Below are 72,089 nucleotides of genomic sequence, written 5' to 3'. Positions count from 1 at the left end.
TTTCCGACCGACTTTGTGTGACCGTGTGTATGCAAGACAAGTTTGAGCCAACATCCGTCGGAAAAAATCCAAGGATTTTGTTGTCGGAATGCCTGATCAATGTCCGATCGAGTGTACGGGGCATTAATCTTGGCCTTCCCTGCTTCCCCCCCCCCCCTTCTCCCTTCATCAACTAACCTTATTTTAGACCAAGCGATGTCATCATTGGGTCTCTGTGCTTCTCTATGCAATGTAGGCAGACCATGGCTGGTGGAAGGGGATGGCAGGGTGCTGTACATAGCTTCGTGGACACGTCACAGCAATCTGCCTCTCAAGACTTTTGACAGTGGTCGGCTTGAGCAGAGAACGCAAGGGGAGGGGGGAAATCGCAATCTCGATCCTCAACGATTAATCGTGCAGCTCTAGGCTGCACTGATCATCAGGACACTGATGATCGGCGCCCCAATTATCACTGTAGATGTCCCATGTGTGGATTTTTCCCAGTTATACAGATCAGACCAAAATGAGGGACAAATGAGGAGGAAAGAGGGACAGGGGGACTTTGTCCCAAATAAGGGACAGTCCCTTGAAATCAGGGACAGCTGGGAGCTATGGATATAAGAAGCCTAATTGCATCACAGAAAAATGAGGGCTCCTACCCATCCAGACAGGGCTTATGCTGTGTGGCAGAGCTGTGTAAATCTAAGGACTGGATGGGCAGAAATACTAATCCTTTGGCAGGCAAACAGCTCCTATATATGGATTTAATTTGCCTGTTTGCCCAGCATATAGCTTTAAGGGCAAGTGGGTGTCCTAATGGATCATCGCGGTGCTGTTGAACGATCAATTGATAAATCATTTATGGAAAACGAACATTTTTTTTTGCCGCAGCCGTCCGGATTTTCTTAACAAATACCGTCATAGAGGAGAATATAAGACAAAACACCCCACACTGCACAATAACAGAAAGATTGCGCCCAAGACATCGCCTTCATGTGTCGCCGCGTGACGCCGGCCGGTTTTTCCCAGTTTTATGACACGCTGTACGCCGCTTTCAACCCCTTTCATGTCACACAATGACCCCGGCACAGCACAATAATGTGTCTAGCACCAGCTCAGCAGACATCGTGAATTTATTCCAGTCTGCTACTTCTGAAGGCTCGCTGAAACTTTAATAGACGGTGGAAGAGATTTTTTTATTCCCCTTCATTATTGAAGCGCTCCGGTTTGATTAATCTTACGTTTTATTGGTTTAATTGTCCGACGCCTAAACAGGACTCTGTTTGTTTACGGGTTTTACAAGCCCAATATATAAAAGAAAAAAAAAAAAACCTTTGAAAATGGTTCTGCTAAGTCCGCTGCGGCATGTTCTACGGTTTATTAGACAGGAATATCAGACATCAAATGAGGGCTTGTATTAAACGGTTACACTATGACATCATGTAGAGGCGAGCTCAGTTCTCAGCAGGGATGGGGACTGGCAATTGTCTTACATGGATGCTATGTTGGGCAGAGCTCGTCCTACATTCAGTGGAGGGTAAACGGGGGTTAAAGAGGGCTTCCGGTGACCATAAGGCTAAGGCAAGCCACACATGATGCAATGTTATTCCCTGCAACCACGGGTTCCAAGAAAGAAAATCGCTCACTTTCCCCAGCAACTCACTCAGTGTTGGTGGGGGGGATCCCACTCGCAGCGCTATTGTGTTCTGCTGGTAGGAAGCCTTCCCAGACAGCAGAACACAATGGGAGTTGATTTACTAAAACTGGAGAGTGCAAAATCTGGTGCATCTGTGCATGGGAGCCAATCAGCTTCTAACTTCAGTTTGTTCAATTAAGCTTTGACACAAAAGCTGGAAGCTGATTGGTTTCTATGCAGAGCTGCACCAGATTTTGCACTCTCCAGTTTTAGTAAATCAACCCCAATGATTACTGGACATGTGCAGTTCGTTTCGTTACGAATTAAAATTCAGACAATTTTTTCATTATTCAGAGATTCGGATATATCTGAATCTCCGAATTTACAATATAAACAAATTTTACCGAATGCGCTGAATAATCCGAATTGAATTTTACATTGAACTCCAGTCGAATTCTCACTACGCATATTGCTGAAATCAAAGACATGGGGGGGGGGGGTGATTTACGAAAGCCATGCGCCATCAGTAGAGGCGCACGGCGAGGCGCCACGCTCATTTCCATATTTACAAAATGGTGCGCCGGGAACAGAGCACAAATCCCCCGTTTACTACAGCGATCTCGGCGCATGGGAGATTGCAATCTGTGCGCCACTATGGAGGCGCACAGATTGCAAATCAATATTGACAGAAGATGGAGGTGCCAATATTCTGGGGTGGTGTGAGGAGGTTTAGTAACAACTGCCGAAGTAATAAATATACCCAAAATAGAATGAGAAAGTAACTTTTTCAGAGGAAGACGGCTGTGCCCGCAAGTGCGTTTAGAACTGCGTGAGATCAATGTAAGCACTGCGCAAGCGGCTGTTGCGCTCGTTCACATGCGTTTGTTCACTGCGTGGCCAAGATCTTCGGTTCCTGGAAGCGGTGGACAGCACACAGGAAGGACATCACACATGTTCGATTCATCTATGGGCTGGCTTAAAGTGACATATACTGCGACAGGGCAGCCGCTCTGCACCAGATCACGTACCTAGTACGTGGTCCAACACTTCCAGGCCTGGAGCGCACATGCGTGCCGCCGCCGGCCTGCTCCCGCTGTGCTTAGACACAGCGGGAGCTGATCTGTGGGTACCGAAGATTCTCTGTCCATCTACACCTGCCGATCATTAGGCAGAGAGCCAGAACAGCGACCTGCCTATGTAAACAAGGCAGATTGCCATTCTGTCGGTAGGGAAGGCATAGATTCTGTGTTCCTGCAAAGCAAAGACATAGATCCATGCCTTCCCATAGTAAAACCACCTCCCACACTGGTTAGGCACACAGTTAACCCTTTCATCGCCCCTGATGTTTAACCCCTTGCCAGGCAGTGTCATTAGTACAGTGACAGTGCACTGTATTGGCGTCACTGGTCCCCAAAAAGTGTCAAAAGTGTCAGTTATTGTCCGCCTGTCCGCCGCAATATCGCAGTCCCGCTATAAGCCGCTGATCGCTGCCATTATTATATCCCATAGTTTGTAGACGCTATAACGTTTGCGCAAACCAATCAATTTACGCTTATTGGTACTTTTTTTACCAAAAATTTATAGATTAGCACGTGATTAGAGCCAGAGGCTCTAATAGGCTTCAAAAAGCCCAGTTGTGTGACAATAGCAAATGAATATTCGCTATTCTCACACTGATCCTCTTCCCAGCCAATCAGGAAGCGGGTCGTGAGACTTGTCACCCGTTTGGCTGAAAGGATCCTATTGGACGACAAGGAGGAGGAGGGAGACGCATGGCAGAAGCTGTCGTGATGCAGAGGAGGAGGAGATGCCCGCCTGTCACCCATAGGAGCGCTGCCCGCCCGGAACCTAGATGGGGTAAGTGCTGGGCTGGATGACCAACCAACCGTGAGACCCTTGGCGGGGGGGATATGGGTGACCTGACCGAGCAGAAGCGAGGGGTGCCACCAGCCCTGACCGGGGGGGGGGGTAGTTGTTTGCCGCCCCCCCCCCCCAAAAAAGAAAAAACACCAGCCACCACTGGTTGACATCAAAGTTGTGTAATGTAGAGTCGCAATGGAAATTGCATGACTTTGAATGAAGCCTTAACTGTCCATTGCTGTTGCCCTTTTTTTGGGTTATTGCTCCCTTTTGGGCATGTAGCCCAAATAAATCCTCCTTCTTCAGCCTTGGTGTGCCCAGAGGATGTGGCATCGCTGGAAGAGTCCTTACCATCCGGCATCACAGGACCCTACAAATACGTTGAGTTTTTTTTTTTGATGAATATACAGTATGCCAGCATCAATGTGTTTGCTATCTTATATATCTGCCTTTCAGTCCAACTTTAAAAGTCAGTTTGCATAAAGCTCAGTGGGTAAAAGAGGAACCAGGGGAGGCAAAATATAAGCAGATTAAACTTCGGCTTAAAGTTTTATTTTAGGAGAACCTTTTAGATCTGCCGATACTTTCGCTTTAAGCCGGAGATTTTCTACCTCTCCCAAGTGAAAAATGCAGAATTCATTTGGCAAAAAGATATGCCTTCTGAACATTCAGCTTTACCCAGGAAAATAAACTCAGTGCAAGTTTCTTAACATCTCCTGGCAGGAATCGTGAGAAGCTCCACTGGTAATATTATGTGCTGTTTCCGTTTTCTTTATGATCATGGGCCCTCCGAGAGCGAGAGCGGCTCTTATCCCTAGCAGACTCCTCGCAGGATTATGTAACAACACTTACACAACAAAAGTCTTGCATAACCGCTTCCTCAGCTGATTGCTACATCTGCAAGTCAACAACACCTTTCGCATCGATGTGATCAATGTTATTGTACACTTAACAGAAAAAAAAAATGACCCTCGTACACAAAAACATTACATCACATAGGTGCAGACAGACACACAATATAAGGGGTGGGGTTGTAATGATACAAAGGGGTGGTGGAAATAATACAATTTTAATGTGTGTTTTTCAGGAGAATGGAACAAAAAAATGTTTTATTTCTTAAAGTGTTTTGCAGGAGTTAAAAAAATAAAAATTTTAAAGCCCATGTCCACTTTATCCACTTTAACCACTTAAAAACCAAGCCTATTCTGACATTTCTCTCCTACATTTAAAAATCTGTATTTTTTTTTCCTAGAAAACAACTTGGAACCCCCAAACATTATATATATATATATATATATATATATATATATATATATATATAATTTTTTTTTTTTTTTTTTTTAAAGCAGGGCGTTGCAATTTTTTGTGTCACAGCGTATTTGCGCAGCAGTTTTTCAAAGGCAACTTTTTGGGGAACAAAAATACACTGAAGAAGGCGATTTTATTTGGGCTACAAACCCAACAAGTAATACATTTAATACCCAATTGTTTGGTAAAATATAAAAGATACACCAAGTAAATAGATAGCAAACATGGCACCAGTGGGGCGCCATTAGAGGCACAGGGGAGCCATCCCTCTAATCCATGCACCCAGCCCCTAATCTACATGCAGGGTGCTGGACGCGTGGATTTCAATGTTTTTTTTTGAAGCACATGATTAGGGCCTGAGACTCTAATTGGCTTCAAATAAGGGGGGGCTCGAGGCGCAGAACACTGCACCCTGAGCCCACCCAGTTGTGTGACAATAGCAAATTAATATTCACTAATGTCTTCCTGCTTACTCCTCCCGGCCAATCAGGACCCGATTGGCCGAGAGGAGAAGAAACCATATTGGCCACCAAGGAGGAGACGAAGGGGGGAAGCTGCTGAAGCTGCCTGATACCTAGATGGGGTAAGTGCGGGGCTGGTGGGCGGACTGGAGAGTGACAAGGGGAAGGAGTTTGCCGATCGACCGAGCGACAGGGGGAAGGTGGGGTATTTTGACTGACGGACTGAACAAATGGGGGGGCATGTTTTGACTATGTAAACATAGGCAGTGACAAGTCCACTTTACTGAGACATCTAGCGTCTATTAAACCCCAGATGTTTCCTCTGACCTTAAAAGCTTCAGGTTATACCAAGATCATAGACCATATAGATAATCAGGACCGTTCCGGTCCCCGATCAGCACTATGGTCAGATGGCAGAACCGCCGGATGCAATCCCAGGTCTCCCCCATGTAACAGGAGAGTCCGGGAAGGCAGCTGCAGGCATCACCCCGGTATAACCACTGAAAGTCGGGAAATGTATAGAAACGTTGCCCGGTGGCAAACGGTTAAAGCCCAGTTCTAGCTGACCTGAAAGTTTTCCCCTTCCATAGGGCTGCACCCGTACTGTAAGGGTTACTTGCTCATTTGGGTCTAGGGGTCATGGAAAAGAAGATTCACTTAACCAATTTTATGCTGCTAGACCGGTCTCTGCAGTGTCTTCTCCTCCATGCTCCAATGGTCTAAGGTCCTGACATCAAGGGTCCACAACCCTGCAGTGGATGTGATAACACCTAGGTAAAGTATCACCAAAGCTTGGGGAGCGCGGTCTGCCAAGGCAGCGGAGAATCAGATAAGTAAAAGTGCTTTTACACTCGGTGGATTACAAATGTAGCTTTTATTTTTTGATCCATGAATAGGTGGACTTCCACACAAGCACACATTCCCATTCTGCAGTATCTGTTCTGCCATGGCTTCCTCCTAGGACAGGGGTCTCCAAACTTTTCAAACAAAGGGCCACTTTATTGTCCTTCAGACTTTAGCAGAGGCAGAAAATGTCACGGGCCCAGCATCAGTGAGAATAAATATGGACTCAGGGTTGGTGGTCAATAAGAGGAGGAGTATTCCCCCTTACAGTAGAAGGAATAGTATCCCATCATTGGTATTGGTGGAAGATATAGTGCCCCATTGTTGGTGTCAGTGAGAGGAATATTGCCTCACATCAGTGCCTCATATCAGTGGATGAAATTGAGCACAAGGGTTGGATAAAGGCAAGCAAAGGGCCACATCTGGCCCTCGGGCCGCAGTTTGGCGACCCCTGTCCTAGGATAATCTATAGTATGTTAATTGGGGCTTGGTACACAACTTCATAGTAAGCAAGATAACCTCATAGTTCCCAAATGGCCATCACTCCAAGGGACACATTCTTCTATTCTAATACTTGGGTAATATTTGTCCAGCAACCAGTTTTGAAGCATATTTTACAGCATTAGTCTTGGGAAATGTTGAGTTTTCCTATAGCAACTGGACCAGTTTTTGTTGGTGGCTGATTAGGGAAGCTGTCTCTTTTAAAAGCACTTTCTGCTGATGCTGTCCATTTAAGATGTCCATTAATGCAATAAAACATGTATTGCTCATAAAGTATTGATGGCCTGTCCTTTTTTCTTTTCTCTTTCAAATGACAGTTTTCATTTTCATTTTTTTTTCTCTCTCCAAGACAACAGATTTTATTTGATAGCCTTTTAGAACTTTTTTAGGGCTGAAGTTTTGTTCCAGTAGGTCACAGTGTGTTCAATTGAGTAATGTAGAACTTTCCTCATTGATGTAACTAATTTTAAGACAAACGTATGGAAGGTATCTTATAGTTTTATAAAGGGTGACTGGTCTCCCATGTTTTTTTTCTTTTTGTACTAGGTGTGGTTTCCCAAGTACACTCAGAGCTGTTGCTGGTTATCATGCAATTGGTTGAAGGCCAAGATGACAAGAGGGCTTTCCTTACACCTCTGGTCCAGATACCTCTCGAGTGTAGCACAGGGAGTGAAAGGGCACAGAGTGGCACGAGTATGAGAACCCCAGTACGGCAAAGTCCACTTCTGGAGGCTGGCTAGGTTGTGAGGTGCTTACACAGACCAACAGAAGGGTCCCAGGAATCTGTGGACCAGAAGGCAGCTGGCTGGGACACTGGAACACAGAGCATATTAGATAGCTGAGGAGACAGATAGCAGTCAGGGTAGCAGAGAGTCATGGTCAGGAGGTAAGCCAAAAAAAAACTAGAGGGTCAGTAGAGACAAGCCGTGGTCAGAAAGTAGCTGAGGTCAAACCAGGAATCAGCAAAGACAAGCTGTGGTCAAGAACTAGCCGAGGTCAAACCAGGAATCGGCAGAGACAAGCAGTGATCAAAAACTAGCCGAGGTCAAGTCAGGAATTAGCCGAGACAAGCTCTAGTCAAGAACTAGTCAAGGTAGCTGGGAACTGGCAGAAACAAGCCATGGTCAAGAACTAGCCGAGGTCAAACTGGCAATCAGAAGAGTCAAGCCATGGTCAAGAACTAGCCAAGGTCAAACTGGGGATCAGCAGATAAAAGCCATAGTCAAGAACTAGCCAAGGTCCAACCAGGAATCCGCAGAGACAAGCCATAGTCAAGAACTAGCTGACATCAATAGCAGGTAGTCAGAGGAGAGACAAGTCCAAGGTCAGCTGGATATGCAATCAGAAAGTAGATTTCAGGAACGGTTACAGGATTCAAGTTGGTGACAGCCAAACACCATCCAGTAGCTTACTGCCTCAGGCAGCTCAAATAGGCCGTCTTGTGGCAAAACCGGGATTGGTGCATCTGCTTGCACAAATATCTGGAATGTGTGTTTGCATGAATTAACATGTTCATGTAAACATGAATGCACATGCAACTGGCTGGAAATTACCTTTGTTCTGTGTATTAGCTCACAGACACATCATCTTCTGATGCCATTGACGACACTGCCATTGGATTGAGTTGGGCTGCTAGAGTGGAGTTACCACAAGGGTCCCTTTGGGATGCTGTGAGAACTAGTAGTTTACTCTGAATTTGGTCATCTGCAAAAATGGGCATACCGGCATCATGTGGATAAGAAGTTTAGTACCCATCAAAGATCTTTATGCATTCCCTTATATATCTTAACTTTCTCTGTCTCAAGATGGCTTTCAACTATGGAGATGGAGGAGAGAGATTTGCAAGGATGGAGGTTTAAAGCCAGGACTGCATTCACCTAATTAAAAAACAAAATAGCCAGAGTTCTGCTTTAACAAGTTATAGTTAAGATTTTTTTGTTGTTGTTTCCTAAGCAATAATTGTGTCTTTCTTCTTTCCATAGAGCTGGGAGGTATGTAATCCTTCTTCTGTAATAGTAACCTACAGCCCATGACCTCATCCTGGGTGCTCCCTATTGTCTCTGAACAGGTGGCGTGTGTCGCTTATTACTATAATTATTATTTACTGTGAATGATCTTTATATATCCTCATTATGTTCTGTAAAACTTTACAGACAAGGTGCTCAATAACCATTTATTCACTGTGGGGCATTAAAGTCCAGGCTTATTTATTTTTACTTTTCTTTACTCCTCCTTTTGCAACCTTCTTAAAGTTACCCTGTCACCACAGGGTCATTTAAAAAAAAAAAAAGCCCATCTGTAAAAGAAGCGTTTATTTACTTTCTTCCAGTGGCCAATATAAGTAAAGGCCATCACTTGTCTAGTTACTTTACAGCTGCTGAAAAAATAAAGTTAAAGAGTGATTAACCGAATTATTAAAAAAAAAAAAAAAATTAATTAAAAAAAAGCATCACGGTGGTCTATTATTTCTGGATAGCCATTCATAAATAGTGTTTCAGAATAACATTCACCCATGCACCTGTGTATTGCTGTGGTCTGAGCTGTCGATGTACAGAGTCAATCAGAGTGGCCCTGTACCTGTGATTGCTGTGAACCAATCACAGATATCACAAGTGCAAACACTGGTAGTGTTTACAAATATTCAGCTCTTTCACAATAGAGAATGCTTCCCTTTCCTCTGTTGTGAATGGACTGAATGTTTTTAAACACCGCAAAAAAAGGAGGATCAGCAGATTAAAAAGGTGAAAGTTGAGGAAGGAGGGTTCTTAAAGTGGCACTGACCAAAAAAAAAAAAAATGGGACTGTTTTTTTTAAAGGTGGAGGATTTAAAGTGCCACTGACCACCAATAATGATATTAAAGAGGAAGTAAACCCTGATGGGTTTTACTTCCTCTTTTGCTCCCTGTATAGCCTGCAAATTAAAAGCATAATGGGCTAGTAGGCATCGCCTACTAGCCCATTATGTGACACTTACCTGCAAAAGAATCCAGCGATGTCCCCTGTGTAGGCAGCGTCCATCTTTAAGCCCCTCTTCCTTCCGGCTGCGGACTCTGGCTCTGTGATTCGCCGGAGCCGCGTGACGTCACTCCCGCGCATACGCACAGTAACGGCACACGCTAGGGAAGAAACGGCACAGAGTTTTGTTTCTTCCCCGCACATGCGCCGTTCACTTTATCGGCGGACTACAAGTGAAATATCTCCTAAACGGCGCACGTTTAGGAGATATTTCCACTACCTATAGGTAAGCCTTATTATAGGCTTACCTGTAGGTAGAAGTCCCAAAAAAGGGTTTACAGCCACTTTAATGGACTCTTTTTGCATGAGCCATTTTGTTTACAGTGTGCCACATATGTTTTGTACATGAAATGGTTCCTCTTTTATTTGGACACTGTCTGCAGAGCTAAGTGCCCACCTTGCGCCAATAATTGCCCATTTTCCTTGTGCACATAGGTGTGCGCAGCCCATTGCATTAGGGTGTGCACCCCAAAGCTCAAACACACATGTCTTTATCTGCAACCTCAGATGCACAGGGCAGTTAATGAATGTGAAATGATCTGTGCTGAGCGGCTTCCTGTTCATTCACAAACTGAAGCATAGTAAACACAGTTTACTATGCTTCTGTTATAAATGGACACAGTAAGCGAGTGTGTTCACTGTGTCCATTTAGAAAGGAAGGGGCCGAAGAATTACATATTTACTAGCCCCTTCCCCCCAATCTCTATTCTGAAACATCCCCCACAGCAGCCTGGGGAAGAGGAGAACAGGGAAGCTAGCAGCACTGCAGTGCCGGGGGGGGGGGGGCAACACTGGGGGAAGCACAGGCAGTAGGGGGAATCGACACATCGCACGTAGCGATTAGGGCATGCCCAGGCACACCTGGCACACCCCCTGTGCACGCCTAAGGTTAGTACTGAATTGGTTAAAGAACGGTTAGATACAGATGAGTAGTACAAAGTATCTGCAATGTGGGGTGTGCTTTTCCTTATACGAAACAGGCTTAAGAAGTGAAAGAAAGTGTCTGGGTGGCTAACGGCTGTTGTTTTATAAATACAGACATAAAAAAATTTATAGAACAGCTGGAAGATCCTGATTGGGGGACTTGTCTATCTGCATTCTGCAAGGGAAGGCTGAGACTTGTAGTACTTCTACACCTGGAAGTGCCAGAGGTTACCCATTTGCACCTACAGAGCAATGACGAGGGTACAACTGCCTAGCACACAGTACAAAAGTGCACAAGGAGTGCCAATTGGCACCAACCGCATTAAAATGATTAACCACATTAACTCAAATAGCAGAGCGGACCAACCCTGCATACCTGGCACTGCCAACTAACACAACACAAAAGGCTTTTTAACTTCTCTTTTGAAATTCCAAAATGACGCAGAGACAAAAATGCAGGAAGAATGAACACAGCGAGATTCCTTGTCATTACAGGTCAACTTCACTTTTTTTGGGGGGGGGAAATAACTTATTAGTGGAGTAGCTGTGTAATGCTCAGATTTCTGTTTGGCTAAATAATAGCTTTACGAAGTCCATTGGGATTAGTCAGCCAACAGAAGTTTCTGAACTTTCAACATGAGCCGTCTCCTTCCGGTGCTGGACGGATTCATCAGAGAGTGGAATGGTGCAGAGCTTGTCACTTAGGGTGGCAGTCAGTGGCTTCTTTGGTTGACAAGCCCTGCACAGACATCATCATCTCCACTAGACCTGCCACTGAGGTGCTGCTTTAGAAAAGTCGATGGAAAAAGAATAAAATCTCTAGATCAGAAATAAAATCCACAAAAAGCTTATAATAATACTAATAATAATAATAATAATTTTAAAGCTTTTTCTAGATTATCCTTCGATCAAGAGAAAATGGGGACACTAGTTCTGGTGACAACCAAAGTCCCTCACTTTGGAGGGATTTCCTCTCACTTCCTGTTGTGACTATGGGAAAGGAATTGAAGGGACATATCCCCAGATAACAAAAAAGAAAAATTGACAGGGGTAGTAACCAGTGGCATTCCCGTCCGTAAGGGGCGCAGGGGCGCCCCCCTCAATCCATGCGCCTGTCCCCTAATCTACATGCAGGGCGCCGGACGCATGGATTTTAATGGGTTTTTTTTTCTTTTGAAGCACATGATTAGAGCATGAGGTTCTAATTGGCTTCAGAAAAGGGTGGGCTTGGGGCGCAGAGCACTGCGCCCCAAGCCCACCCAGCTGTGTGACAATAGCGAATTAATATTCGCTATTGTCTTCCTGATTCTCCTCCCGGCCAATCAGGAAGTGAGTCTTAGGAGCTGATTGGCCGAGAGGAGAAGCGACCGTATTGGCACGCCGAGGAGGAAGGAGACGCAGGGTGAAGCCGCCGAGGAGGAAGAGATGCAGGGTGAAGCTGCCATGAAGCCGCCGAGGAGGAAGCCGCCGAGGAGGAAGGAGACGCAGGGTGAAACCGCGCCATGAAGCTGCCAATGAGGAAGCTGCAGAGGAGGGGGACATTCAGTTTGAAGCCACCGAGGAGGAGTAGACGCAGGGTGAAGCTGCCATGAAGCCGACGAGGAGGAAGCTGCAGAGGAGGAGGACTTGCAGGATGAAGCCACCGAGGAGGAAGAGGTGTAGGGTGAAGCCACGAGGAGGAGGAGACACAGGGTGAAGCTGCCATAAAACCCTCAAGGAGGAAACTGCAGAGGAGGAGGACACGCAGGGTGAAGCCACTGAGGAGGAGGACACACAGGGTGAAGCCACCGAGGAGGAGGAGACGCAGGGTGAAGCCACCGAGGAGGAGGACACGCAGGGTGAAGCCACCGAGGAGGAGACGCAGGGTGAAGCCACCGAGGAGGAGACGCAGGGTGAAGCCACTGAGGAGGAGGAGACGCAGGATGAAGCCACCGAGGAGGAGGAGACGCAGGGTAAAGCCACCGAGGAGGAGGAGACGCAGGGTGAAGCTGCCATAAAGCTGTCGAGGAGGAAACCGCGGAGGAGGAGGAGACAAAGGGTGAAGCCACCGAGGAGGAGGAGACGCAGGGTGAAGCTGCCATAAAGCTGTCGAGAAGGAAACTGCGGAGGAGGAGGAGACAAAGGGTGAATTGGCCATGAAGCTGCCGAGGGGGAAGCTGCAGAGGAGGAGGACACGCAGGGTGAAGCCACCGAGGAGGAGGAGACGCAGGGTGAAGCTGCCATGAAGCCGATGAGGAAGAGGAGGCGCAGGGTGAAGCCACCGAGGAGGAGGAGATGCAGGGTGAAGCCACCGAGGAAGAGGAGATGTAGAGTGGAGCTGCTGTGAAGCCGCCGAGGAGGAAGCCACCGAGGAGGAGGAGACGCAGGGTGAAGCTGATGTGAAGCCGCCGAGGAGGAGGAGACACAGGAAGGAGCCGAAGCTGCCCGTGACCTAGATGTCTATGTAAACAAGGCAGAGCTCTGTTCTGTCAGCGGGGATGTGATGTATTTTCTTTCCCTGCAGAGCAGAGATCCATCACATCCTTCAGAAAAAAACAGCACACTGTACACACAAAAAAACTGGCTAGCCACACATTTAACCCTTTGATCGCCCCTGATGTTAACCCCTTCCCAGCCAGTGTCATTAGTACAGTGACAGTGCATATTTTTAGCACTGATCACTGTATTAGCATCACTGGTCCCCAAAACAGTGCCAAAAATGTCAGTTAGTGTCATACTGGCTGACGCAATATCGCAGTCCCGCTATAAGTCGCTGATTGCCGCCATTACTAGTATAAAAAAAAACAACAACAAAAATTCCAGTATACATCCCATAAACCAATCAATATACTCTTATTGGGATTTGTTTTACCAAAAATATGTAGCAGAAAACATATTGGCCTAAATTTATGAAGAAATTAGATTTTTTTTTACATTGAATATGCATTATAGCAGAAGGTAAAAAATATTGTTTTTTTTTTCAAAATTGTCGGTCTTTTTTGTTTATGGTGCAAAAAATAAAAAACGCTGAGGTGATCAAATACCACCAAAATAAAAGCTCTATTTTATATGCAGCGTTGCATGACCGCTCAATTGTCAGTTAAAGTAACCAATGCATTTCAGAATGTCAGACCATCGGATACAGCCAATGCATTTCAGAATGTCAGATGCATTTTAAAGCTTCAGATAAACTAGTTTGTTTCGAAAAGTCAAACCTAGTCAATTCATTTTGAAATGTTAGATACTGTCAACACGTTTCCGAACACCAGATAAAGCCAATGCATTCCGGAACATTTGATACAGCAATTGCTTGTCGGAACATCAAATACAATCAATGCCTTTAAGAACATCAGATACAGCCAATGCATTTCGGAAAGGCCAGATATAGACAATGCTTTTTGGAAAGGCAGAGCCAGTCAACACATTTCAGAATGTCAGATGCATCCAACACATTTTGGAATACCAGATACAGCCAATGTGTTTCGGGAAGATCAGATACAGCCAATGTGTTTCGGGAGATCAGATACAGCCAATGTGTTTTGGAAGATCAGATACAGCCAATGTGTTTCGGGAGATCAGATACAGCCAATGTGTTTCGGAAGATCAGATACAGCCAATGTGTTTTGGAAGATCAGATACCGCCAATGTGTTTTGGGAAATCAGATACAGCCAATGTGTTTTGGAAGATCAGATACCGCCAATGTGTTTTGGGAAATCAGATACAGCCAATGTGTTTCGGGAGATCAGATACAGCCAATGTGTTTCAGAAGATCAGATACAGACAATGTGTTTTGGGAGATCAGATACAGCCAATGTGTTTCGGAAGATTAGATACAGCCAATGTGTTTTGGAAGATCAGATACCGCCAATGTGTTTCGGGAGATCAGATACAGCCAATGTGTTTCGGGAGATCAGATACAGCCAATGTGTTTCGGGAGATCAGATACAGCCAATGTGTTTTGGAAGATCAGATACAGCCAATGTGTTTCGGGAGATCAGATACAGCCAATGTGTTTCGGGAGATCAGATACAGCCACTGTGTTTCAGAAGATCAGATACAGCCAATGTGTTTTGGAAGATCAGATACCGCCAATGTGTTTCGGGAGATCAGATACAGCCAATGTGTTTTGGAAGATCAGATACCGCCAATGTGTTTCGGGAGATCAGATACAGCCAATGTGTTTCGGGAGATCAGATACAGCCAATGTGTTTCGGAAGATCAGATACAGACAATGTGTTTTGGAAGATCAGATACAGCCAATGTGTTTTGGGAGATCAGATACAGCCAATGTGTTTTGGGAGATCAGATACAGCCAATGTGTTTCACAGTGTCAGCTACAGCCAAAGCTCTTCAGAACATCAGAGCCAGTCAACACGTTTCAGATGCGCCCATGCATTTTGGAACATCAGAAACAACCAATGCATTTCGAAAATGTCAGATACAGCCAGCACTCTTCGGAATATCAGAGCTGATCAGCGCATTTCAGAGGTCAGAGCCACCCAACGCATTTTAGAACATCAGATACAGCCAATATGTTTCGGAACATCAAATACAGCCAATGCTCTTCAGAACATCAGAGCCTGTAAACACATTTCAGAATGTCAGATGTTACCCAACGCATTTTGAAACATCAGATACAGCCAATGCATTTTAGAATGTCAAATACAGCCAACGCTCTTGGGAATGTCAGAGTTGGTCAACGCATTTCGGAAGTCAGATCCACCCAGTGCATTTTAGAACAGCGGATACAGCCAATTCCTTTCAGAACATCAGATACAGCCAATGCATTTAAGAACCACAGATACAGCCAATGCATTTTGGAATATCAAATACAGCCAACAAGTTTCACTGATTGGTTAAGAGGTAAGGGATTTGAATTGGGCCCACAATGTGACAGAGTTATAGTGTTTACCCATCTCAGCTGACCACCCCATCTTAAAGACCACACGCCCTTGTCCTGATCGGAGAACAACATAACCAATCAGAGAGAAGACAGGCAACTGTTATGTGGCCCTGGAACAAAAAGTCCCTATACTGTCTTAGGGGCCCCGTATAGGATGCTTGGAACCTTACTGTCACCATTGGAGAGAATGCAGACAATTTCCCGCACATGGTACTCAGTAAATAAAGTGATTTGTTGAAGGTTAATCGATATATGTATAAAGCGTTTAATCTCCATAATGAGTTCTTCCCTGAATTTATCAGTACGAGGATAGCTGTAAGCCATTTATTAATGTTATGATTACCCTGTAACATTACATTAGCAAAACAGTTATTAGTTCTGGGTCATTAAAACTATTTTGTTTGTCGCCGAACACAGCAATGTGCCTGGTCATCAATTCCCAACAAGAGATAATGAAACGCCGTGCGGTGTCTCCTTTGTAAACAAGACTGATATCACCGATCACAAACTGCTGCACCCCACTGAAACAATGCCAAACTTATTTTAAAGCAGACCTGTCATAAAAGAAGTGGATGAGTTTTGAGGCAGCCTAACCAAGACCTGTGCAGATAATTACACCGGATAAAAAATACCATTAACCCTTTCTTTGCCAGAGCCGTTTTTGCAGTTTTTGCACACATGTTTTAAAAAGAAAATCATTTAGGCCTGAAGATTAGTTAACCACTTGCTTACTGGGTACTTAAACCCCCTTCCTGCCCAGACCAATTTTCAGCTTTCAGCGCTGTCACTTTTTGAATGACAGTTGCGTGGTCATGCAACACTGTACCCAAATGACAATTTTTTTCATTTTTTTTTTCACACAAATAGAGCTTTCTTTTGGTGGTATTTAATCACTGCTGGGCTTTTTATTTTTTGCTAAAAAAAAACACAAAAATTTTTGAAAAAAATAACAAACTGTTTCATAGTTTGTTATAAAATTTTGAAAACAGGTAATTCTTGTCCTTCATTGATGTGTGCTGATAAGGCTGCACTGATGGGCACTGATAAGGCGGCATTGATAGGTGGCACTGAGAGGTGGTACTAATGGCTGGCACTAATGGGTGGCACTGAAGGGCACTGATAGGTGGCACTGATGGGCACTGATGATCACTGATAGGTGGCATTGATGGTCACTGGTAGGCACTGGTAGGTGACACTGATAGGCAGCACTGATCGGTGGCACTGATGATGAGGCACTGGTGGGCATTCATTGGCAGCACTGGTGGGCAAAGGTAGATGGCATTGTGGACACTGGTATCTGGCAATGTGGGCACTGGTAGGTGGCACTGGTGGGTACTGATAGGTGGCACTGGCAGATGGCACTGAAGGACACAGATGAGGCAGCCGCAGCTCTCTGTGTCCCCTTTTCTCCCTTCACGATGACAGTGTGAGGGGGAAAAAAAAGACGATTACCGATCTTCTGTTTACATCACGTGATCAGCCATCATTGGCTGACAGTTGATCGCATGCTAAGAGGTCGGGATCGACCCCTTACTCAGATCTGTGATCAGCCGAATCTCATAGACTCAGTGTTCACAGAGCGCGCCGCGCATGCCCCCCAGGGGGCGCGCAGGCAGCTCATGCACGGGAGGACGTCATATGACAGCCTCCCGGCAATTAAGGCCCGGGAGGAGGTTAATACCCCCAAACATTATATATTTTCTGAAAGCAGACACCCTGGAGAATAAAAGGCGGTAGTTCCAATTTTTCATGTCACGCAATGTTAGTGCAATGGTTTATGTAACACATCATTTCAGTAAATAACATATTAAAGTTCATTTTAGGGCACACAATGTATTACCCAATTTTTTGATAAAATATAAACTATGAGGTTGTGCCAAGTAAATAGATGCCCGACATAAGGCTTAAAATTGTGTGTGCCTGTGAAACAGCGATAAACTTCAATACCCTGTTACTTTGGACATGTATACCAGTGAACCAGGGAAATCAAGGGCACCACATCACATAGTGAATAATACATAGAGAAAAAGATACCAAGGGATTTTTAAGGTGCTAGACAATCACACTTTATATAGATAAAAATACCAATTTTTATTTGAATATGCAATAAAAAGATGAAATATAAAAATCCATCAAGAAAAATGTGTGCAGGACGGCACACATGAGAGATGAGAGGCTCCTCCCCACAGGAAACGCAATCACTTGACAGCTGTTTTATGTCCCCACCCTTCCCCTCGATCCTGGTTTTTGATTGTGATTCTCCCTACACAGCAAAACATTTGTTTTCTTCTAACCAGATAACCGGGGGTCGAATGGTAACCCTGTGAGGCAGGTATTGGCAATCTGGGGGCTGAAATATCCTGCAGGCTGTGTCCTTTTCACAGGTGGCCCAGAAACTGTATCAGCGATCCGTGATGGGGTGTGGATTGTGAACCACCGTTGCTATACACCGCCCAACAGTCTCTGCCTCTCAGGATCCTTCTGTCTTCCTCCTAAGCCAGGGGTCTTCAAACTACGGCCCTCCAGTTGTTCAGGAACTACAATTCCCATCATGCCAAGTCATGTCTGTGAATGTCAGAGTTTTACAATGCCTCATGGGACGTGTAGTTCTGCAACAGCTGGAGGGCCGTAGTTTGAGGATCCCTGTCCTAAGCGGAGGACAGCGGTGCGACCCAAGGATATGGTTCACATATGTAGTTACTTCCACTCTACATGCTTCGCCAATCACTGGTTTCTTCGGGAGATTTATGAATGCTACATATTGCACCACTGAAATGAAAAAATGGAAACAGATCACAGATATAATAAAAATGATATATACAAACATCAGAGGTATAAAATACGTAATATCCCAAATGATGATGAAAATCAATAAACATAATGATTGACTCTCACTCCGGTGTGCCCGGCAATATGGAACACATGAATCGCAATTGACATTTTCATGCCTAGTGTATTTACGTTTGAACTTTTTAAATTTTTTTTATTTCACTAAACTTTATTTTTTATCACATGGCGACAAAAGACCCCTACCTGATGATTGTTTTAGTGACAGGTTCTCTTTAATGAAAAATCAGGGGCAGATCGTACAGGCGGGGGGGGGGGGGGGGGCAGCAGTTACGAGGGTGTGTGGAAACGAACCACTGGATCACTTCATCTGACCACCAACAGTCTGCTTGTAATAAAAATAATATTGTAAAAAAAATAATAAAAAAAACAAAATTGTAAAAAAAAAAGAAAAGAAAAGAAAAATAATCTACTGACACCAGTCTCTGTCCCGAAAACACAGGAAAAAGTTGAATGGACTTTATAGATAGCCACTTTAAACCCCAAATCTAGGAGATAGGAAATAAATCAAACAATTCTGTAAAAATACAAAAGTTAACAACGTGAATCAATTAAAATATTAATAACATAAAAAATCACAACTCTTAAATCACTCATGCATATATATTATTGTACACCACTCCCCAAGAAATATGGGGACAATGAACTTAAAAAAAAAACAAGACCCGTATTATCTTACCCAATACTTAGATATGTATAAATGATTGAGATTCTTCCATATCTAGGGCCAAAATACAGGGTTCACTGGTGTAGCTACCTACGTGTTTCACCAGAAGGCTTCCTCAGGAAATCCTATAGATATTGAAAAGCATATCACCAGTAATAAATAAGATTTGTACAGAATTCATATATAGACCAAGATATACATCACCAATCTCTGACCTACTGACATGTCTAGTGCTCTACTGACACTGTCCACTGCCCTACTGCCATATAAATAAATAAATAAATATATATATATATATATATATATATATATATATATATATGTATACAGTATCTCACAAAAGTGAGTACACCCCTCGCATTTTTGTAAATATTTTATTATATCTTTTCATGTGACAACACTGAAGAAATGACACTTTGCTACAATGTAAATGTAAATTTGCTGTCCCCTCAAAACAACTCAACACACACAGCCATTAATGTCTAAACCACTGGCAACAAAAGTGAGTACACCCCTAAGTGAAAATGTCCAAACTGGCCTAAAGTGTCAATATTTTGTGTGGCCACCATTATTTTCCAGCACTACCATAACCCTCTTGGGCATGGAGTTCACCAGAGCTTCACAGGTTGCCACTGGAGTCCTCTTCCACTCCTCCATGATGACATCACAGAGCTGGTAGATGTTAGAGACCTTGCCCTCCCCCATCGTACATTTGAGGATGCTCCACAGATGCTCAATAGGGTTTAGGTCTGGAGACATGCTTGGCCAGTCAATTACCTTTACCCTCAGCTTCTTTAGCAAGGCAGTGGTCATCTTGGAGGTGTGTTTGGGGTGGTTACCATGTTGGAATACTGCCCTACAGCCCAGTCTCCGAAGGGAGGGGATCATGCTCTGCTTCAGTATGTCACAGTACATGTTGGAATTCATGGTTCGCTCAATGAACTGTAGCTCCCCAATACCGGCAGCACTAAGGCAGCCCCAGACCATGACACTCCCACCACCATGCTTGATTGCAGGCAAGACACACTTGTCTTTGTACTCCTCACCTGGTTGCCGCCACACACGCTTGACACCATCTGAACCAAATAAGTTTATCTTGGTCTCATCAGGCCACAGGACATGGTTCCAGTAATCCATGCCCTTAGTCTGCTTGTCTTCAGAAAACTGTTTGCGGACTTTCTTGTCATCTTGTCTTGTTATCATATTTAGAAGAGGCTTCCTTCCGGGACAACAGACATGCAGACCAATTTGATGCAGTGTGCGGTGTATGCTCTAAGTACGGACAGGCTGACCCCCCACCCCTTCAACCTCTGCAGCAATGCTGGCAGCACTTATACCTCTATTTTCCAAAGTCAATCTTTGAATATGATGCTGCACGTGCACTCAACTTCTTTGGTCAACCATGGAGAGGTCTGTTCTGAGTGGAACCTGTCCTGATAAACCGCTGTATGGTCTTGGCCACCATGCTGCAGCTCAGTTTCAGGGTCTTGGCAATCTTCTTATAGCCTAGGCCATCTTTATGTAGAGCAACATTTCTTTTTTTCAGATCCTCAGAGAGTTCTTTGCCGTGAGGTGCCATGTTGAACTTCCAGTGACCAGTATGAGAGAGTGAGAGTGATATCACCAAATTTAACACACCTGCTCCTGAGTCACACCTGAGACACCTGAGACACTAACGAGTCACATGACACCGGGGAGGGAAAATGGCTAATTGGGTTAAGTTATTGGGTTGAGTTATTTTGAGGGGGCAGCAAATTTACACTGTTATACAAGCTGTACACTCACTTCTCTCATTGTAGCAAAGTGTCATTTCTTCAGTGTTGTCACATGAAAAGATATAATAAAATATTTACAAAAATGTGAGGGGTGTACTCATTTTTGTGAGATACTATATATATATATATTTATATATACAGTATACACACAGGTGTGTTAGCTTTGGGGTGCACACCCCAATGCAATAGGAGGCGCACACCTATGCCTTTGACCCTTACTGAAGTAAAGTAGTATCTGGACCTTTTAGCAATGGTATGGCACTTCAATTCACATTTGTGTAGCAATTAAAACCTGAAAGGGGTTCTAATCCTTCTACTCTATCCAATTTTTATTTTATTTTTTATTGGCTATATTTCTGGTCTAGTGCTGGTGAGTGGGGTTGATTCCAGACTCGAAAAAAAAAATGTACTTTTTTTATTAAACTTCCTTTTACATGCCTTGTGCAACTGCTCATAATCTTTCTTAATTTTAAATTCCCATCATCCCCTGCACACTTGCTGAAAGATCAGACTGACAGCTGGAGTGCTTAACTGACTGTTCGAATTTGGAAAAAAAGTAAAAAAGTGAGGCTGAATAACTCCGATCACATCTGCAGCTGAAGTTCGTCTTTTAACTGTTCCACATTGGTGCTGTCAGCACAGGATCTGATAGGTGGGTGTTACTGGGATTAGCTGTGACCGGTTGTGGGACGTGTAGAGAATGTCGATCCCTCTTATGGAATGCATACATGAATTTGTATTTAGATAGCACCAGTTTGCACTTTGCATGGCAGGAATTTGCATTATCAGTCCCTGGCCTTATTTGCATTGCAAATATTCCCTTTCACATTCAAGCGGTGCGATTCCCAATCAATCAGATCTTAAAGATAACCGCACAGACTTTTTCATCTTTGTAAGCATTCTCAGAAATAGGTAAACCAAATGCTGGTCTTTGAGTGGAATTGTTAAAGCTGAACTCCAGGCACACAAATCTTATTTAACCTTGTGTAACAGTTACAGAGGATGTAAATTCACACCGCTTTCACCAAATTACTCTGAAAAAACTCAGATATAACCTTTGTAGGAACCCTGCCATAAGTTGGAGAAGTGGCGGCGGCTCATGCAGGGAGCAGGGGCGCTGCCCCCCTAATACATGCCCCCCCTAATTTCCTTTTAGGGCGCCGGTCGCATTAATTTCAGTGGGTTTTTTTGCTTTGATTTTTTTAGAAGCACATGATTAGAGCCTGAGGCTCTAATTGGCTTCAAATAGGGTGGGTTCGTAGCGCAGAGCATTGAGCCCAGAGCCCACCCAGTTGTTGACATTAGCGAATTAATATTCACTAATGTCTTCCTGTTTCTCTTCCCGGCCAATCAGAAAGCAGGTCCTGAGACCCGATTGGCCGGGAGTCCTAAAATCCATTTGGCCGCGAGTCCTAAATACTGATTGGCCGGGAGGAGAAGCAACAACCAGGACTCAGGAGGAGACACAGTGGGGGGAGCCGCGACCTGGATGGGGTACGTGCGGGGCTGGAGGGGGGAGCAATGGGGGGAGCGGCGATCGAGTGAGCGACAGGCTGGGAAGTGGTTGGTTAGCTGGCTGGCTTGGGGGCCACGAGCCGCCCCCCCCCCAAGAAAATTGAGCACCAGCCGCTACTGAGTTGGAGTGACCCTAGTGTCAATTTAATGCTCGCAGCTAGGCTGTAGCCAGCCTGAGCTCAGGTTGTTCATGTTATCTGGATTTGTTGGGTTTTCCCCAAGCCCAGGACATTGCTTGCTTCTGTTTGTTCCTGAGGGGTGTTCTCCAGTAGAGTAGGTAGAGTGAGAAGATACAATATTGGGGGTTATGAATATTTATTTTACCCTGGCCAATTACTGAGAGATTTACGCTGTTAAGGTGGGCTGAGAAAGGAGATTAGTATTTGTGGTGACCTTCTAGAAGGGCCTTTGCCGCCTTGGCTCCTGGCAGGAGAGGAGGGTCCATCTCCCCCAGGCTTGTGCCAGAGAGGATGTGTGTAATAGGGATTCAGTCATTGCCTCCCAGGCTTGCTGCATTGGGAGGTTGAGAAGAATCCAGAGGTTCTTGACCTCTCAGGCCTGCTGCCTGGCGAGGGTGAGAAGAATTGAGAGGTTCTTGGTCTCTCAGGCCTGCTGACTGGGGAGGGTGATAGGAATCCAGAGATTCTTAACCTCTCAGGCCTACTGACTGGGGAGCATAAGAAAAATCCAGAGTTTTTTGGCCTCATAGGCCTGTTGCCTGGGGAAGGTGAGAAGAATCCAGAGGTTCTTGGCCTCTCAGGCCTGCTGACTTGGGAGGGTGAGAAGAATCCAGGGGTTCTTGGTCTCATAGACCCGTGGCCAGGGCAGGGTGAGAAGAATCCAGAGGGTCTTACTGTAGGCTTATGAAGGGTATAGCTCCAGAGAGGGGTGCAGTTCAAGGCTTCTCATGTCTGCTGCCTAGGGAAGGAAGGTGGAGCTGAAAGAGAGATTTGTGTAGTCAACTGCTGGTCTCGGCTTGAGGGTCCTTTACAACAATTTGCTGATCTTGGCTTAAAGGTCCATAACTAGCCTGTGAGAAAGGCTGAAGATAATAAAGGGCACTAAAGGGTCTACATTGGAATGTGGCAGGAGCACAAGACGTTCTACATTAGCCTGTGGCAGAGGCAAAAGATAGTAAAGAACCTACTGAGTGGAGGAAATTTTTGCTGTTGTTTTGGGGTAGTCTGTATCCCCAACCCACTATCCCCTAGACATTTGGGAGAAAATGCAAAAAGGTGATTGATGGACATGCGAAGAGTCCCTGCTGTCAGAAAACAATGTCTTAGCTGGGAGTATTCCCCAACTCGCTGTCTAAATGAAAAAGAAAAAAAGATCCAATTATGGCCAACTTAAGTACCTGAGTTTTCCTGTTATTAGCCTCTTGAAAACCCTGTACAGTAAAGCTCAGATACACTGGGCAAACAGAGGGGGAAGCAGCACAAGGAAGCCGTTGTTGTTCTAAGGAATGACATGCTGATATAAGGAGAGAGCGGAGTAAAAGAGAGATGAGCTCATGGGTCTCCTTTTACTGTCCAATCACAGGCTGGGTGCAGGCAGGCTGGACAATACCTATAAATGTTCTTAAACTGCTCATAAAAAAAAAAAACAGGTCTTCTCCTGCCCTGATAGACAAATCTGTGCTGTTGGGCAGAGCTAAGTAGATCTCAGAACTGGAAGGACGGGAATACGAATCCTTTGGTAAAGTAAGTAAAACATCTCCCTTATATGTATTTTATCTGTTTATGTATCTCCTTCCCCGAATTTCATACCTAAACAAACTTTTCACCTTTCTAATGATATTTCGAAGGCCCCACTGTAATATCTGTTGTTGCAGAATTCTGGAATCAGTGTTTTCTCAGACACAGTGTTTTGTTTGTTGGCATTCCTTTTCAAGCCTTTAATGATACTCTAAAGATACACATTTTTTGTATGTCCATTCCTAGCTGTGAGGAATCCCATCCTTGTGACCTTTTACCCATTGAGATGCATTTCAGGACCCCCAAGCACCAGAGGGGATTATCCCTGCACAGAGGTCTACCATAAAGAGGCTTCTTCAATCTCCCGGCTGACAAGTCCAATAGCCATCCTTCAATCATACATCAATGCTGCCATGAGGACTTATGTATCTCCACGTCCTTGACATTTGGACAAATAAATCGGTGACTGTACACTGTACCTGGAGAATGTTTTTCCTAGAAGTTTATGCTTTATGTAGAGCCTGTACTATTTGCTCCCTTATCGAGTGTTTAGTAATAAAAAAGATAACTGAACAAAGATTGCAATGCCTTGCCAGAGACACGGAACTTTCTACTCGCATAACGCAGGAGATTATTGGTGTATAGAGGAGTTGTCTGGGAAAGTGATGCCAATTGTTGAGATGTCGCCATTCTAGAACTAATATAGCAATAATCACGCTATATAAAGGGTCAACAACACCCGTGGTCAAATAATAACTGTACAGATAACAAACAGACAGAATTGAACTGCCACGGCAACAGAAACGTCTCCCGAAATCTAATATTGGCCTTCCGTCATCAAGGAACCAAGGTCGCCCTCCTTCCAAAAATCATTGATGCATTGCATTGGTCTCAGGGAACCCCTGCTATTAATTACTATAACTACAGCTCACTGTACACTAGTATGATGGTCACTTGGAAGAATGATTCTTATATTTGTAGTCAATGAGAAGAATGCCCATTACAGATAGCTAAAAAGATCATTGGTGCCAGTAATTACCTTCAGATTTTAAGCTCCTTGGTAGTAAGGCACTGATGTGAATGTACAATCTACACTCACCGGACACTTTATTAGGTACACCTTTCTAGTACCGAGTTGGACCCCTTCTTGTCCTCAGAACTGCCTTCATTCTTGGTGGCATAGATTTAACAAGGTGTTGGAAACATTCCTCAGAGATTTTGGTCCATATTGACATGATAACATCACACAGTTGCTGCAGATTTGTCGGCTGCACATCCATGATGCAAATCTCATGTCCCACCACTTCAGCCCTGGAAGGATTTGCCCCCTTAAAGTGGTTGTAAACCCTTACAACACACTTTTTGCTACAGGTAAGCCTATAATAAGGCTTACCTGTAGCTACCCTGGATATCTCCTAAACCTGCACGGTTTAGGAGATATCCCCTGTATTTGCATGTGCCGACATCATCGGCACATGCGCACAGAAGCAAACTGAAGCAACGGCACGTTCGTGCCGTTGCTTCAGTTAGACTGTGCCGTTACCGGCGGGTCCCGTGCATGTGACGTCATTGTGGATCCGGGCCAATCACATCGCCGGATAAGTAACTCCAGGGAGAAATGTCGCGGGCCAGAGTGGTCGAACGAGGACCGCTGTGGGGTCTTCGAACTCAGGTAAGTATTACATAATGAGTTAGTATGCTATGCATACTAGCTCATTATGCCTTTGTCTTGCAGGTGTTAGGTTTTTTCAAAGTGGGTTTACACCCACTTTAATGACCAGGCCCTTTTTTGTGATATGGCACTGCGTCGTTTTGACTGACAATTGCGTGGTCATGCGACGTTGTACCCAAACAAAGAGATGGTATTCTGCATACCTTGGTTGTAACGAGTGGTTATTTGAGTTACTGTTGCCTTTTTATCACCTCCTCTGACCTCTGACATCAACAAGGCATTTTCGTCCAAACAATTGCCGCTCACTGGATATTTTCTCTTTTTTTGCACCATTCTCTGTAAACCCGAGAGATGATTGTGTGTAAAAATCCAAGCAGATCAGCAGTTTTTGAAATACTCAGACCAGCCCGTCTGGCACCAACAACCATGCCATGTTCAAAGTCATTTAAATCCCCTTTCTTCCCCATTCTAATGCTAAGTTTGAACTCCGGCAAGTCATCTTCACCATGTCTAGATGTCTAAATGCATTAAGTTGCTGCCATGTGATTGGCTGATTAGCAATTTGTATTACCAAGCAATTGAACAGGTGTACCTAACAAAGTGGCCAGTGAGTAATTATGTGGGAAGCACTGTGTAAATTGATGGTACTACAGTATCTCACAAAAGTGAGTACACCCCTCACATTTTTGTAAATATTTTATAGCTTTTCATGTGACAACACTGAAGAAATGACACTTTGCTACAATGTAAAGTAGTGAGTGTACAGCTTGTATAACAGTGTAAATTTGCTGTTCCCTCAAAACAACTCAACACACACAGCCATTAATGTCTAAACCACTGGCAACAAAAGTGAGTACACCCCTAAGTGAAAATGTCCAAATTGGGCCCAATTAGCCATTTTCCCTCCCCGGTGTCATGTGACTCGTTAGTGTTACAAGGTCTCTGGTGTGACCAGGTGTGTTAAATTTGGTGTTATCACTCTCACTCTCTCATACTGGTCACTGAAAGTTCAACATGGCACCTCATGGCAAAGAACTCTCTGAGAATCTGAAAAAAAGAATTGTTGCTCTATATAAAGATGCCCTAGGTTATAAGAAGATTGCCAAGACCCTAAAATTGACCTGCTGCACGGTGGCCAAGACCATACAGCGGTTTAACAGGATAGGTTCCACTCAGAACAGGCCTCACCATGGTCGACCAAAAAAGTTGAGTGCATGTGCTCAGCGTCATATCCAGAGGTTGTCTTTGGGAAATAGACGTATGAGTGCTGCCAGCATTGCTGCAGAGGTTGATGGGGTGGAGGGTCAGCCTGTCAGTGCTCAGACCATACGCTGCACACTGCATCAAATTGGTCTGCATGGCTGTCGTCCCAGAAGGAAGCCTCTTCTAAAGATGATGAACAAGAAAGCCTGCAAACAGTTTGCTGAAGACAAGCAGACTAAGGACATGGATTACTGGAACCATGTCCTGTGGTCTGATGAGACCAAGATAACCTTTTTTGGTTCAGATGGTGTCAAGCGTGTGTGGCGGCAACCAGGTGAGGAGAACAAAGACAAGTGTGTCTTGCCTACAGTCAAGAATGGTGGTGGGAGTGGCATGGTCTGGGGCTGCATTAGTGCTGCCAGCACTGGGGAGCTACAGTTCATTGAGGGAACCATGAATGCCAACATGTACTGTGACATACTGAAGCAGAGCATGATCCTCCCCTTCGGAGACCGGACCGCAGGGCAATATTCTAACATGATAACGACCCTAAACACATCTCCAAGATGACCACTGCCTTGCTAAAGAAGCTGAGGGTAAAGGTGATGGACTGGCCAAGCATGTCTCCAGACCTAAACCATATTGAGCATCTATGGGGCATCCTCAAACAGAAGGTGAAGGAGAGCAAGGTCTCTAACATCCACCAGCTCTGTGATGTCGTCATGGAGGAGTGGAAGAGGACTCCAGTGGCAACCTGTGAAGCTCTGGTGAACTCTATGGCCAAAAGGGTTAAGGCAGTGCTGGAAAATAATGGTGGCCACACAAAATATTGACACTTTGGGCCTAATTTGGACACTTTCACTTAGGGGTGTACTCACTTTTGTTGCCAGTGGTTTAGACATTAATGGCTGTGTGTTGAGATATTTTGAGGGGACAGCAAATGTACACTGTTATACAAGCTGTACACTCACTACTTTACATTGTAGCAAAGTGTCATTTCTTCAGTGTTGTCACAGATATAATAAAATATTTACAAAAATGTGAGGGGTGTACTCACTTTTGTGAGATACTGTATATTAGTACCTATAGTAAAATAAATAAATCATTATCTGGATGGCAAAAAATGCTCATCGCCCATAGAACCCCTAATAACCTCTGGAGGAACCCTAGGGTCCATGGAACCATGGTTGAGAAAGGCTGGTCTAGAGGATAGAAAGGTTTTTTGCAGTCATCATTAAAGCCTATCTTCGATCAAAAAAAAAAAAAATTTCCAATGCAGTGGGGCTGTACTCACATTGCATGGGTCAACTGCTTGTTTTGTCTAGGGGTGAGGAGAAAGTTCCTGGTCTATGGAGCATGCTCTGGGCTTGATGACATCAGGAACAGTCCACAACTCAAGACCGCTGGATTGTGGGGGTGCAGGACCGGTCTTGTGCTAGGAGAAACAGAGGATTAGGTAAGTTAGTCTTTATCCTCTGGCATAGACAAAAACAAGCAGAAAGTGTATGTATGTCAGGAGTCTCTTTTCAGTTTGAGGGCCACATTATATATTTTATTAATATGCTTGGGTGAAAAAAAAATAGTTTTAGGAATGAAATTTGAATCAATGAATATGTTTAGTTTGGAGATGTTTTGTAATGAACATGATACGATATAGGACAAGACAGAAACAAAATGTCAGTAAAGTAAAGCATACAAATTTAAAATAAACTTGAGCCAATCAGAAGGGGATAATTAGTCAAATTGCTTTGAGAATGGAGCAGGGGCATGACTTTCCAGGCACTGTGTGTGTCTATGGATGCACACAGCACTAGCCAGGAGCATGCACAAACGGTTATCTCCTTAACAGCCGGCCACCTAAGGTGACACCAGTGAAAAGGCAGAGGTTCCAGTATTTGGGGACCCATTCTTAGGATCACAAAAAAAGGAAAATTTAAAGGGAAGAATCAGGGTTTAATATCACATTTAGGAAACCAGGGACAATTCTAAGAAGGTAAATTTGCAGAGGCAAATTTTCAATACTCTGGAAATCAGAGCACCTGCTAACGACACTGCATGGAGAAGTCACTCTAAAGCTGTCCATACACTTTAAGATTTCTTCCATTTAGCCCCCCAGTGCAGAACGAGAGAATTCTATTGATTCCCCCCATCAATGCTAAACAACATGGATGGAGGAGTCCTTATATTGACAACCGGCACCCAAGGCTCTCCTATTGGATTCAGGCACCATTCGGCTAACAAATTTCTACCCGTTTTCAGACTAAAGGATGTTAGGGGGAAGGATGCCAACACAGCCACCCATGGTTTGAAGGATTAGGGTCACCAGGAACTAGACAACATTCACGTTGTGTATGGTCAACTTCAGCAATATTTGCTCCATACAGATGGTGAACTCCACCAGGACAGCATGGCAGCCTACACTCAGACATGGTGTCTATCTTCTTATCCATCATTGCTTTATCTATCACCCTCAGATTACATCCACACGTCACATGTGTCTGCCAAATGGTCAAATGCAGCTTACGCCATCACTCTGATGGCCCTCTGTCTTCCCCATCCGTCTCCTCAATGCTTTGCCTTTGGCAAGATTTTAGTTGACAAGCAACTTTTATCCATGTCAACCAAACCCTGTACAATCAAGATGTCATCTGACAGTCTAAAATGTTTCCTTCACTAAGAGGTCAAAGGGCATAACCCCATCCAGGCTGCAAAGAGTCACTAATGAGCAGAGAAAATACATTGGGGGAAAAGGAATGAAGCCTGATGAGGTCTGGAAATAAAAAGCACCAGTATTATGAACGACTAGTTACATTGTTTTATTAAAGTGGAAATGCTCTGCACCAAAATCTACCCAAACCTATCCCTAACCTTTGAATTATATAGTTGCTAAGTGTCCAAATGCAGGATATTTGGAAATTCTTCTGATTGTGCACTGCCCCAGTTTAACTTATTTGGGAGGGGGTTCTTTTGGTTGTGCACTGTCCCAATTCAACTTATGTGAGGGGGGGGGGGGGGGTTGGTGTTCACTTTCCAAATGCAGTTTGTTTGATGGGGGAGAGGGAGCACCTCTGATTGTGCACTGTCCTTATCCGGTATATTTGGGGGAGTTCTTCAGATTGTTCACTGTCCCAGTGTTGTATATTAGGAGGGGTTCTTCAAATTGTTCACTGTCCCAGTGCAGTATATTTGGGGGGGGGGTCTTCAGATTGTTTACTCTTACAGTGCGGTATATTTGGGGGGGTCTTCAGATTGTTCACTTTCCCAGTGTGGTATATTTGGGGGGGGGGGGTCTACAGATTGTTCACTCTCCCAGTGCGGTATATTTTGGGGGGGTCTTCAGATTGTTCACTGTCCCAGTGCGGTATATTTGGGAGGGGAGGGCTTCTAATTGTGCACTGCCCTAATGCAGTATGTTTGTGGATGGGGGAGGGTCTTCTGATTGTGTACTCTCCCACTTCAGCTTATTTTGAATGGGGATCTTCTTATGGTGCACTGTCCCAATGCAGCTTATATGAGATGAGGGGCCAGGAAGGGGGGGGGGGTGCTTGTGCAGTGTCCTTTCCTCTTCTCTTTTCTTTCTTAGGGGCCCTATGAAATTTAACTTTGAGGCTCTGTGATCCCTAGCCCACATCTGCGCTACTTGAGAAAGAGCTGCATCTTTCCAGTGACCTGCACAAATCGGTCATGGCCTACCTACCAAGACGTTGCATAAACCCTCTTGTGATCCACTCAGGCCCACAGTGCTATACGGCAACACTATCCAAGGAAGGGGTCAACATGTCTGTGAAGGTTCTCATTTATTCAGGTCATTGTATATCTAGTAGTAGTTTGTCACATTCAGCTGGGCTTGTTCTGTAATGTTGAAGACGTTTCATGGTTTCTCTAATCCACTTTTTCAGTTCTTGGCCAAGAAGTGGCTTGGTAAGACTACAGAACATCTCATTGAATGTGAGTTATTACTACTAGAGGAGGCAACAAGTTATCGAAAGCTGCCATTCTGAAGACTCCATGCAAATACGCCCTCTCCATTTGGTGCACCAGTCAACGACACCTTCTCCATCTCATAAGTCCTTCAAGGTTTCGCCCAACCCTTTAGCTTGCGAAGCAGTTATTTCCACCAACAGCCAGATTTCAGCTTTCAACTGGGGCATGGCAACACAGTGTAAAAGGCAGATTATTTTATTAGCTGAACCTAGAAATGAATACATGGCCCTTGAAGGAATATTTTTTGAAGCATTTTATGCATTTGCCTGAAGCTGTTTTTTAGAGTGTGTATGAGAATTTCCTATGTGCAGGGCTTTTGAGGAAGTTTTGGTTTTTCGTTCTGTCTTGGTATTCAGTGTCCACAGTATGAATGGCGCGTTTCTATGTCCTTAAATCATAGGTGAAGTCTGTGGTTCCCATTCTTTAGGCTCCATTCACAAATCACTCTGTGACAGTATCATTTGGGGACAGAGCTGTCTGCCTTCCTTCACTGGCGACTTTTGTCAGCCACAGGCTAGTCACTGTCTGATAGGGAACCACTTCTCCCTCTACACAGGATGCTGCTCTGAGTTCTGCATTCTCTCTACACACGCACACAGTCATACACAGCCTAGGACTGAAACATGAGATTGGGCCAGTCCATCCAAAAGTGGCAGTGTAGTTTTTATTTTATTTATTTATTTATTTATTTATTTCAGGTACTTATATAGCGCCGTCAATTTACGCAGCGCTTTACATATACATTGTATATTCACATCAGTCCCTACCCTCAAGGAGCTTACAATCTAAGGTCCCTAACTCACATTCATACATACTAGGGACAATTTAGACAGGATCCAATTAACCTACCAGCATGTCTTTGGAGTGTGGGAGGAAACCGGAGTACCCGGAGGAAACCCACGCAGGCACAGGGAGAACATGCAGACTCCAGGCAGGTAGTGTCGTGGTTGGGATACGAACCAGTGACATTTTGGTAGATGCTGGAAATTTAAAGCTTAACACCACCTTTTTTTTATAAAAATTAAGAATACATAGCTCTGCAGGTGTTAAAATAAAAAAATTCAGTGCTGGACCTTCTCTCCAGCATTCCTGAAGGTTCACCTTTCCAAGGTCCATCACTGGTTCTCTTCTGGGTTAAATAATGCCCATTGTCATTCATCTCACTTCCTGTGAACCTAGGCTGTCATGGACCCGCCTCTTACAGTGGTGTGGCCTTGGCTCCCAGTGCTGCTAGACACAACAGAACGTATGTAGCTCCATTCTCTGCAGGGGTAAGGACCTCTGACTGATGTAGCTTGAGTAGAAGGAGGACCCTTGAAATTATGGTACCCAGTGGGCAAAACTACCAGGGTCGCAAAGGTCGTACTTGTGACCAGAAAATCCCAAGAAGGGGGCCTGCTGCAGAACATATGAAAGGGTAACAATGCTTGAGGTGGACACTGGTTGCTACACTGAGCGCGTCACCCTATGCTGGCATCGGGATTGCCAGTTGCTTCTGTGTCACACAGCCCTTCCTACCTGTGTGCATATCTCAGTCCCTTCCATCCATGCTGATATAGAGCTGCTTGAATGTAAATGTGCTAGATTTGTTGGACCAATAAATACTTTTCGTTTTTAATAACTTCCCATTCAGTGACGTTCCGATACGTCGCTGGACTGTCGGTTGTTATACCGGTATGATGCCTGCATTACCCCGGTAGCGTTTTTTAGAGCCGGTAGTCAGCTCTCTTGTAATAGCAGTGGCTCACCAGCGTCCCCACTCCCCCCTCCCGCGGCTCTCTCTGGCTCTCCTATACCACCAGCATGTCCGCTGGCTGGCCAGACAGCCAAGCAAAGCCAGGTCGGCTTTGATTGGCTCTTCCTTATAGTAAACCGGAAGTGATGACATGACATTACAATATTTAGACCCCTTTCACACTGGGATGGTGTGAGCGGTAGCAGTAGAGCGCCGCTAGTTTTAGCGGCGCTTTACTGCTGTTATGTTTCAGCCGCTAGCGGGGTGCTTTTAACCCCAGCTGGCGGCCGAAGAAAGGGTTAAAAGCACCTGAGCTTTGCAGGCGCTAAGAGCTTTGCAGGCGCTTTGGCAGCACTGCCCATTCATTTCACCGCTCCTGGACTGCCCCAAAGATGCTGTTTGCAGGACATTTTTTCCCGTCATGCAAGCGTAGGCTGTCGGCTTAAGCAGGGAACTCTCCGCATAGAATCGGGAAAATGCTTTGTTAAGATCACGAGGTGGAAAAAATCGCGATCTCGATTCTTAACGATTAATCGTGCAGCTCTACAAAATGGTTTGGAGATCTCGGTAATTTTTTGGCAAAAAATACTGATTGTTACATTTGAACAAAAAGTGCCAGAAAAGACCTGGAAGTAGTTAATGGGATCCTGCGCTCCTGTATTTTTTTTTAAATAGAAGACTCAGTGATGGGAGTAAAGGGCCCCCAGGATTTGTGGAAAGGGCCAGGGGCCTATGGAAATGGGCCAGGCGCGTTGGGTTTCAGAGGGGCCCTCAATGATTTCTTGCACCGAGGGGCCCTGAAGGTTCTAGTTACGCCTCTGATGGTACCAACCAGAAGACTGCAAGATTTAATAGTGGCCATCAGTGGCGGCCCGTCCATTAGGGGCACCGGAGCGCCTCCTCCTCTATCCAGGCTGCCACCCCACGCTCTATCCAAGGCTGCCATTTTGACAGGACACCGCCACCCCCTATTCATGCGTCCGGCCCCTATGTTTGCCCCCCCCCCAAAAAAATTACCACCGGCCACCACTGGTGGCCATACACACTTCAATTTCATGATCCAATCGATGTGCAATTCAATCAAAATAATATGTCCTTCTAGGGAGAAAAACAGATGAAGACACTGTCAGGGGATTCATAAATATTACAGGCCATTGGCTGAGAGAGCTGATCTGGAACCATTCAGCTGCTGATTTTCCAGCATGCTCGTCCGACAGAAGCCGACCAAATGCCTGGCTTACACACGGACCGAATGTCGGCTGGTTTATATTGAAGTGGCCAATGTCAGCCAGCATTTAGCCCATGTGTACGAGGCTTTACACATGCATGCAGGTAATGTATCATGGCTCTTCCGTCTGTCCTAATCTTATAGAAGAATATTGGACTTGGCATTGTTCTTTGCATTATTCAGAGTCCGCCCACTGCTAAAGAGTGAAGAGGACCTGTGACATCTCCAGACCAAAGGTTCCTGGAAAAATGCATATTGATTTTTTTTTTTAAATGGTGCTCCAATAGGGAGGAGGGACAAACAACTGTTAAATCCCGATCCCAGAGGTGGTCTTTAAAAACCTAAGGACCAAGCCTCTTTTTGAGATATGTTGTTTACATGTTAAAATCATTTTATTTTTTGCTACAAAATTACTTAGAACTCCAAACATTATATATATTTTTTCAGACACCCTGGGGAATAACCATCTCAAGGAAAGTGTTCGAGGCACTTAGCAGTGGATATCATTGGCCGCATGATAACCCCCATGATGGGTTGAGGTTTTGTCCGGCCAAACACGAGAGTGTAATGCTAATTCGTCTACAAAGTCCGACGGACGCCGACGGACCAAATACGGCGGACAATCCAATCGTGTGTGGTCATCATCACTGACCTCATTGGTCTTTTGCAGCATTTTTCATCAGTTTGATTGTATGTTGTGTTCATTTATTGTTTTCATCACTTTTCACATTGTGATTCATGATTTATTAGAGAGGGGGGTTACGACTCACCTCAAACCCACATTAGGGGGGTAGCGCCACTCTTCATCTCCTGTGTGTCCTTTCCTTAGGAGTGATTCAGATTTTCCATTTTTTTTTTATATTGTGAAAGATAATGTAATGCCGAGTAAATTGATACCTAACATGTCACGCTTCAAAATTGTGGCCGCTCGTGGAATGGCAACAAACTTTGACCCTTCAAAATCTCCATAGGCGACAGTTAAAAATTTCTACAGGTTACCACTTTTGAGTTACAGAGAAGGTCTTTTGCTAGAATTATTGCTCTTGTTCTAACGATCGCGGCGATACCTCACATGTGTGGTTTGAACACCGTTTTCATATGCGAGCGCGACTTACGTATGCGTTCGCTTCTCTGCGCGAGCTCAACTAGACGAGGCACTTTAAAAAAATATATATATTTTTTTTTTCTTATATATTTTATTTTTCATTCGTACACTGTCCATTGAAAAAAAAAAATTTGGGTCACTTTTATTCCTATTACAAGGAACGTAAACATCCCTTGTAATAGAAAAAAGCATGACAGGACCTCCTAAATATGAGATCTGGGGTCAAAAAGACCTCAGATCTCACATTTACATTTAAATGCAATAAAAAAAAATAAATAAAATGTCTTTTTTTTTTCAATAAAAACATTTTTCCCTTTAAGACTAGTGGGTGGAAGTGACGTTTGACGTCGCTTCCGTCATCCAATGGTATGGAGCCGAGTGGGGGCCATCTTTCCCACTAATCATGGGGTACTTTGTCGCAGTAAGTGGGCTTAGCACCATATAGCAATATGGTGTGACCAAATCCCCATATTTTTTTATAAAGTTTTTTGAAATTGTCTAGGTGTTTTAAACTAGCCTTGCTGGAGGTAAATGTCTTCTTTGCATGTGTGTGTTGTAATATTTTCTTCTTTCCCTCACTCGACTCCATGGAAAGGACCCGATCGTCTCCGCTGCTACGCTCTCTGGTAAGCGACGGAGACCACCGGGGAGCGGCGGGAGGGGGGGGCCCTCTTTTGCCCCCGATAAAAGTACTCTTGCAGCGAATCCGCCACAGAGACTACTTTTATCTGAAAGCGGACCGCCCGCTGTTTAAAAAATTCCCGGGGTTATGGCAGCTATGTGCTGCCATAACCCCAGTATTTAACGTCAAACAGCCGACGTACAATGACGGCAGGCGGTCCGCAAGTGGTTAAAGTGGTTGTAAACCCTTTTACACCACTTTTACCTACAGGTAAGCCTAAAACAAGGCTTGCCTGTGGGTACCTTAAATATCTCCTAAACTTGCACAGTTTAGGAGACATTCGGTATATGCGCTGCTGCCGACGTCATCGGCGCATGCGCACTGAAGAAACGGGCCGTTGGTGCCATTTAATCAGTCGTGTCGTGCCGTGACCGATGGCTCCCACGTGCAAGCGTGGGAGTGACGTCATCGGGGTTCCGGCCAATCACAGCTGAAGTAATAACTCCGGTGGAAGATGTCCGCGCTGTACCCGGAGGGCCGACGCCACGATCCAGGGCATCGTTCTAAGGTAAGTATTTCATAATGAGCTAGAGTGCGATGCATACTAGCTCATTGTGCCTTTGTCTGGCAGGGTTTGTTTTTTTGGGGTTTTTTTTTTCTCCGAGGTTTACAACCACTTTAATGCTTTCTAGAAGAATAAACATCCCAATGTAAACACCTTTGCGGGTGATGTATGTGTGTTATTGTAGAGCGGTGTAGCCCATTGTCCCCTTTGTTGTGCTTGTTGTCCTTTGTGCACTCAGCAAAGCTTTTTTGTGATTCTCACCGTTGAACATCAATCAGTTTTGCTGATGGCTATACAATCTTTTTTCTTTTTTTTTTCTACAATTCATGTCAGTGCAGAGCGTACCGCGGCTCATGTACACGTTCCCCCCCTGCAAGAGGCTCAACGGATTTAAACGGATTCGGATTGTTTTTCTAATCAAACTTGGAAGGTTTCCATGTCTTATTTTAACCCGCGAAAACATTCCTGTTTCCAAATAAAACACCAATTAGTGTAACTCCCGGCTAAACATTCAGCTTTAATGAGCTGAAAGCATTAGAGATGCATCACAACAAAAGGTGTGCAGTCTTAACTTTTGGATTTGATTTGTAAAAAGCAGCCACATCACGAAACAGAAAAAGCCTATTCCCTGCCAGCGTAGTTTTGAGACGGACTGTATGGAAGCAGTGGTCCCTCTGCAGAGGTCTGACACACCCCCATGCTGAGTCAGAGCCAGAGCCAGACATCCCAACCTGCAGAAACTCATTTCAGGGAGGTGGTGCTTCGCGCCCGCAAACCCCCCCACGCCCCAAGGGGGTGGGGGTGGGTGGTATGTGGACTGTGTCAGTAGTTTTTTTATTTTTAATAATTGATTTTTTTACAATTTAATTTGTTTTTAATTTTTTTTTAACATTAGGGGTTGGGGTTATTTTATTTATTTATTTCTATTGGTATTTATTTTTTATTTATTTATAATGATGGTTATTATTATTATTGTATTTTATTTATTTATTTAATTATTATTTTTAGTGTTTATTTTTATTTAAAAGAGAAGTATGGGTTTTCTTTTTATTGCATAATCATACTTACCTAGGTGGATGCTGCATCTGTCCCCCGGCGCCTCTACACTGAAAACCGAGCGATCGAACATCGTTTTCAGAGCTCTGTGAGCAGAGAGCTGTGACTGTCTGACAGTCTACATCTCCCTCCCCGCTCATTGGAGCGCTGAGCTGTGAAGGGGGCGGCCTGGTTCAGGCTCTCAGCGGCTCGCTGAGAGGCTGAGACGGGTATCAGTCCAGGCACCTGGCGGATTACAGACTCCATGGTCGGACTGAAAGCGGGTCGCAGGAGTGCAAAACAAATTGCACTGCTGTAAACCCAGAGGAGAAGCCCAGCCAAAACGAGCTTTGGCTGGACTTCTCCTTTAATTATCGCATTTGAGCAGAAAAACACTCAGAAACGCTCGACAAGACACGCTAAAACACTCAAAAACGCGCAAATCAAGAGCTTCCATGAAGCTCTATGGAACAAAAATGCTTAAAAAACACATCGATCTGCCCAATTCGAGATTGGAACTCCAGGACTTTTTTGAGTCTCAGGCGTTTGGCGTTAAGCGGCTTGGAATGGAGTTGTGAACCTACTCTTTAGAGAATAATTGTTTTTTTTTTCTCCTCCAGCGTTTTGAAGCTTTGAGCCTCTAGCTACAAAACACTGAGGTGTGAATAGGGCCTAATAGTGGAATGCAGGGGCTGCTGAAGAGTGGAGTTGACTGGTTCTTCTATTACAGAGAACTGGCGTTTTGAGTTCTTGCAGGATACCTTTAAATTCTGAATGTTCTAAGGCCACCGTTGAATTACCGTTATAATGACGGTATTCGCCTCCTTCGCTCCAGTAATTATGACTCATGGCTGAAAGAACAGATATCACCAAGTACAGAGAATCTTCTGAGTTCAGCAATCCTCCTACATGTAGAATAACAGACCCATACACTCACAGCCTATGAACTTCTCATTCCTGTTGGTGGTTTCCACATACCAGCCTCACCCTGACCAAGAATTACAGAATAATTCTGCTGCAGGACAGATTTTTTAATATGTGAATGGCTTGTGTATACAATGGGATTTCCGCAAGAGTTTTAATTATCACCCAGTTCTGCTTAAATTCATCTTATGGAACCTTATTGTCTTAAGTCACTTTTAAAGGAGAATTACAGCCAAAGCTCGTTTGGCTGTACTTCTCCTATGGATCACAGGAGTGCAATTCGTCCTGCACCCCGCTGGAACCGTTTTCAGCAGACAGCAGGCTGAAGCCCGCTGCCGGCTGACATCACAGAGCTCCAGGCTCCGGCAAGATCGCGACAAATGAAGTTAGGGATCCGCCCACATGCCTGGGCCAACACCCGGCTCAGGCCCTCAGCAAGCCGCTGAGAGGTTGAACCAGCCGCTTCCGTCCCCTCCACAGCCCAGCGCTCCATTGAGCGAGGAGGGGGCAGAGCAGAGAGCCTAGGGCTGACAGTCAGCAGCTCTCTGCTCAGGGAGCTGTGAGAACTGAGCGATCGGTGGTGTTTGATTGCTCAGTTCTCAGTCTTAGAGCCAGTGGGGGGACAGATGCAGCATCAGATCGATGCTACATCCACCTAGGATGATTCTTAACCAGTTAAGGACCGGAAGGGTTTGCCCCCCTTAATGACCAGGCCATTTTTTGCGATACGGCCCTGCGCCGCTTTAATTGACAATTGCGCGGTCGTTCGACGATGTACCCAAACAAGATTTATGTCCTTTTTTTCCCACAAATAGAGCTTACTTTTGGTGGTATTTGATCACCTCTGTGTTTTTTTTTTTTTGCGCTATAAACAAAAAAATAATTTTAACAAAAAAATAAAAAAACTATTTTGAAAACAAAACTATATTGTTTACTTTTTGCTATAATAGATTTCCAGAAAAAAATTAAAAAAAAAGAATTTCTTCATCAGTTAAGACCAATATGTATTCTACATATTTTTGGTAAAAACGCAATAAGCGATTGATTGGTTTGCGCAAAAGTTATAGCGTCTACAAAATAGGGGATATATTTATGGCATTTTTATTATTCTTTTTTTTTTTTTTACTAGTAATGGCAGTGATCAGCGATTTTTAGCCGGGCTGCGACATTGCGGCGGACAGATCGGACACTTTTGATACTTTTTTTGGACCAGTGACATTTATACAGCGATCAGAGCTAAAAATAGCTATATAAATAGCCATATAAATGACACTGGCAGGTGAAGGGGTTAACACTAGGGGGCGATCAAGGGGTTAAGTGTTCCCTGGGAGGTGTTTCTAACTGTGGAGGGAGTGTACTGACCGGAGGAGGAGAGAGAGATCGCTGTTCCTGATCACTAGGAACAGCAGATCTGTCTCTCCTCCCCTGACAGAACGGAGATCTGTCTGTTTACATTGATAGATCCCCGTTCTGTCTCTCTCTCAGGAGCGATCGCGGGTGGCCGGCGGACATTGCAGCCGATGGCCACGCGCATCGGCTCTGACATCGCGCCCCCTAGAGCTCTTAAAGCGTCCGACGTACAATGACGGCAATTCGCCCAGGAGAGCCAACCTGCCGCTAGTACAACTGCAGCGGCTGGTCTTAAAAAAAAAGCCATACTTCTCTTTTAAAGCTAAAGTTTAATCTGCTTATATTTTGCCTTCCCAGCCTGCCTTTCCGTCCAGCAACATGCTAATGAGATTTTAAATAAAAACCTTTCCGTTTTCATTACATACCTTATGATATATGTCATTATTCAACATTACTAGTCTCTCTGCTTCTCTATGCAATTTGGGTAGATCATGGCTGGTGGGAGGGGCCGGCAGGGTGCTGTACATAGCTTCTTGAAAACATCACAACACCCTGCCTCAGTACTCCTCTCTTAAGGCTCGTACACACTATAAGAAAATCGGGTAAACATTTTTCGTATAGTGTGTACACAACTTTCGACAGCTGATTCGGAATATTCAAAATAGTAAAAAATAAGTTGCACTAAATATGAAAAGATCACAAATCAAGTGACATATAGTGCAAATAAATAAATAAACAGTGAACGTTCAAAAATTCATAAACACAAAATACATGTGTACATATAAAAGACTTGATAATAAGTGATAAAAAAAACAAAGTTAAAGAATATATAAAAAATCAAAAACATGAATGAAAAAAAAGTAAATAAAAAGAGTCCATTGAAGTAATACAATGAATAAGAAGGGAAAATCCGTTGAGGTACAAAGTTCCAAGGGTTATCCACCTTCACGAACAGGGGAGGAGAGGGGGGTTAAAGGAAAGGATCCCAATCTGAAGAGAAGAACCCACTCTATAAGTGGGAACCCTTACGGAACAGATGGACCCCCTCTAGAGCGAGGTCATAAACGCAGGCAGATTAAGCCCTCTGCGGGGACTAGTAAGTATCCGATACCTCCGGGGGACTTCGAGTGTGGGCGGGAGCCACTCAGCAGGAACAGACCAACAGGCACTCCAATCTGGGGGAATACACTCCGACTCGAAGCCAAAAGTATGCAAAAAATATAAGAAAAGGACTCCAATCGTGCAGTAACGTTTATAAAAAAAGAGCCTTTTACTAAAAGGAAGCAAGTGGTAGAAAACCGCAATGCTGCAAGATAAAATTGAATAAAAATAGCCGGCAAACTCAAAATACAAACACCCGTGTACTAGGGTCACATGTGGCGTGGTGGCGTCAGCGCATAGCACCGCCCTACATGTTTCGTAATACCTTCCATCTTCCTGGGGCACGGGCGATGCGCTGATCCATCACTTAAATATCACGCAACAGCAACCAAGTCTCGTTCTCGGCTGGGCGCCATATTGTGACTCACACCTATTCTAATGAAACACAAGGAGAAAACCAAACCTCGACTTTATGATCACCGCTGTCACATGACAAAAAAAGGAAGAGGGAACAAAAATATGGGAATGTGGAAATTTCCGAAGGGACAAACTCCAAAATTTTTCTTGCATGGGAACAGAACGAACGATTTTAATGTGTACCGTTTTCGTATGATTTTCGTACAAGAAAAATCAGAAAAGAAAGACTGCGAATGATCAGAAACAATAAACAAAAAAAAAAAGCCTTTGTCCTACAAGAATTTTCATACAAATTTTCTTTCATCGGTCCCCATTTTCTGTACAAACTAGGAAAATTGGACGATCGTTTGCCCAATTTTCTTATAGTGTGTACCCCACTTTAGCCCTATAGCAAGAATTTGGCTGACTCTTGGAAAGAGTCAAGCAAATATCAAAATGCCTGATGGGTGGGTGTCAGTCAGGAGGTTCCTACGCAGACCATATTTGCATGCAGATTACCCTAAGTAACACGTGCATCATGGGCGTCAACATCTGGGGGAAGGGGGGGCAAGTGCCCCCCTGGAGCAAGGTGTCCACGCAGCCCACGAAATTTCCACTCACCTGTTGCATTTGGCCAATAGAAATTGGCGGAGGGCGAGTGTGGAGCGGGGGTGGACTGGGCTGACAGTTTCCTGGCTGATCACTTCTGGCAGAAGCGGTGCTCCCTGCCCCCCGGGCCACTCTGATGTCCTTTACAAAAGGCTGCACCGCTTCTGCCAGAAGTGATCAGCCAGGGAACTGTCAGAAGGATCGTGCAGCCGGATGACACAGAGCAGGGATCTCTCAATGAGACGCTGCTTGTATATGAATATATATCAAACAAAGTCCTGCCTCTTGGACCGGCATTGGACCAGTGTGCTGTCTATTAGAGTAGCCGGTCTAGGAGGTGGGACTTCGTTTGACAGTAACAGCTATTCATATACAAAAAGGTTCTGATTCCTCTATATAGATCTTTAGTTATCACTAGAGGGGTCACCAGCAGGAAGACGGAGGTCCTAATTTCTCTATATAGATCTTTAATTATCAATAAAGACATCACCAGCAGGAGGAAGGAGGTCCTGATTCCCTTATATAGATTTTTCATTATCACTAGAGGGATCACCAGCAGGAGGTAGAAGATCCTGATCCCTCTATGTTAGGGGTGTTAAACTAAATTTCATTGCGGGCCGCATCAGCATTATGATTGCCCTCAAAAGGGCCAGTTTTATTTGTAAGACTAGATGTCCAGAGCATCCCCTACTCTTGCATCAGACGTCAAGAGCCTCCCCACCATCAGAAGTTGAGTCCCCCATCCTCCCTTACATCACAGTGCATCCCTCTTACCTTGTGCTGCTGCTGGGAAGAAGCTGGAGGCATTGCTGGAAAGCAAAAAGTACAGGGTTTGGAGGAGGACCAGAGGAGGGCTGGAATTCTGCAGCAACAGGAGAGGTGCGAGGGCCAAATGAATTGGCCTGGAGGACTAGATTTGGGCTGCGGGCCTTGTGTTTGACTCGTGCTCTATATAGATCTTTACTTATCACTAAAGGGGTTACCAGCAGGAGGAAGGAGATCCTGATCCCTCTATACAGATCTTTAGTTATCACTAGAGGGGTCACCAGCAGGAGGAAGGTGGTCCTGATCCCTCTATACAGATCCCTAGTTATCACTAGAGGGGTCACCAGCAGGAGGAAGGTGGTCCTGATCCCTCTATACAGATCTTTAGTTATCACTAGAGGGGTCACCAGCAGGAGGAAGGTGGTCCTGATCCCTCTATACAGATCTTTAGTTATCACTAGAGGGGTCACCAGCAGGAGGAAGGTGGTCCTGATTCCCCTATATAGATCTTTAGTTATCACTAGAGGGGTCACCAGCAGGAGGAAGGAGGTCCTGATTCCCCTGTATAGATCTTAAGTTAACATTAGAGGGGTCACCAGCAGGAGGAAGGGGGTCTTGATCAGGGGCGGACTGACCATTGGGGCACTCGGGTACTGCCCGAGGGCCCCATGCAACTAAGGGGTCCCATCAGGGTTGCCAGCCTCAATAAAACCAGGGACAGTATGTAAAAGTCTGTGTTTTTAAAAAAATCCCAATATCATAGCTGCCCCGCCTTTCCAGTACCTTTTCAGTACCTTTTCAGTGTGTGTATGTGTATTCTGTGTGTGTATACTGTGTGTGTATATTGTGTGTCTGTGTGCGTATACTGTATGTGTGTGTGTATACTGTGTGGCCCCATAATCTATTGCCTGGGGGCCCCATAATTTCCTATTGCCTGGGGGCCCCATAATCTCCTATTGCCCAGGGGCCCCATAATCTCCTATTGCCCGGGGGCCCCATGAGTTGTCAGTCCGCCCCTGGTCTTGATTGTACAGATCTTTCGATAGAACTCATTTAGATTGCCCATTGCTACATTTTAATTCAACACATGTTAAGGTGAAACACCACAAACATGTTAAATCAGAAATAAACCCAGCATTCCTACCCCACAAAATACAGAACCTCATTGGGAAAGACGAAACAGTCCATACACCATTATTATGATCCATAATTTTATTTTGTGTGCAGGGAATTGGCCTCCACATGGAGTTTAGGGAAAGAAGGGGGGATTTGTGGGAGAAGAGTGGCTTGGCAGAGATGATATAAGCAAGGCAAGGTTCTCTGCAGCTCTCAGCACAGGTTGGGTGCAGGGATTAAGTTTTACAATGTGCATGCGCAAGTGAAGTCACAAGATATTCAGATATTACACTGATATTACATTGACATCTATAGAAGGAGAAGCCTTGGGAAGATTCCATTGTGCTTTATGGTAATGAGATACAATAAGCTTGCTGATGGGGAAAAGTGTAAGTGCCGTTGCGGCACAGCCTTATTCACTTGAATAGGTTGCGTTCAGTGACTGCATTCTGTTGCTCAGATGGGCTGTTGGGGAATGATAACCCTGTGGCTTTTGCCGCCCTCTGGAGACCATTGTGAAGGAGCCCTTAGTAAGATTCACCATCTCTATTTGTTCTGTTTACCATTATCACCAAGAGTGAAAGTGAAAACAAAATTCCAAAATTTTTGTTTTTCACCAGTGCAGTAATAGAGGGGACATTTTACAATGAAGACACCAGTTCAGGTGACAGCCAGTGATTCATTTCACTTTAGAGGGATTTCCTCCCACTTCCTGCTTTGACTATGAGGCAGGAAGTAAAGGGAAATCTCCCTAATGGGACATAGATGGCAAAAAAACTCTAATGCCGCGTACACACGATCAGTTTTCTCGTCCGAAAAAGATATGACGGCTTTTCCGACGGGATTCCGCTCAAGTTTGCCTTGCATACACATGGTCACGCAAAAGTTTGCTGAAATTACAACCGTCAAGAACGTGGTGATGTACAACACTATGACGAGCCGAGAAAATGACGTTCAATGCTTCTGAGCATGCGTCGAATTGTTTCTGAGCATGCGTAAGGATTTTGCGCGTCGGAATTGCCACAGACAATCGCATTTTCGGATAGGAACTTTTCCCGATCAAAAAATTGAGAGCATGCTCTCAATCTTTTGCTGGCTGGAATTCCGCCAGCAAAAGACAGATGGAGCATACACACGGTCGCATTTTCTGACGAAAAACTCTCATCGGTCTTTTGCGGGCCGAAATTCCGACCGTATGTACGCGGCATAAGAGGTTTATAACCTTCCCTTACTTTATCCAAAATGAAAACAAGCTTTGCCTTTAGTTCCACTTTATTGGACTGAATAAGTCCGAGTGGACCCTTGGAAAATGTAAAAAATGACTATAAAAATGAGATAACGATACACATGAAATTACTTTGTGCATTAGTCTTTTGTGAATTGACACATATTCGAGGAATATTGAAGAACATTTAGGCTTGCACTGTAAAGCTTATGTCAAGGGAAGAGGACACACCTTGCTTCTCACGACTGTCCAAGCAAGATGACCATCTACAATGATCCCCGATTATGGAGTAAAGGTGACAGCTTTAAGTAGGATAAACTCATCAAGAACTTGTCATGCCATGAGATTTGACAATTCTGGTTTGAGAAAAAAGGGAGAGAGAGCCTGAGAAACTGGCTTGTTTTAAGAGGGCGGCTCGGTTGATCTTAAATAGTAATCTCAGAGAAAGTGGCACATCCTGTCCTCTGACACTGCGGGAATAATGACCTGTATAAACACAAACATGGTTGACATCTCAAGGTATGTCAACACGGCCCATTTCCCAAAAAGCAAGTTAAAGAAAAAAGCTTTTTACTTGACAAGTTCATTCTAAGGAGTCAAACAAAGGAGTCAAGCAGGTTTGGTTTAGGAGGAACACCACTAGGGAGATTGCCTTAGGTCTCTAACTGTAGATGGCTCTCTGCTAGTGCCTTGCCTATATTTGTGTGTTTTTAAGTATGGAATGTGTAGAGATTTAAAGTGGATCTTTCAGTAACTTCACAAGATCTTTAAAGGATATATGCTTGGCATCTTTCAGAACATGTTTGATGGTACACATATGCTTGGGGTGTACCTTGAAACATGGTCAGCATATAAGCCAATCAACTTACAGGATCACAGGTTCTTCTCCCTGTCAACTCCTGTTATCTTTGAAAAACAGCAAAGCCACACCAAGCCGTGTTATTCATTCACAGTAAGTTGAGAATGAAAAAACGACATGTCCCATCTTCCACTGTGTCAAAAAGACTGTAATAGTTCTCAATGGAGCACTAGTGCATTGACGTCACCACACCTGTAGCCCGTTCATACTTCCCCCAACTCCAAACCTGAAGGTTCTTATCTCTGTACAGACAATGGCCTGGAGGAAGAGTCTGGAGGAGCCATAGCATTGCACTTGTGATCCACTCATTGCAGTTGCAATGTTTTGCAGGGACCAAAACAAAAAAAAAAAAAAAAGTGAGACCCAGAGAAGAGCAAATAAACAGAGGGTCTTCAGGACTAAGGGGGGGAGGGGAGGGACAGATCATAAAAGGGTTAATAAAAATGTGAGTTCAGTGTAGGGGTGCGTGTAGGTCTTATCTAATTGGTGGTTGAAGGTCTGCCAGGCAGGGCAGAGCCGCGAGGGTCGTTCCTGTAAAAGCTGCTGGGTAGTCATTCCAGAAGAGGAAGTTTCTCCAACCACCCATTCACCCTTGACTTGCCCCCTTGCTTCACCTGCTCATTACGGCCCCATAGACTGCTATGGGGCCATTTCCCTTCATTTCTAGCCTGGGAACAGCCGCTATGGGGCTGTAATGCCCACGCGCAGCCAGGACTGGGAGATATGCAGAGATGTGTGTAAACAAACAATGGAGCCTGTGGACGTCGGATTGAAATAAGCATATATCTGTGAATGGGGAGGGTTGGTTAGTTTAGGTTAGATTGGGTCATGGGAAAGGGCAAGAAGAATAAATTCACTTACCCTTTAGCGCCCTTTCACGCCTGAGCAATTTGTTGGTCAATATGAAGATTTGCATTATATTTAGTAGTGCCTGATCACACCGGAGTGTCTTGCTGCTGCTTGTCAAGCAAAAAAAGTGCAAATTTACGTGTTTTCGGCCCCATACAGTTCAAAGGGAGTGCCTAAAAATGCACAATACAAGTGCTTAAAGCTATTTTGTACATTTTTGCACCTAATTACCAGTCGCTGACACCTAGAAACCTCAGGCCAGTGAACACAATGGAGGATCCAGGAGTGTCCATGCTGGATGTAAAGACTTTCATCCATCAGTATATTCATATAAGAAAAGAACATCTGGGTAGCAGTGACCATAACCTATAAAAGCAAAGCAGTGCAGCGCTTAGAAGAAATAAATAAAATATGAAGCCAAGTCCAAAAAAATGTCTTGTTCCGAAGGAGTGAATAGTCAATGGATGACACAGGCAAAGAGGAGACTCCTTAATGGTGAAAAGGGTGCTGTGATAGAACTAAAGTAGCGATCCTGTATCCACACCAATGTGTTCCACCACCAGAAGTATAGGCCGCTCACCTTGTGGAGTATACCTTCTGAACTAACAGACAGGTCACTCATGCAGTCCCTTCAACAGGGTAATCATAAAGGTGAAAGGACTGGGTACACATGTCCTCCACTCAATCTTGTGATATCCAGATATCATTCCCATCGGCATGTACAAGTCATGTAAAACAAATAAAAGGACATAGTGCTCTCCATATAATAAAAGTGACTACTTTATTGAATAAAAATGTTACTCACAAAGGAGGCACTGGATCCCAGTGCTGGAGTATAAGACATATAGATAGAAGACCAGGTAGGTGGCTGTACTGACGTCATGTAACCCCTCGCACGCGTATCGTCCGTGGGTAAGGACTTCCTCAGCGAATCTTTATTCAATAAAGTAGTCACTTTTATTATATGGAGAACACTATGTCCTTTTATTTGTTTTAACATGACTTGTACATGCCAATGGGAATGATATCTGGATATCGCAAGATTGAGTGGAGGACATATGTACCCAGTCGTTTCACCTTTATGATTACCTTGTTGAAGGGACTGCATGAGTGACCTGTCTGTTAGTTTAGAAGGTCTACTCAATAAGGTGAGCGGCCTATACATCTGGTGGTGGAATACATTGGTGTGGATACACGATCGCTACTTTAGTTCTATCACAGCACCCTTTTCACCATTAAGGAGTCTCCTCTTTGCCTGTGGGTGTGTCATCCATTGACTATTCACTCCTTCGGAGCAAGACATTTTTATGGACTTGGCTTCATATTTTATTTATCCCTATTACAAGGGATGTAGGGATGTAAACATCCCTTGTAATAGAAATAAGGGATGACAGGTCATCTTTGTGGAGAGATGGGGGGGTCTGTAAGACCCCAAATCTCTTCTCCGCCTTTAAAAGCAAAAGATTAAAAAAAAGCAAAACAAAAAAAAGCATTGATCTTATGCTTTACAAAAAAATTTAAAAATTGTCTACTTCTGCCCTAGACCGGAAGTGACGTTGTGACGTCGCTCCAGTCCTCCTAGATCATAGATGTGATCAGAGACAATCTGGTCTCTCTTCACCTCTATGGCCAGCTGTGCGAACCATCGGATGGCTTCCCGGGCTTGCCCTTAAAAATGGCAAGCCTGAGAAACACCCGCGATGGGTGGGAGTTGGGTGGGTGTGGGGGGGTGATGGATCTAATTAGCTGCTCGGAACGCTTTTATGAGAATGAGAATCCCCGGCTGAATAAAAAAAATACCAGGGTTAGGGCTAAAAGCTTCAGCCCTAACCTCGGTAAACCACTTCAAAGCCTCAATGTATGTATATGTATTTTGGTCGTGAAGTGGATTTAATACATAGACAAATACATAGACACTTGAGTATTTAAATGCAAACATCTAAAAAATTTATATTAAATTAATTATATGTGTATCTCAACTGAACTGTGTGTTGATTCATAAGTCTTTTTAGCTTAGCATCTTTTTTAATAAAAAAATGTGTATTTCTCATTTTATTTTTAAGTTATACAGGGATTTACCTTTCCTCTGGCGGTAATGCTATGTAAGACAAATAATCCCAGTTTGTAAACCAATTTTTGGTCTAAATGCTTCTTATTTCTTCTCTTTCTGCATGAGAAGAAGCACAACAGCAGCGTTAATTGAATTTTTCGGAGCGAGGGCCTGTAGTGACAGGACCAAAATTTATCTCCGCCGAGTAAAGGCGAGAAAATAGAACTGAATCACATCCAGTCGCTAGGTAATCCAACAGCATTAAACTACCCTTCTGATTGTCTCCTTTAACTCATGTATTTTGATCATATTGCTATCCATGTTGTGTGAAAATGGATCGATTTTCATATGTGGCTCATTGTTCAATATTTTCGAAAATATGTGAGAAAAGTTGCACTACTAGTGACACAAAAAAATTCCTAGAAAACAGCTAGCATCAACAATGTGACAAATTGTGTATAGAATGAATAATAAAAAAAATGCAGCGCTAAAGGAATACGGGCACCCCCACGGGTCACCTTAGGGGTGAGTATTCAACTGGTGGGTAAAAAGTGATGAGAAATATTACAAATGTACAAAAATTCATTAAAAGTGTCAAGTGCATAAATGATGATGGGTGAACTCATGTGTACATGGCACAGGCAATTGTTTATAGTACATATAGTCATATGACACAGGCTGATCCAGATGATAATAAGCCTGTGATAAACACGAAAAAAATCCCCGAACTCCTCTATGTACAGATATATAGTCTGTTGGAGAAAGCAATGAATAATATTCTTTCTGATGATGAAAAACATGTAATATGGGAAACGACTTCCACCCACGGCAATCTGGGATGTGCATCAAAAACAACAGAGGGAATGAATACTCTTACCCCAAAGCGTGGACACACACGCCAGCTTGTGGTGGGTCAATCAAGCATGAAATGATCGTTTCCAGCAGGCTCTCCAACCAGGACTATTGCAGTTAGGTGATGTGTACCTGCATCCGTATCCAAGAGGATCAATGGTAGATGTTCACAGCAGGGGCTACAGCTGACGGGTGTTTGTAGTCATCCGACCGACATCCAATCGACAGCACAAGTCATGGGAAGAAAGAAAAAAAGGGCCTAATATTGAGTTAGTCCCCCTTTTGCCACCAAAACAGCCCTGACTTGTCAAGTCAAGGACGCCACTAGTCCTCTGAAGGTATGATGTGGTATCTAGCACCAAGCCAACAGTAGCAGATCCTTTAAGTCCAGTAAGTTGTGTGGTGTGGTCTCCATGGATCGGCCTTGTTTTTCCAGCACATCCCACAGACGCTCGATTGGATTGAGATCTTGCTCAGCTGTATCTGGTTTCACTGCTGCTAGAAGACTTCCAATAGATGTCCTAAAGTCAAATGGAGCCAAGAAGATTACATACGTCACACATCCAGCAACCTGCCCGTGCTGGGCTCCAGTTCCGGGCCTGTTCTTACTCTCCGGCCTCCCCTCTCAGTCTCTCTCTCTCCCGGGCTGAGCGGAGTGGTGGCGGTTGTCAGGCGGGGAGGGCAGGAGAGGAGGGACGCTCCGTGTGACGGGCCACTCAGTTATTAGACAGTACACAGCACGATGTACCGGCGGGTCCGAGTCAGGGAATGCCCAGTGTACGGTACCTCGGTGCTCGGGAGTCCGGGACAGAGCGGGTCAGGCGGCCGAACACCCGCAGGTAACACAATTGTGTTACCTGCGGATGTTCGGGCCGCCTGACCCACTCTGTCCTGGACACCCGAGCACTTGAGGTACTGTAAAAGCTGACTAAAAGCATGAGGACATTGCCACACTTTTGCCAGTGTGATCTATAAGTACCTCTGCCATGGTGAGGAGAAGCACCCCGTAATTCAGGTAAGTGGGTGGGGGTGCTTAAGGGTTGGGGGTTGGATAATGTGATTATGTTATAAATAAATATGGGTGTGACATGAAAAATTGTGGCCAAGGTGGAGTATGACTTTAAGCTACAGACATCATATAAAAACTGAAGCTGAGATAGGAGTTTCTGAGCCAATAATATTCAGTTTAACAGCTATGAACAGGACTGGTGATAGTCGGTGCTGGATTTGTTGGTTGTAGTCAAAGCAAGGGTCCAGACCATAATCCAGGAGTTCAGCTTTGGGGTAATAGGGGTCATGCATCCCCATAGGACAATCAGGGAAGGATGAAAACTCCTCCTACAATATTTAACCAGACACTAATAGAAGTCACAAGACTGCTATATACTGCTGTTAAAAAAAGGCATTTCACAGTTTATAATAATTAAAATAATTGCATTTCCATGTTCTGTGTACTGTGGGAGATCAGATATAGTGAATGCAAGGGTCTTGGGTTTAGTAACACTTGAAGGTGAAAAAAACCTTTTGGATTCAGCCCCACCTAAATATTTACCCGAGACTGATCTTGATCCAGCAATGTGCATGAGAGCAGAGGCTCACTTGACTCTCTTTCTCTTCATTGGCTTAGAGACAGCAGCATGAGCCATTGGCTCTTGCCGCTGCCATTCACAGGTGATGAGGGAGCAGGGGTGGGGGCCTGCCCACTCTCTACCATTGTTTTAAATACCCAGCATACTGAATACAGTATATCCTAAATCCAGCTGTCTTCTGGGTGGTAACCAGACTTGCCTCTTCTTACCATGCATCAGCATTTGAAGGTCCTTACCGCTGCAGAGAATAATACTCATGACATGTGAGCACCGTTCTGTTTAGCAGTATAATAATTGCAGGCTGACCTGATGTTGCACCCCACGATGGCCTGGCCTCAAAGACAGTGGGTTAAATGGTACTGGGCTCTATTCAGCCCAGATTGGTGCTGGACTGTGGAGTCTCCTAGAGACCAGCCCTGAAAGAGAGGTGAACATTGCAGTGAATATTTGATAGTATATATATATAAATAAATAATAAAGGGGTGCAATATCCATAGACTGCAAAAAGCCCACCTGAAGCATGTATTTGATTTGTATTGAAGATTTATACTGATAAAACAAATTAGCTGTTCATGTTGCAAGAGAATTTGCATTTTGCAAGGATATTTTTCCCTTAGCTTAGTGAATGAGGTGAAGCACTGCTGACTTCCATCATCCAATCATGCGCTAGCAAATGCAGTTTTTTTTTTTTTCATTTTTCATGGTTGGGTATTCTTTGCAATACATTCACTAATCTAATGGAAAATTCCCCTGCAAAGTAATCAACCTATTTGCCTTTAGTAAACCAAACCCCGTGGGGGAGATTTATTAAAGCTGGTGCACCTAGGATCCGGTGCAGCTGTGCATGGTAGCCAATAAGCTTCTAGCTTCAGCCTGTTCAACAAACTTTGCCTATAAAACCTGGAAGCTGATTGGTTTACATGCAGAGTTGCACCAGATTTTGCACCCTCCAGCTTTAGTAAATAACCCCTTAAGTGTCTGACTTCTGTAGGAGCAATTAAGTTTTCTACAAGACTCCTCCACCAACTTTAAAGTGGAAGCTTTATATATAAAATAAAATATTATAAACCCACCCATAGGTTTTTGGAGAAGTTGAGACTACATGAAAAATAAATAGAAGGCTGAGAAATGAGAGTTTTACACTAAAAGACAAAGCAACTATAATGTGGAGAACACTAAAAGAACCAAGGATCGTCTGCATAGAAATGAACATATATCACAGCTGGGCACTTCCTATTGTAAGTGCTTGAAAACAAGCTTTCTCAATGTTTTTAGTGTATTTCCCTGAAAATGTTTACTGCTCAATCTGTAAAGTTCAGTGAACGGTATAGACAGCCCATCCTTTATGTCATTGCAGCTTATTTGCATAATAGGCAGTTGTGCCTTGTACATTGTGCGGAGTCGTAGATGTTGGGGCCGCCCCTTTCATCCCAGCACAAAGCAATCTTCCCCTTGATTACCCAAACAGCTGCTGCTAATTGTCTTAATTATCCCCAAAGAAAATGCTGTTGAAAAAAAAAAAAAACTTCTCTAAAGTCAAAACTATTTTAAAAAAATATTTTGGATAGAGAAAGGGGTGGTTAAACTCCCCCTAGGTTTTTTTTTTTTTTTTTTGCCATCTAAGTCCCATTAGGGAGAATTAGCCATACTTCCTGTCCTGTACAAACAATAGGAGGAGAGATGAAATCTCTCTAAAGTGGGGAAACTGCCCTCCCCAGAGCAAGTGTCCAATTGGAAGAAAACCTCTCTATTCCTCTTATGGTGGCAACTCAACTTGGAATTTTTTCCTCGTTTACAGTTCCAAAAAACAGAGTAAATCTACAGACAGTGATAAAGAAACCTGACTGTGTTTCTAACCACTGGCCTCTCTATTCAAAACTAAAAAAAAGTTTTGGGCTTTATATTTTTAAGGGAAAGTCTAGTATCATTGGGCATGCATTTTGACTTTCTTTAGAAGTTCCTTCAGAAACCAGCTTATTATTTCTTTGAGAAAGTGTTGCGCCTAGCGGGAAATGCGTCAGTATTGGTAAACACAAGATAGAAAAATTAACATTTGCATCTCGGAATGTGGTGCACCTTTAGGATGTTCCTTTAGGATGCTGCAATTAATTGCTTTGGTGGACATGAGCCGATCCGCGGATCCGGCACCTGAAATGTGGTTATGAATTGTGGAATCAAATCTGACCTGGATCGAAATGTGGTACATGTCAATCTTCTGGATCTACTACCATGTCCTTTGGTGACTTGGGGAATGGCGGAAGGAACCACTGGGGGAGAACCAGGAAAGCTGCACCTCCAGAAGTGTCGATTTCTGAAGAACGTTCAAGCGGCATGGAGCAAAGGGTGGTAAGAGAAATAAGTATTTACTTTCTTCTTTACAGGGAACACTTTCATCTGGATTCTCAGTTTGGCTAAGAAGTTGCCTGCATGACAGGAAGTAATGGCAAATCCAAAATTTTGTTTAGTTGTCACTAGGACAGAAGATGGGGAAAATAGACATGTGTGATTCGTTACTAATCGAAATTCAGACACAAATTTTCGTTATTCCGAGAGTCAGATGTGTCTGAATTTTCAAATTACATAAGTAACGAATTACAATGAATCCGAAGTAAATTATAACGAAAGAAAATAATGTAACAAAATAATGAATTTGAGAACTTCAAAAATTATTTTGAAAAATTTGAAAATGAATTTGAATTTGAAAATGAATTTGAAATGGAAACATATTACAATAAATACAATAAGGTATAAAAAAGAAATAAGATGACAATAAGAATAGAATATATTAGAATAGACTTGATTTGATTGTAGCCGTATTAGTGCAATTGTGACAGAGAAAATTGAGTACTGTCCGTGATCCTTTTTTTATTTGCACTAACATACAATTTTTCAGGACAAGCTTTCGGGGTATGTCCCCTTCTTCAAGGTCCAAGCAGTACTGATTCACAAATTCTGCTTAAAAATTTGTGAATCAGTACTGCTTGGACCTTGAAGAAGGGGACATACCCCGAAAGCTTGTCCTTAGAATAGACTGAAACAAATATAGCCATCTTCCGAAATGTGAATTGATTAGAAAATAACAAATATACTAACCAAATTTGATTATATGAAACAAATTCCTGAAAACAAATTATTCTAACATAAGGAATATGACAAAACAAAATTATTAACTTAACAAACAAATCCGAAACGAAAAAATGTTTCCGTCGTGCACATCTCTAGGGGAAAATCTTCCAATGGGAAAACCTAATACTCAAAGATTAACTACATTTGATAGGATGTCGTCACTGTTCAGCCAACACATTTCTACCCAGCTATCCTTTGGTTTTTATTTGCGGTTACTAAAGCTTGGTGGTGCCAGCATAGCTCAAATTATGCTTGATTCAGTAGGAATAATAAAGAAAAAATTAAGACATGTATTGGTGTAATACAGGATCTTCCTTCACTTTAAAGAGATTTTCTCTCACTTCCTGTTGCATCTCCAGGACAGGAAGTAAAGAGAAATCTCCCCAAAGGGACAAACACAGTAACAAATAAACAGACATTTGGTTTTAACCCTTCCCTACTTTATCCAAAAAAAAAAAAAGTTTTGGCCAACATATACAGTATCTCACAAAAGTGAGTACACCCCTCACATTTTTGTAAATATTTTATTCTATCTTTTCATGTGACAACACTGAAAAAATGACACTTTGCTACAATGTAAAGTAGTGAGTGTACAGCTTGTATAACAGTGTAAATTTGCTGTCCCCTAAAAATTACTTAACACGCAGCCATTAATGTCTAAACGGCTGGCAACAAAAGTGAGTACACCCCAAGAGAAAATGTCCAAATTGGGACCAATTAGCCATTTTCCCTCCCCGGTGTCATGTGACTTGTTAGTGTTACAAGGTCTCAGGTATGAATGGGGAGCAGGTGTGTTAAATTTGGTGTTATCGCTCTCACTCTCTCCTACTGGTCGCTGGAAGTTCAACATGGCACCTCATGGCAAAGAACTCTCTGAGGAGCTGAAAAAAATTATTTTTGCTCTACATAAAGATGGCCTAGGCTAGAAGAAGATTGCCAAGACCCTGAAACTGAGCTGCAGCATGGTGACCAAGACCATACAGCGGTTTAACAGGACAGGTTCCACTCAAAACAGGCCTCGCCATGATTGACCAAAGAAGTTGAGTGCACATGCTCAGCGTCATATCCAGAGGTTGTCTTTGGGAAATAGACATATGAGTTCTGCCAGCAGAGGTTGAAGGGGTGGGGGGTCAGCCTGTCAGTGCTCAGACCATACGCCACACACTGTATCAAATTGGTCTGCATGACTGTCATCCCAAAAGGAAGCCTCTTCTAAAGATGATGCACAAGAAAGCCTGCAAACAGTTTGCTGAAGACAAGCAGACTAAGGACATGGATTACTAGAACCATGTTCTGTGGTCTGATGAGATCAAGCTAAACTTATTTGGTTCAGATAGTGTCAAGTGTGTGTGGCGGCAACCAGATGAAGAGTACAAAGACAAGTGTGTCTTGCCTACAGTCAAGCATGGTGGTGGGAGTGTCATGGTCTGGGGCTACATGAGTGCTGCCGGCACTGGGGAGCTACAGATCATTGAGGGAACCATGAATGCCAACATGTACTGTGATATACTGAAGCAGAGCATGATCCCCTCGCTTCAGAGACTGGGCCGCAGGGAAGTATTCCAACATGATAACGACCTCAAACTCACCTCCAAGATAACCACTACCTTGCTAAAGAAGCTGAGGGTAAAGGTGATGGACTGGCCAAGCATGTCTCCAGACCTGAACCCTATTGAGCATCTGTGGGGCATCCTCAAATGGAGGGTGGAGGAGCGCAAGGTCTCTAACATCCACCAGCTCCGTGATGTCATCATGGAGGAGTGGAAGAGGACTCCAATGGCAAACTGTGAAGCTCTAATGGACTCCATGCCCAAGAGGGTTAAGGCAGTACTGGAAAATAATGGTGGCCACACAAAACATTGACACTTTGGGCCCAATTTGGAAATTTTCACTTAGGGGTGTACTCACTTTTGTTGCCAGCGGTTTAGACATTATTGGCTGTGTGTTGAGTTATTTTGAGGGGACAGCAAATTTACACTGTTATACAAGCTGTACGCTCACTACTTTACATTGTAGCAAAGTGTCATTTCTTCAGTGTTGTCACATGAAAAGATATAATAAATTATTTACAAAAATGTGAGGGGTATACTCACTTTTGTGAGATACTGTACTTCAAATGGTCCTCGGCTAAAATGCAAAGGCTAATGCAGGCTATACATGGGTCGGATTTTCTTTTCAAAATCGGAAAGTTTGTGCGTTTTGTGATCCAATGGTGCCTCAATTGATTTGGAGATTCGACCAACCGAGCCTTCAATTTCAGGCTCGGTTGGCTGGGAATCTTCTTTTCAGGTCACAGCTCATGTGCATTTCTTTTTCGATTATATTTCTCGCACGATTCTCCCATCATTGATGAGAAATTAATTTGTTTTTTAAAAAATTTCCAACATGCCCGATCACTCAAATTTGATGGTCACACAAAAATCAACTGTTGCTGCAGCCCACTAATGGTGCGAAATTCGAACAAAAATTTTTAGTTCCAATTTTCGAAAAAAAGAAAGTTCTTTCGGAATTCGATCCATGTATGGTCGGCTTAACTGATTCAACCACCAGTGCTGGGACAAGGCCATTTGGTGCCCAGGGCGAAAATGGCAAACTGCGCCCCCCCCCTGTTTTAAAGAAAGAATCAATGTCATTTAAAAACAAGAATATACCGTATTTATCGGCGTATAACACGCACCCCAATTTAGGAGGGAATTTTAAGGAAAAAAAACTTTTAGGAGGGAAGTTGAAGGGAAAAAAACTTACATTTAAATGCCCTTCATTGCAGCCTTGTCAGTGCAGCCATGTCAGTGCAGCCTTGTCAGTGCAGCCTTGTCAGTGCAGCCTTCCCCAGTGCAGCCTTGTCAGTGCAGCCTTGTCAGTGCAGCCTTCCCCAGTGCAGCCTTGTCAGTGCAGCCTTGTCAGTGCAGCCTTCCCCAGTGCAGCCTTGTCAGTGCAGCCTTCCCCAGTGCAGCCTTGTCAGTGCAGCCTTCCCCAGTGCAGCCTTGTCAGTGCAGCCTTCCCCAGTGCAGCCTTGTCAGTGCAGCCTTCCCCAGTGCAGCCTTGCCCCAGTGCAGCCTGGGATCCCTTGTCCCTGCTTCCAGGGCTTCAAAATCGCGGACCGCGATTTGAAAATGGCGCCGCCGGAGCCGAAGTACACAGAGCCGGTCCTCGGCTCTTTCCGGCGGCTCTCGTTTACTTTCGGCTCCACTCGTAGTCCCGAGCGGAGCTATCCGTGTAGGTTCGGATAGCTCCGCTCGGGACTACGAGTGGAGCCAAAAGTAAACGAGAGCCGCCGGAAAGAGCCGAGGACCGGCTCTGTGTACTTCGGCTCCGGCGGCGCCATTTTCAAATTGCTGTCCGCGATTTTGAAAATGTGACAGCTCGGGATCGGCGGGGATCGGCGTATAACACGCACCTGCGACTTTCCCCTGATTTTAAGGGGAAAAAAGTGCGTGTTATACGCCGATAAATACGGTACTTAAAACAATACAAATTCAATTAGGTTTAATGCGATAGAAACAGAGTTCACTCACACATTTTAATTATATGTATTTTTATTGGAGGCACTTTGAAATAATAATGCAACAAATGTGCTTGTAGAAATGCCTGTTAACTGTTTTTTCTATCAAGGCCCATGTGAACATACTAAAGTTTTCAGTTTTGTATTATTTTGTGTGAGGTAGTGCCCCAATACCAAATATTCACATAAATAGGAAAAATAAAAAAATATCAGAAACTTCTCAACCAACATACATGGCCTTCAGCAAAAAGGAACCCTCAATACAAAATATTAATATATAAAAGTGCAAAATCAAGGGATTACACTAATGTTTCTCACTGAAACATATAACATTCAACTGTAATCTTTGCTGAGGTAGTCAGTGCCCCAATACAAAATATTCATAGAAATATGAAAAGTGCAAAAAATAACAACAAAGATTTCTCAAACAACATACATGGCCTTCAGCAAAAAAGGAACCCTCAATAAAAAAAAAAATATTAATATATAAAAGTGCAAAATCAAGGGATTACACTATTTCTCACTGAAACATATAACATTCAACTGTAATCTTTCCTAAAGGTAGTCAGTGCCCCAATACAAAATATTCATATAAATATGAAAAAAAAACAACAAACAGACATATTTTCAACAACATACAGGGCCTTCAGCCAAAAAGAACCCCTTAGTACAAAATATTCATTTAAAAAAGTACAAAATAGAAATCAAGGGAATAAATGAAAATTTCTGTAAACTTGCTGAAAACAGTTGCAAAAAATGTCAAGTATACTCCTATGGAAAAGTTAGTATTATGACATAATCACAAAGACACCTTTCTTGCTTTCATAGAAGCAAAATCATCTATGACATTATCAAAATTAATCTATTTTGCAGTTGCATTCTCAATAGAAAGTATACTGAGGTTTGAAAGCCTGTCTTGACCCATAGTTGATCGTAAATAATTTTTAGTTTCAGCTTGCTGCAGCTCCTTTCACAAGATGCAACAGTAACAGGAAGAGTCAAAAAAATGTTCACTGCTGTTTCAATATTCGGATAACAAGCAGTAAGAGGATAGTCATGTATTATCTGACACAGATCAAGAGGTGTTGCAGATTTTAAATTTGACGGTATAGACCCAATGAAAAATTTAAAGCTTTCAATCTCAGCAGAAATTTCCAAGCCATCCAGATCTTTGTTATACTTGGAAGCCAAGTTAATTGCAGATTTCTGTAATTCTGTCACAGTCATTGTGCCAAGAGCAGGGCCAGAGAGAACTCAAAGTCCTGGGATGTTTCCATTACTGTTTGTGACTTCCATGTCATGTCAGCGATTAGAACATCAAAAACCCGGTTAAAGTCGATTCTAAAACGGTCTTCTTCACTCAGGTTGACCTGAGCATCTCAGGACTCGTATAATGCTCTGGTTTTAGGTTTTCTTTGCCTCTTTGGTGGAAATGTTGCAGGAATCTGAAGTTTTTCACATACTTCTGCAGCATAATTAAATATTTCCTGGACATCCATATTACGCATTTCTTGAAAAGTGCGTCTTAAGCCATCAATCATATGGGATGCCTGTAGTATGCAAATCCCTTTGGCCTGGATAGCTTGGTTTACTCGATCGACCTGATTCAAGATCCTGTTCCACACAAACAGTGTACACAAAAAACGATAATTAACCTGCAGCAGAAGACTTTCAGATGTTGATACGGATTCGGGATTTGATGAGTTTTCTATAATGTCCATAAGAGCTTCATATACAGTATATCGGTGATCTGTGTAAATAAAGCTTTTATTGCATTTGCTCTTGAAGACCATCGAGTATCTGTATGACCCTTTAGAGTTGTCTTTACAAGTTTTGTTAGGGTTTCCCAGCAGGATGTGGAACTGGAGAAAAATGTAAACATTCTTTGAACAGTTCCGAAAAGGGTTTAAAAGAGGGAGTCCACCCACACAGCCAAAAAAAAAAATATTAAAAGCCAGCAGCTACAAATACTGCAGCTGCTGACTTTTAATACATGGCCACTTACCTGTCCCAGGGTCCAGCGATGTCGGCAGGCGATGACGAGAACCCGCTGCCGCCGCCATCCTAGGTGAGGGAATCAGGAAGTGAAGCATTGCGGCATCACTTCCCGGTTCCCTACTGCGCATGCGCGAGTCGCGCTGCGCATCGTAAGTGGTCCCCACTCTCTCCTGGGAGCTGTGTGTTTCCCAGGAGACAGCGCGGAGGGACAGAAAGAGGCATAGACTCCCATGGGAGTCTATGCCGGAAGTGGGTGCAAATACCTGTCTTAGACAGGTATCTGCACCCCCCTCCCCCCTGAAAGGTGCCAAATGTGACACCGGAGGGGGGGAGGGTTCCGAAAAGCGGAAGTTCCATTTTTGTGTGGAACTCCGCTTTAACTTCTGGATTCACGGAAGCTGCATGTACCCCTGCCAGGTTTAGGCTATGGGCTGCACATGGACCAAATCTTGCATGTTGATTTTCTTGCAGAATTCTTGCCTGCACACCATTGTATTTGCCAGCCATGTTAGCTGCATTATCATAGCCTTGACCCCTTGCATCCTTAAGGTTAACTCCATCGGTTTTTAATAATTTCTGAGGCTAGATGACTTCCAGTTTTCTCTTTTGCATGAATAAAATCTATAAAGCTCTCTTCTATTGTCACCTTCCCTTTAACAACAGTGACATAGCATATAATTTCCCTCATTTGCTCATGATTGGAGATGTCTGGAGTACAATCAAAAAGCAATGAAAAAAAATTTTGCCTCCTTTATCCCTAATAAAATGGCAGAGCGAACAGTGTTGGCCAATAAACTGATAAATTAATTTTGAATGTTATTGTAGTAAATGACGGTGTGCCTCCGATGTGTTTCAATTTCATCTTTTAATGACATGTTGTGATGGCTTATTACTTCTAAAATGTCAAGAAATATACCAGAATGTGGCCTACCAATGACATCTTTGGAACCTCTAAGTGCCAGATTGTTTTTGGCAAAAAACAATATGCAATCCAAAATACATTTTTAAGACATTTCGCCACTTCTCTTTTTCAGTAGTACAGGCATACCCCACTTTTAAGTACACAATGGGGTTTATTTACTAAAGATGGAAAGTGCAAAATCAGGCTCACTTCTGCGTCGAAACCAATGAGCTTCCAGGTTTTATTACCAAAGCTTAATTGAACAAGCTGAGGTTAGAAGCTCATTGGTTTCTTTGCAGAAGTGAGCCTGATTTTGCACTTTCCAGCTTTAGTAAATAAACCCCATTGTGTACTTAAAAGTGGGGTATGCCTGTAATAACTTTCTCCAGTTCACAGCCAATACTTTCCCATCTTTCAAACTTTTTTCCATCATTTTCCACTTTGAATAGCATTCACGATGTTCTGGTGAATTTTCATGTGTAGGTGTACGAGGATTCAGGTGTTTCCATGCACAGAACCCCTTTTTTTGGGTCGGTTAATGCATAGCTGTGCTTACCAAACAAAATGCATGGAAAGCAAAATAGAGATTTTTGAATAAATCAACCATGCACGATCAATATTTTTACCACTACGTACGTTTTTAGTAAACCAAGTGGCATTGAAAGTGCGTCCTTCTTATGTTTTACATTTTCCAAAATCACCATCTTTTCCTTGATCTGGGCCCTTTTCAACCAGATAACACCTAATCTTGTCTGTAAGCCCCGGTTCACACAGGGATGACTTGTCAGGTGACTTAGCCGCCTGACAAGTTGCGTCCCGTTCTGTACTACGGAACCGTTCTAATAGGAGCAACGCAAGTTGCTCCGACTTAGAAAAAGGTTCCTGTCCTATTTTTGGGGCGACTTCAGGCGACTTGCATTAACTTCTATACAGAAGTCATTTTGCAAGTCGCCGCCGAAGTCGTGTGCAGGTCGCCTCGGTGAGTCGGCCTGCAAGTGGTGTTGCCCCTGTGTGAACCGGCAGTTAAAGTTGGCCATGAGGGAGGATCGTTTGGGTTAATCGTAATATAAGCTTCAGGTGAAGCAGCCTCTAAAGAGGGCTCACTTGGTGTTTGCTTTTCTGCTGCTTGGGCTTCAGAAACAAATGGCTCGCTGTCACTCTCTTCTGTACAAAACATGTTCTCCAAACTTTTATCAGCCTCAATGACAGCAATCATCTCTTGATCTAGGGTGATGACATCGATATTTGTGGCTGAAGTATTGTCATTTGCAGAACTTGTGCTGGCAACTTCTTCTGATGTGGTGGTATTCAGAGAAACGTTGCTTGTGCTTTGTGTAAACCATTTCTGCCACTGTTAAAATAACTTAGTGGCTTCCTCTTCTACTAATTTTCTTCGTTTTCGGAATTCTGCCCCAGATGTTTTTTTTGGACATTCTTTAGAGAACAATAACACCAAGCAAACTCCTGTCAAAACTGGATGTTCATGCAGCAACGGTAAATCAGAGAATGCAGACTAAAATATCTAAATACATACATTATATGTGCAAAAAAATAAAACATAGTAAGCAGCTTCAACATTTAAAATATCCAATGAACGTTAAAGTGGAACTTCACTCTCCCAATCAACACTTAAAGCGGAGGTCCACCGACCCTTTTTTTTTTTTTTTTTTTTTTCAACCATGCACACAATCAAATAATCGCAATGTTACACTCACTGTTGTGGTGATTTATTTCCCCCAATGTCCGGTTTCCATCGAGGTTATAAAAAAAGGGTACGGCCGGTTTCATCTTGCTTGTGGGCATGTGAAGCCCACAAGCATTAACTTCCTGGTTTCAGTGAATGCTGAGCTACCAGCATTCACTTCTCGTTCCTGCACATGCTCAGTTGTAACGGAGCGCCGTAAACTGAGCAGGTTGACAACGGGTGTCGTCGTTGGAAGTTCCCGCCCCATTGTGATGGCAACCAAAAATATACACAACAAACACAGACGAAGCAAAGGTCAGTACGGGGAGAGAGAGCAGACGATCTTGCAATATTTCACGGCGGCGATCCGCACTGACTCCCGGAAATGCTGACACTTAGGAGACAGTGCGCCGCCGGGGAAAAGGAATGTACACGCCCATCCCCGCAGGAGTAACAGACAGGAAGTGCCACAATAAAGACAAATTATAAGGTAAATACAGCACCTAAATTTTTTTTTTTTGTCATTTGCGCATCTATGCAATGCACGGGAGGGGGATAGCATTAATAGTTTTAATCCTTATGCTGCTAGCATTAGTAAATAGATAATAAAGTATATCATATTTACTTGGTTTATACTTTTTATTTACATTTACAAGTAAATGCTACACAAATCATTTGCCCTTACTCAAGATGGCCACGGCCAGAAATGCTAGGGGGTGTGTTTTTCAAAGAGATTCCTCACCAAAATACAGCATAGAGACATAGACGGATGGGTGGGTTTGCTTTGAGTATTAAAAATTAATTACATTTTTTTTTTGGTTTGTGGTGTTCAGTTGCCGTGAAGACCCGCTTTAAGTACAAAATGGGCTATCCAACTAACCTTAAAGGGGTTGTAAAAACATATTTCAAATAAAAATAACAAACATGTTATACTTAGCTGCAGTGTGCAAGGGTTTTACACAGAGCATCCCAGATCCTCCTCTTCTGGGGGCACCTGCTCCCACTGCTATCAATCAGTGTTAATTTCGTCGACTAAAATGACTAAAACATTTTAGTCGACTAAATGAATACTATTTTAGTCGACTAAAATACGACTAAAACTAAAACAATTGAGATGACTAAAATACGACTAAAACTAAAATGGCATTTTAGTCAAAAGACTAAAATGGGACTAAAACTAAAATGCAATTTTAGTTAAAAGACTAATGCCCCGTACACACGGTCGGATTTTCCGATGGACAATGTCCGATCGGAGCGTGTTGTCGGAAATTCCGACCGTGTGTGGACTCCATCGGACATTTTCCATCGGATTTCCGACACACAAAGTTGGAGAGCAGGAGATAAAATTTTCCGACAACAAAATCTGTTGTCGGAAATTCCGATTGTGTGTACACAAATCCGACGGACAAAGTGCCACGCATGCTCAGAATAAATAAAGAGATGAAAGCTATTGGCCACTGCCCCGTTTATAGTCCCGACGTACGTGTTTTACGTCACCGCGTTCAGAATGATCAGATTTTCCGACAACTTTGTGCGACCGTGTGTATGCAAGACAAGTTTGAGCCAACATCCGTCGGAAAAAATCCTAGGATTTTGTTGTCGGAATGTCCGAACAAAGTCCGACCGTGTGTACGCCCTATTAGACTAAAAATAAATTGAAATTTGACTTAGAAATTAACACTGGCCTGTAGTGCACGTTCATACCTCAATACCATAAATAATAACATATGAGATTTTTCACTCCAGCAGTATATAATGAGTCTGGAAATTGTAGAGAAATGTTCACTAATGCATTACAATTTAATTACACCCATTAGATTTCAGACGGCTAAAATTAGTTTTAGTCGACTAAAATGTCCTGGAGATTTAGTCGACTAAATACGACTAAAACTAAAACAATTGCAGAAGACTAAAATGGGACTAAAACTAAAATGCCATTTTAGTCCTAAGACTAAAACTAAATTGAAATTTGCTGCCAAAATTAACACTATCAATCTATCCAATGAGGACAGAGACAGCGGCTGGAGATGGTGCGGATGTTACCAAAGAATCTTTTTTAGCACATTGGAACTTTATGTTTATCACTGGTGTTTGACTCAATTTGTAAAATGCAGCATGAGGGGGTTAATGTATTGCCACTGGTTTCTGGTACATTAGCGACCAGTGCCAGTTAATTAACCCCTTTGTGCTGCATTAGTGGCACCAGTGTAACACTGACACTGGTCCCATTTATGCAGCACAAAGGGGTTCATTTACTGGCACTGGTCATCTGAATGGGAACGAAGACTGTAGCTGAAATACTTTCAGAGGTAAAATATTATCCATTAGGTAGAGAGTCAGAAAACTAAATGTTCTACGTTCTAATTAGAATCCTCCTCCTCTCAGCCAGCGGCCAGCCAGACTCCCCGCCAGCACCACCACCCCCCTCCCCACTGACTGACCCCCACCAAACCCCCCTGGCCCCCCAACCCCGAAACAAAGTAGTTGATTTACTATTATGTATTAATAGTATGGGCTTAGTAGTTGAGATCTTGCACGTTGCAGAACTTACTCCCTCCTCCTCGGCTGCACTCACTACTCCTCCCATCACGCTACGCTCTCTACTCCTCCCATCACGCTGCGCTCTCTACTCCTCCCATCACGCTGCACTCTCTGCTCCTCCCATCACGCTGCGCTCTCTGCTCCTCCCATCACGCTGCACTCTCTGCTCCTCCCATCACACTACGCTCTCTGCTCCTCCCATCACGCTGCACTCTCTGCTCCTCCCATCACGCTGCGCTCTCTGCTCCTCCCATCACGCTGCGCTCTCTGCTCCTCCCAACACGCTGCGCTCTCTGCTCCTCCCAACACGCTGCGCTCTCCACTCCTCCCAACACGCTGCGCTCTCCACTCCTCCCATCATGCTGCGCTCTCCACTCCTCCCATCATGCTGCGCTCTCTACTCCTCCCATCACACTGCGCTCTCTGCTCCTCCCATCACGCTGCGCTCTCTACTCCTCCCATCCCGGTGGGAGGTCTGATCTTCTGCTCCTCCTCCCATCACCCTGTGCTCTCTGCTCCTCCCATCATGGTGGGAGGTCTGATCTCCTCCCTCCCATCACGGTGGGAGGAGAACTGCTCCTCCCAGCTGGTGACGTCACACTGGGACGGGACTGCCGGGACTACAGTACAGAGCTCCTGTCAGGGCGCAAGGCAAAAGCTTGTCTGTTTAAGCTTGTGTCGGGTGTGCAGGACTCAGCACACTTGGCACATCGTTACAAGTGCAGGCTATAGCGGCTGGAGCCTCCGAGCAATCACTCCAGCCACCTTTTAGAAGGTCACTTCACTGCGCCACCCCACCCCCCAATAAATTGTACTGCCCAGGGAATCCTTCCCTTCTCAGAGAATGCTGAGAAGCATAAATCTCACGAGAAGACAATCCTGCACTGTGTTACATAGAGATTTGGGCTACTCCACATTCCCCAAGATCTTGTTGTCCGGAGGAGGATGTCACATCCTGCTTTACAAAAGAGAAAGCAATAGATGCAGGGCCGGTGTTCTGCCAAGAAAGGTCCGCCCGGCGGATAAGGACCCCCCTGTACTGCGCAGGTGCAGCCCTTGCGCAGTACTGAGGACTACGGAGCTGGCGAAAATTGCCGAACATAAAGAGCTGTGAGTGAGCTGTACTCCGCGCGTGCGGAATTAACATGACATTGTACCAGACGATGCCGCGCGCTCCCGATGCTCGTGCTACTCTGTAAGGGGCGGGTCTATTATTACTGTTATATTGTGTAATGGGCGGTTGCCTACAGATATAACAGTAATAATAGACCCACCCCTTCCTTAGATGATATAACAGTAATAATAGACCCGACCCTTGCAGAGTAGCAGGAGCATCTGGAGCATGCGGCATCGTTTGGTAGAATGTCATGTTAATTGCGCATGCGTGGTGTAGAGTTCACTCACAGCTGTTTATGTTCGCCAATTTTCGGCATCACCGTAGTAGTTTGTACTGTGCAAGCGCAGCGCATGAATAGTACAGGGGGGTCCTTATCCGCCAGGGAAACTTTCTCGGCAAGACACCGGCATGACAGGGGTTAAAAGGGCTTGTTACAAGTTTTAAGAGCATTAGGGGGATGATACAGGATAGGTTATCAGGCTGCATGGGGCAGGGTTTGGGCTGGGTGGAGCAAAGGGGGGGGGGGGTGAGTAATCAGAAGGGGAGGGCTGTAGTAGGAGAGCAGAGTGGAGCAACTTCCCACCCTCCTGCCCTGAATATGGTGGTTTTTTGCTGGTTGGGGAATTGGGGGTTGGTTTAGCCGGATGTGGTGGTGGCGGGGGTGCAAGGTCCTTTTTAGGTTCATATGGGCACAAAAGATATGGTGTAAGGACCTATCTAAGGTACGGCTCCCAGTTGGTTGATGTGTGCCTGCTAGTTGTCTCCGAGTTGGTGGTTTTTGTGGCTGGAGGTCTATAAATTGACTAGCAGGTACTGTCCTGGGTTTTCTGCCTATTAGGACCTTGTGGCTCTTTCTCTTTAATCTGGTTTTTATGGTATTGATATGTTAATTATTGGTTATTTATATTTGTTTAATAAAAAGGCTGCTCTGGCCAATTTAACTCTAATTTTGTGTGGTGTGGTCACTACGGGAAGGGTGGGATTTTTTGGTATAGCAGTTAACAGCACATATTTAATACCATAGTCAAGTCATTTCATGCAACGTTTAAGGAAAGATGAGGAACATTGAATAGGCAGACCTTGCCTGAAATTCAAGGTGCACTTTAAGACAAGGTCCACACTGGACCATTCCCTGAAAAGCAATCCACGGTGGAGTGCCACCACCTGAATGCCTGTTTTTAATTTTCCATGTGTTTATGACAATCTATAATGGGACCAACACATATGTTTGGCTTGTGGTTGTGGCATGACCCTAGTGATTGAATGGTCAAGTTTGACAGGCGGCGCAGACTGTGAACTCCATATCCCATGTTAAATTTTCCACGTCATGTAAAATGTCCTCCCAGTCGAGGAGGAGTTCAAAACTGCAACTCAACCGCCTGCCTGCCTGTGTGAAAGAGCCCCAGCTTTCTACAGAAATATTTAAATGTATTTCAAAACGTAAACCACCGATTGAGTTTCCAAACAGCTGGTAAATGTTTTGTAACGTGGGACGGGGAGCTTTGGGTTTGAAAAGGGAAATAAGGTTATCAGGTCTGGTTCTCTTCAGGAAACAGCAGGTTGCTGGCACTTGGCCAATCTTAAAAGTTCATCCAAAAATGTAAATCTTTGATTAATTTAGATTAAAAAAGATGTTCAAGTTTTTTAGGAAAATCTCCTACTGCTGTAGCTCTCTCTCAAAAGCCATAAACATGGTTATATCATCAAAAATTATGATACTTAGAACATTCGTTGTTCAGTTTTCAACTTTTCTCCTGTACTGGAGGACATCTGCTGTGGAGCCAACAAAACCCAATGGCTGGCTTTAAAGCAGAACTAGTCTCAGATGTATTACTCATGCTAAGTAATTTGTATGTGTAACCATTACACCCCCCTGACAATGCCTTCATCAGTTTTTCACTCCAGAAGGACAGAGCCATCTTTGTTCGACCATCATGCAAGGTCACTATCTACTTCCTGGACTGATAAGCTAGCTCGGAGATGACAATATCATGTAAATCCTGTGTTCACAAACGACTGACACCGATCAGTCCCTGCTGCAGCTTCTCACCTTGTGAAATGCTGCAAAGTTAACCACTTGTTGCCCGCCCACCGTCAAATGACAGAGGGGCGGTGCCGGTGCGGCTCTCATCCCGGGACGACGGCACAACGGTCGCTCTCGCGCCCCCCCCCCACTGTATACTGCTCACTGCTCCCCCCACTGTATACTGTCCATTGCCATCCCCATATACTGCTCACTGCTCCCCCCCCCACTGTATACTGCCCACTGCCATCCCCATATACTGCTCACTGCCCTCCCCACTGTATACTGCCCACTGCCATCCCCATATACTGCTCACTGCCCTCCCCACTGTATACTGCCCACTGCCATCCCCATATACTGCTCACTGCCCTCCCCCACTGTATACTGCTCACTGCTCCCCCCCACTGTATACTGCCCACTGCCATCCCCATATACTGCTCACTGCCCTCCCCACTGTATACTGCCCACTGCCATCCCCATATACTGCTCACTGCCCCCCCACTTTATACTGCTCACTGCTCCCCCCCACTGTATACTGTCCATTGCCATCCCCATATACTGCTCACTGCTCCCCCCCACTGTATACTGCCCACTGCCATCCCCATATACTGCTCACTGCCCTCCCCCACTGTATACTGCCCACTACCATCCCCATATACTGCTCACTGCCCCCCCCCCCCCCACTGTATACTGCTCACTGTCCCCCCCCACTGTATACTGCCCACTGCCATCCCCATATACTGCTCACTGCCCCCCCACTGTATACTGCCCACTGCCATCCCCATATACTGCTCACTGCTCCCCCCCACTGTATACTGCCCACTGCCATCCCCATATACTGCTCACTGCCCCCCCACTGTATACTGCCCACTGCCATCCCCATATACTGCTCACTGCTCCCCCCCCCACTGTATACAGCCCACTGTCATCCCCATATACTGCTCACTGCTCCCCCCTGCCACTGTATACTGCCCACTGCCATGCCCATATACTGCTCACTGCTCCCCCCCCCCACTGTATACTGCCCACTGCCATCCCCATATACTGCTCACTGCCCCCCACTTTATACTGCCCACTTCCATCCCCATATACTGCTCACTGCTCCCCCCCCCACTGTATACTGCCCACTGCCATCCCCATATACTGCTCACTGCTCCCCCCCCACTGTATACTGCCCACTGCCATCCCCATATACTGCTCACTGCCCCCCCACTGTATACTGCCCACTGCCATCCCCATATACTGCTCACTAATCCCCCCCCCCACTGTATACTGCCCACTGCCATCCCCATATACTGCTCACTGCTCCCCCCCACTGTATACTGCCCACTGCCATCCCCATATACTGCTCACTGCTCCCCCACTGTATACAGCCCACTGTCATCCCCATATACTGCTCACTGCTCCCCCCTGCCACTGTATACTGCCCACTGCCATGCCCATATACTGCTCACTGCTCCCCCCACTGTATACTGCTCACTGTTCCCCCCCCGACTGTATACGGCTCACTCCCCCCCCCACACTGTATACTGCCTCACTGCTCCCCCCACTGTATACTGCCCACTGCCATCCCCATATACTGCTCACTGCTCCCCCCCACTGTATACTGCCCACTACCATCCCCATATACTGCTCACTGCTCCCCCCCACTGTATACTGCCCACTGCCATCCCCCCGACTGTATACTGCCCACTGCCCCCTTTTTTTTCTTGGGAGGGTGCATGTGATCAGCACAGGGCCAATCAGCACTGTCCAGACAGAGTGTCAGGGGTCCTTCAGCTGCATATGACAGTCAGAGAAGAATGAAAACTCCTCCTACAAGCTTTAACCAGTGCTCAGCCGGACACTGATAGAAGTCACAAGACTGCTATATAATTCTGATGAGAAAAGGTATTTAGCTGTTTATATTTACTAAAACTATTGTATTTCCATGTTCTGTGTACTGTTGGGAGACCAGATATAGTGAATGCTGGTTCCTGGGTTTAGTAACACTTTAATGATGATTTCGAGAGTTTAGTTCCGCTTTAGGATGACAAAAGGTGTAAGTCATGTCCCAATCTAAACTTTTTTATTAATAGCGTTTGCCTGATACGCTCTGCTCCTCCATGCCTCTCCGCGCAGATTTCTCATGAACGCTTACCTATGCTGAACATTCATGTTTGCTGCAGCACTAGAGAGCAATCAGATCCGCCTTGTCTGCACAGCCAATCACCCACATGAGTTCCATTTTCTATTGATAAGGATAGGTGGAATTTTTTTCATTTTACCCCAGAAAGTGATTGGGCTGATGACTTCAAGCACACACTAATGCAAATACACAACAGTGTACACTATTTATGAAGACGATAAACTCTAAAGTATGCATACGCTCTGCACATATATATATATAAATATGTTGTTTCTAAGAATTTGACACTTCAGCTTCCTGGGAGGGTGTCATTGAGATTTCCTGGAAGAAAAAGGTGAAACACACTTACCGAGGAAATAGTACTCTTAAGTTTGTATTTTCAAGATCATTTTCATGCCGTAAAGCCTTTTCTACACAGTACACAACTTGTTATTTTAAAGTGAAAGTGATGTTAATTATAAGTTTAAATCCAAAACCTTCTGTTTTTAGACAGAATATGGAAGGGCTGAAACCTCGTTTTTTTTATTTTGTTAGTGTGGCCTATTGAGATTTGCCTTCCGGTCCCATAAACACAACAGGAAGCCAGAGGAAATCGCCATCTAAATTAGTTGTCACCACAACGTATTGCCATTGAAAGATTTCCACTCGATTCCTGTTCCGATTCCCAACCTTTTTGTACCCTATTCAAAACTCAAAAATAAGTTTTGGCTTCAGACCAGCCATTCTCAACCCGGGTTCCACCAAAGGTCGCCAGAGGTTCCTTGAGCTGTGGTCGATTGACCTCCCATTTGATGGTGTCTCCATAGTTCCAGTGCTAAAGCCACCTGGCAGAGCCAGCTGCATAATCCCAGCCCCAAAACCCAATAGTCTTTTTAGCTGTTTGTAAGGGTGGCATTCTGACTATCACTGTATAGGTACCATTCTTCCTACTGACCATCAATGTATAGGCAGTGGCGGCTGGTGTTTTTTTTTGGGGAGGGGGGCGGCAAACAACCCCCCCCCCCGGCCAGCGGTGGAGCGGCACTAGCACAACTGTCACCTACCCGCTCATGGCATGGCACTAACACCCCCCCTACCACCACCCGCTGTCCTTACCCCGGATGTGAGAGCAGCGGTCGGATGTGGCCATCTTCCAGCGTGGCGGGCTCGGGGAAAACTGCTCCGGTGTCCTCTCCTGGAGCAGCTTCCGCGGTGTCTCCTCTCCGCTCCTCCCGGTGCTAGGCGTCCAATAGGATTGCCTGAAATTTTGGCTAATCGGGAAACAGGTTTCATACCTGCTTCCCGATTGGCCGGGAGGAGGATCAGTGTTGCAACAGCGAATTTTCATTCGCTGTTGCAACACACCTGGGTGGGCTCCAGACGCCATGCTCTGCTTCCACCCTACTTTGAAGCCTATAGGGGGGTGGCTGGAGAGAGGGGGCAGTGCCCGGGTGCCCCTAATGGACGGGTAAGGGGCATTTTCCTCACGGGCCCTCAATTAACTGGTTTTAGTAAGGGTTTCCCTGATACCTTAAAATTATTTTAGGGGTTCCTCTGGGGTAAAACGTTTGGGAAAAGGCTGCTTTAGACACACTTTGACATTAGATATTAGAGTGCTTGGGTTATAACCTTTCCTATTATCTTTAGTGAAGTTCTTATATCATGTTGGCTTTGAGACAATTTTATGTGATTTTTTTTGAAAGTTTATATTTTTTACTTTTTGAAGTTTTTAAGGACTCCGTCCATACACCAAAGTGAGTTTTACAGCTTCCAGAGTACTTTTATTCATCATAGAAGCCATGTAACAAAAGAGTTCTCTTGAGGTGGAGTATTTCACTTTGGTATAGCAAAACAAGACTGATTCTTCAGATATGGTTATCCCACCATATCACTTTTATTTTTTTGCCAATCCTCATATAAAAAATTGAATACATGACAAAAGATTCCCAAAGCACTCTGGGTTAATTAAAGAGAAGGTACAGCAGTAGCAGTCTGACTTGTGGCTGGATTTGTCAGCTTGAAACCTCAGTCTGTACACTCTTATAAAGGAGGAGTTGCATGCAAGAGTCATTCAGTTATGTGAATAAATTGCAGCTTGAGTTATAGAGATCTCTTAACAACAAGCTTTTTCAACATAGTGCTCAGTAGTTTATTGAAGCTTGAGGTATGGAGGCTATCTGCAATAAGTCCTGGTTTGACATTTTGAATTAAAGTGATTCCAAAGGTTCATTAAAAATCAAACAAACTTGTCATACTTACCTGCTCTGTGTAATGGTTTTGCACACAGCATTCCCAATCCTCTTCTTTTCGGGTCCCCTGTCGACACTCCTGGCTCCTCCCCCTTG

This window comes from Aquarana catesbeiana, linkage group LG05 (genome assembly GCF_042186555.1).
Source record: "Aquarana catesbeiana isolate 2022-GZ linkage group LG05, ASM4218655v1, whole genome shotgun sequence".
Lineage (NCBI taxonomy): Eukaryota > Metazoa > Chordata > Amphibia > Anura > Ranidae > Aquarana > Aquarana catesbeiana.
Note: the sequence above shows the minus strand (reverse complement) of the source record.